Raw genomic sequence first — 72,089 nt, 5'->3', positions numbered from 1 at the left:
ATGACACTATTCCATTATTTTTAAAGCTGAATAGTGTTCCATTGTATACATGTACCACCTTTTCTTTATCCATCAGTTGATGGACACTTAAGTTGTTTCCATTTCATGGCTATTGTGATAGTGCTGCAATGAAGATAAGAGTATAGATGTCTCTTTGGCATGTTGATTCCATTTCCTTCAAATCTGTATCCAATAAGGGGATGGATGGATCAGATGTTTGTTCTATTTTTAATTTTTTTTGAGGAAACTTGACACTGTTTTCCATAATGGTTAATTTCAATAGGCACTTCTTACACGTAGCTATGTAGACCACAGTATTTCCTGACAATAATTCAAAAATGTAAAGGACTCAAAGGACTTATTCAAGTGTTCTCTGAATTTTTTTTTCAGGTTCTGCTAATAATTTTCTAATTTTAGTGACTTCTAGCAACAAATATTTACTTGTTGTAATGTTGCTTTTTTTTTCCCATTTTTGCAGTACTAAAGATTAAACCTAGGGTTTCTCTAAAACTGAGCTATATCCCTACTCCTTGTTTGTTTTTTAGACAGATTCTTACTCATTTACAAGATTGGCCTTGAGCTTATGATCCTCCTGGATTAGTCTCCTGAGTAGCTAAGACTGTAAGTATGCAACACCTCACCTAGATTGTTACATTTCATATTAACAGTCATGGAGCAATGGCTGTAGCTCCAGGCATGGACTGGACCTATTTTAAGAGTTTTTTTTCTTGCTAGTTCCTGGGCAGAAGTAGCACTCCCTCTTTATGAAGTAATACCATTATGTTAGAGGAGAGAATCAAAGAGGGCTGATAGAAACATTCAATGTTTTCTAAAGTCACCTTGGAGCTCTACTCATTTTGCATTAACTGACACAAGTTTTCTTACCAACATCAACCTAAGTAATATACTTCTGACCAATGGAGGTAGATTAGTCAGTTTTGTGCCATTAGGACAAATACTAGAGATAACCAACTTATAAAGAGAATAGGCTTATTTTGTCTCACAGTCTGAGGTTTCAGTCCATGGTTGGTTGGCCTCATTGCTTTTGGGCCTTTGTTGAGGCAATACAACATGGTGGGGAGCCAACAGTGGAACAGAACCATTCACCCCAGGGTGAGCCAAGAAGCAAAAGAGAGAGAGAGAGAAAAAAAAAAGAAAGGGCTGTAGTTGTTCCTCCCTTTCCCTCAAGGGCATGCCCCAAAGACCTTAAAACTTTCTACTTCATTCCAGTAACATCATGGACTGGAGACCAAGTCTTTTGTTGTTCTTTTTAAATATATATGAAAGTAGAATATAATTTTACCTATTATACATATATTGAGTATAACTTATTCTAATTAGAATCCCATTCTTTTTGTGGTTGTACATGATGTGGAATTACACAGATCATGTATTCATATATGAACATAGGAAAGTTATGTCTGATTTATTATACTATATTTCCTATTCCTCCCTCCCTTTTTTTTTCAATTCTCTTTGTCTAATGAACTACTATTCTTCCTCTCCTCACCTTCCCTTCTTGTGGGTTAGCATCCAATATCAGAAAGAACATTCAGCCTTTGGATTTGGGGGATTAATTTATTTCACTTAGCATGATATTCTCCAGTTATATCCATTTACTGGAAAATGCCATAATTTCATTCTTCTTTATGGCTGAGTAATATTCTATTTTGTATACATACCACATTTGTTTATCCATTCATCTGTTGAAGAGCACCTAGGTTGGTTATATAGCTTGGCTATTGTGAATGGTGCTGCAATACACATTGATGTGCCTACATCGATTTAGCATGCTGATTTTAAGTCCTTTGGGTATAAAACAAGGAGTGAAATAGCTGGGTCAAAAGGTGGTTCCATTCCAAATTTTCTGAAGAATCTTCATACTGTTTTCCATAGTGGTTATACCAATTTGCAGACCCACAGCAATGTATGAATGAACCTTTTTCTTCAAATCCTCACCAACAATTCTTTAATACATGAGCCTTGAGAGACATTCCAGATTTAAACTATATCTCAGAGAAAGGGAAACTTGAGTATTTGCTTAAAAATATAATCCAGTAACCCCTAAAAGTATTTTTACACAATTATAATCAATCATTTTTTGAAAGTGATTCAATAATATAATCCATAACTACCTGAGAAGCAAAATGTGACTCATTGACTTAAAGGATGATGTCTTATTTAATCATCTAAATATTATTAACAGCATGTATCAGAGGATCTCACCCAGTAGATACAAATACTTGTTCCACTGAGCTGATTATTTTGGAAGGGATCAAAATGTAAAATAAAGCAATAATAGCAAGTAAGAGGATGAATAGAGGTAGTTCTATGGAAGTGGTAAAGGAAGAATTTTAAAATCTTTCTATGTGTCTGGATGATTTTGCAATAAAGAAACCTAAGAATATAAATTGTCATTGAGAGGCTCTATGTAATTGGAGATTGGTGGAACAAGCTTTTGGTATATCAGCCCTAGTATTTCCCATTCCTACCTCCCTTCCTTTCATTCCTCCTTGTCTAATCTAATGGACTACTATTCTTCCTCTCCTCACCCTCCCTTCTTGTGGGTTGGCATCCACATATCAGAGAGAACATTCTAAAAAATGAGCATAAAAATCCATGCTCAGCTCTCTATTTTAATGATAATTGATGGAGCTTCCCAACTTTTTGGAAACAGGAAAATATATATCATAGTAAGGGAATAACAGGGTCTATCTCATGAATAAAGACATTAATGAATAATCATATTCATAAATATATCTCAGTGTAGTCATAGTGAATGACCTATTAATCCAAGTTTTAAAAGTGTATGACTAAAATGTTTGAATTAGATCCAGTACTATGTATATTTTAGAATGAAAAAAAAAATCATGAGATCAATTCATTACATTATCAAGGTTCAGACTGTAATGTTCAAAAATCTTGGGAAGGTCAGGAATTCTTTGAAGCCTACATCAAGGACAAGGATAAAACACTCAGATTTTAATTGGATTATATGTTTTTACTTGTTTTACACATTGCATTTTGTCTCTAAAACACAATTTTATTTAAATTATTTTGTTAATAAATATACAAATAATTTTATTATTTTTTTTTACTAGAACCTTATGCATGCCAGGAAAACACTCTACCACTGAACTACATCCCCAGCCTTTTTCCTAAATATTTTTATTTTGTTTTAAGTTCTTGCTAAGTTGCCCAGGCTGGTCTCAAACTTGGGATTCTCTTGCCTCATCCTCCTGAGTAGCTGAGATTACAGGCATATACCACCAAGTCCATCTATAATATATTAATTTCATTCTTTTTATTCCATGTAGATCATGAAATAAACCAAGCCAGAGGCAGAAAAGAGGCCGGTAAAAAGGCTTAAAAATAGCAACTGATTCAATATTACCAAATATCCTTACTAAAAATGGTCCAAGTATTTATTTAAAAATGCAACTTTATAAAAAGAAAATATTTGATTTTTTTGTCATTTTATTAGGAAAACTCATGTTTCACATAAATAGCTTTAAGAATAATAACAATTTATATTATGTCAAATATAACTTTAAAAGGAAGAACATTCTAAAGGATAAGCGAAATATGCTCCTTTGCATTTGATTCTGATGAATCCCTGAAAATAAACTTTGTCCTCAATAAATAAATGAATCAATTTTCTAATTATTGAACTCTCTGATTATAGATTTGACTCATGGTACCAGTCAATTATAATGATTTGGGGAAAATTAATTTTGTTCAAGTTCAAAGCTAAATAAAACTACAAAGTAAATTATTTCTTGAGACTTGTAAATTGATATGAGAAGTAAAATTATTTTTTTCAAATAAAAAATAGTTTCTCATTATAAATTATATTTCCTTGGCAGTGTCATCATCAATACTCAACATTGATATTTTATTTTTTAATTTAGCAAATAAAGAGACAGGTAAAATACAGAGGGGTAAAATAAGTCTGATGGCCTGACCCACTTGACCTGTTTTATGGGCAAGTGAAGGGTGGTACTGAGGTGAGAATAGAGTCAAATCAGTCCAGAAGAGTAAATTAACTAATGAACTAAGCACATTCTCTTTGAATTATGTGGTAGGGTTTTAAAAATGCAATGTCCTGAGAGTTCTTTATGTGAACAAACAGCTGCTATGCAAATAAAAATGTTCTTGATGTTACAGTGTAATTTGTTGGGTTTCATTCTTGACATAAAGCTGGTGAAAATCACAAATTTTGAAAGAAATGTTGTAATCACTTATGTTTCCCCATCTGGCCCTCAATATGAAAGTATTCTTCTTGCCTAAAGAAGAGACAAAGGCTTCTTTATTCCCTCTCCAAGTATATAAGGAAGCTCTCCACTCTTCCAGAAAGCAGAAGAGAACTTAGGCCAAATGGGAAAATAGATGAATGTGCTAGAAGTATCTCTCTATGCCTGAGTGTCTTTTCTGCTATAACCACACATCAGCTCCCTCGGAGCCCTGATACTGTGCTTCTCCAGCTCACCCAGATTTCTTGTTGAGGAGGGCTATGTTATGGGTAGGTTGTGAGGTGTTCCCAAAAGCTCCTGTGTGAGACAATGCAAGCAGGTTTGAGGATAAATGACTGGGTTACAAGAGCCTTAACTCAATCCATGAATTAATCCTCTGATTAGGGATTGAATGGTAACTGAAGGCAGGTAGAGTGTGGCTGAAAGAGGTGGGTCATTGGGGACATGCCTTTGGGATATATATATATATATATATATATATATATATATATATATATATATATATATATATTGGGAAGCTGAACTTAGTCTCTCTGCTTTCAGATCATCATGTGAGCTGCTTCTGTCCACCATACTCTTCTGCCTCATTTGGAGCTGGAGGAATGAAGCTGGTTGTCAAGGACTGAGCCCTCTGAAACATGAGCCCTCAAATAAACTTTTCCTCCTTAAAATTGTTCACGTCAGAGTTTCCAGTCACAGTGGTGAAAAATCTGACTAAAACACCCTATCAGGATCACAGGCTCCTGTGTTCAGAAATCTTCCTCTTCATTATGTATGGATGTTGTCCTTTAGCTAGCTGAGTATGCTGAACTATTCTCTGAAATTGAGGTATAAAATTGAAGCCTGGTAAGTAAATGGATATGAAAAAAATTGTGTTTATAATTACTTGCATTTTTAGTTTATAATTGACATGTAATATTGGTACATATTTATGAAGTACAGTGTGACATTTTGATTCATACATTCATCAGATAATGATCAGCTAAGGGTAACTAGCGTGTCCCTCATTTTTAACTTGCATCATTTTGTGTGTGTGTGTGTGTGTGTGTGTGTGATGAAGACACAAAAATTCCTTCCTTCTATTTTAAGATATGCACTGAATTATTATGTATAGCTTCTGTTTTAAAATAAATGTTTTCAATATATCAGTTCAAAGAAAGGATTTCGTAAGACTCACAAGGTATAAAAAACATTTTGTGAGGGTAGAGAAAAAACAGAGGGAAACTTTTCTAGCAACTGTTTTATAACACAATTCCTCTTTCTTTTTATAATGTACTTTAACATTTCAAATCTGGATAGTCCTGTTGTTTTTACAAAATAAAGGATTCTAAAATTCTCCAACATTTTTTTTTTAGTCAACCCTAAGTTTAAGTCTATTTAAATTTTAACTGCCACTGATTTTCAGGGTCTTAGTGCTTCAAATGAGAATTTGAGAATTAAAGAAAAGTTGTAGTAAGAAATACTAATGAAGAAAGAAAGAAAAAGAAATCTAATGGAAAAGAAACCATGAAATTAAATCAAGAATTGAGACAAGTTTGAGGTAAGTAATGTAAGTTATATGTGTTTATGATGAAAAATCTCCAAATGTTTAATCAGCCAATATGTCATATAGCAATATTTAGAAATACATCAAGAATGTGAAATTATGTATTTATAAGGTGGATTCAGAATTATTTTAAGTAGAACACTATATTTGGTTTACATATTGCTTGAATTACTACTGATGTTAAAACCGGCAATGAAAAGTTATTTTTAAAATACAGGTATAAAATTCAGAATCATCTGAATGAATGGTCTATTTTCTTTTGCTAGCAGTGCCAGTTTGGCATGGTGGTTCAATTATAATGACACTGCTTAAATTATTTTGAAAGTCTTCATTTTTATTTGACTTCAGAAATTTACCATACTAAACCTAAATTTGGCAACTTAAGAAATTATATTTTTATTTTAAATTTTTATCCTGTTACCCAGAGGCATTATTTCTAGACATAGCTTTAAATAACTTTTGAATCTTTATAAGTATCAGATCTCCTTGTTTTAATCAGCTTTATCACTGTTGTAACCAAAATGCCTGACAAGAACAATTTTAGAGGAGGAAGCATTTATTTGGTGCTTACTGTTTCAGAGGTTGTAATCCATAAACGACTGACTCCATTCCTCTTAGTCTGAAAAGAGGCAGAACATCATAATAGGGGTGTGTGGTGGAGGAAAGCAGCTTTGGACACAGTCAGCAAAGAGAGAGAAATTAAAAAAAAACAATACCGCAGAACAGGGACAAAATACATATCCCAAAGACACCCCTCCAATAATCTACCTCCTCAGGTCACACTCTACCTGCCTATAGCTACCATCCGGTTAATCCATTCATGTAGATTTTCAACATATTATGAGTTTCCAACTTTTAAAAACAAAAGTTTCTTCCATGTTATGAAGACAGATATTGAAGATAAATTCAAAAATACTTAGAGAAATGGTAGGCTTCTTGAGAAAGTATTTAAACTACCCAAGAGATTAATTTTCATGAAGTTAAGACTCAGAGTCTTCCTGCATTTGTAAAAGAGGACACACAGTTTTATTCAAAGATAGAAGCTGTAGAAATTATGGAAAAGATTCTGAGAGTAATAATTCATCAGGGCCAGATTGTGAAAAAAAAATGGCTCTCCGTGCACTACTTGCTGTGGTTTGGGCATAAATCGATGTATGTGAAGACTGTTACATTATATGTTTTAAAACATTAAAGGGAGAAATAGTTTTGTTGAGTGGCAATAATTCAAATGTAAATGTGCCCATAAATTTCAGCATTATGATTTCCTTTAACCCATAAAATGGAAGTGATTTTTTTTCATCACTTCAAATTTGTACAGAACAGTTTTATGATATTAGTCACTAGCCTCTAATGGCCTTTTTCACTTCCATGGTAGAACTTAATGTAATTCTGGAATAACCATTTTTATACTATTGCTCTTCATCAGTTTTTACCTCTTGGCTTTGATAGTATTAATGATACTTAAGAGCATTTAATCTCTCAGCTGTATATAAAATCAATTCTTACTTTACCAATATCCATCCTTACAATTCACTTAAATTTATTTGGTCCGAATTTGCTTCTCTTTGGTAGTTACAAACCAGTTGTTAATTCATTTTCATCAGAGATATATTTTTATATTAGCAGATTGCTTTTATTTAGATGCAGCTGCTATGGGATCATTGTTACATTTCTTCCTTGATGAAATTTCAGGAGTACCATTTATTTTTTTCACAAAATACTATGAAAATACTCAGTATGGGTGAGAAAATATTGTTCACAATGTATCCATAAGCAAAGGTGAACATCAAAAGTGCTAAAAATATTAAAGCAGCAAATTATTTTAAAATAAATGTTAGACTTAAAAGTAAATTATTTTTCTGTCAGTTAAGGTTTGACCTCTATTCTGTGCTAGGAAATTAGAGTTGGAGCTTAAAAACCGCTGTAAAGATAAACATCCCTGAAGCTAACTGCCTATCTGAAATGTTGAGAGATGGTCATTAAAAATTGCCTATTGCTAACGTCTGCATTTCTGCAAATCCCTTTCAGTATTATTATGATTTAGGTATGAAGTGTCCCCCAGAAGATCACATGTGAGTCAATGCAAAAGGTTTTGGAGGTAAAATGATTGGGTTATGAGAGCCTTAACATAATCAGTGTGTTAATCCACTGATGGGGATTAACTGGATGGTAACCAAGGGCAGGTAAGATGTGGTTAGAGGAGGTGGGTCCCTAGGGGCTTGCCTTTGGGGTATATATTTTGTCTTTGTTGAGAGGAGTGCACTCTCTCTCTCTCTCTGTCTCTCTCTCTGCTTCCTGGTTCCATGTCCTTAGAAACTTCTCACTACCACACTCTTCCACCATGATGTCCTGCCTTACCTTGAGCCCTGAGGAATGGAACCAGTTGTCTACAGAGTATGACCCCTGAAACTGTGAGCCCCAAAATAAACTTTTCCTCTTCTAATTTTTCTTCTCAGATCCTTTGGTCACAGCAGTGAAAACACTGACTAAAATAAGTGTCATCTCTGTCCTTGTGCCTCAGCTAGACCTAAACCTGCAGATTGGTAGACTCATTGCTGTGATATATGATATGCATCCAAAAAAGAATAAATGAACTCATTATTGCTTCATTTTTAAAAAAAAATGTATGTCATAATTGCTCTGAAATGTTCACCTTGAAATATCTTACACTGCACTGCAATTGTATCATTTACCTCCTGCATTTTAGATCTCTGCCTTTCTTCTCAAGTCTGACTCTGACTTCTATCACAAATGCTGTTATCCCAGACTAATGGTTCTCACCAGAAACCAGGTGTATAATTTCTCTGGCTTTTCAAATAAACATGTTGAGCCCCAGTCTAAACATCCACAGTCATACAGTATTGTTCATCTAGCTCTACAGGTGATTATCATGTGTGTGCATAGAGATGATATGACTCCACTCCTTCATCTGGCCACTCTAGTCTCATCCTTCCTATCCCAGTACCATAGCACACCTGCTTATGGTTTATGTTTCTTCCAGGTAAACTCTTTGCCCAAACATGGGAACTGATCATATTGGAAAATCATCAAGAGCACCACACTTTGTATACCATAATTTAGACATCTGACCTGTGTTTTTTCTGGACTCCACTGTGTGTTCTGTGTTCTGCCCTCAACCCTTCATGCACACAAGTTCTCCTTTCCCTACTGGTTATGGAGATACTGGCCCCTTCCCTCTGTTCCATACCACTGCAGATAAACTCCATCATGTCAGAAGTTAAGACTTCTTCAAGAGACTAGTAGGAAAAAACATTACAATAGACATGTAATAGATATATGTGGTATATGTTTAAGGTATGACTATTTATCAAGCTAATTGAAATAAAGGTGAATTGACATTTGAATGTCAATGAACTATCTATAGTTCTGCTTGTAGTTCATCTGAGAATCTGGTATATACTCCTATTTTCATTATTAATGAAATGAGATATTATATCAAAAGAAATTATATCAAGTTCTCAATAAATTCTGATGTTGGGTGAGAAAAAAATAAATCTATTATAGCTGGAATTGTTTACATTTGAAAGTAGGTAAAAATAAGACAAAAGTGATAGCAACTTATCTTTTATAGGTATTTATAGATTTAAAAGCTGAATTTCAGAAAGCTATTTTATTCAAAATAATAAGTTTAGCACACAGAAGAACTAGGATTAAGGAAATTTTGGAAGTGTTTTGCTTAGTATTCTTTTCACCACAGAGGAAATCCATTTCCAAGCAAAGAGTACAAAATCTTTGTTCTGATTTAAATTATCTGAAGACGAAATATCCAGATAAGGATAGCTTCTAAAGAGGATAAACTATACATCATCAGTCAGTTTATATGGCCATCAATTTTATAATCAAAGTATACTTTTAAGTGTATGGAAATTATGTCTAAATATTTGTTGTTTTACAAATAACTTAAACTATGGATTTGTTTTTTTAAATAAATGTACTCCATCTGGCAAATACCTTCAATTAACTTAATTTTCAAGTGAAAAATAAATCCAAATTATAGAAAGTTGTCTATTTGAAAATACAGTTGTCTATTTTTATTTTTTGTAAATGCTGTTTATTCAAGGTGGAACTCTAAACACCTAGAGCATTCATCTTTTTAATTTCTATACATGATTAAGAAGTCTTAGAATAACTAACAGAAAATAAAATAATTTTACATTGTTATAAAATGGATGAATAGTTCCAAGACCCTTGACCTATATTCACTTAAAAAGGAGCATTATTTTTTAATCTTTGGATGTCCTGATATGATTAGTTGAAAATGAAAAACTTCAAAGATCATTTATATTCATTCTTTTATGTTAAGAAGTCTAAACACAGTCTATATAAAAGACATTATACTATTTACCTACCTGTGATTTGTTAGGATTTTATATATAAACACACACACACACATTCTTCCTCAACCTGTAAGAAGAAACAGTCGTTAAATTTGGTAGAGAGCACACAATCAATGTCAAGTAAGCAAGAAGAATGGTATGTTCAATCATTGGGAAGTTCTGGGATTAGGGAGTGAACCCCTCAATGTAGAAAGCACCGATCTGGAGACACTATTTAAATTCTGCTAAAGTGAAGGATTTAATCCAAACTATGCTGAGATATTGTTTTATACACTGAAAAAAACTGATTTTTTTTTTAACTTACAAGATTTTGGCCTCAATTGCCTTGATTTACGTGTCTACTAAGAAATTTACTAGTTGAGAAATGTATCCCCAGTAGAGTCAGGGTTTAGGGATTCAAAAACAAATTCCTCATCGAGAAATTTTTATCTATTATGTACAATACCATGTTCAAATTAATTCTGTTCTTGTTTAAATAGGCTTTCTTTTCTCAATCAATATATTTTTATATGTTATTTTGATGAATTCTACTAAATATTCTCAAACTGGCATATGGGCAATTTTTCCCCCACAGTAATGATTCAATATTAAATCTTAATACTTAATTATTTTTATATGGAATTAATACATTGTATCTTAAAAAGAGGCTCAAAAAGACCAGTGATTTGTTGGTCCAGGGAGACATTGGCAGTGGGCATCGATGCTGTGATCTCTGTGTCCTTCTGCTGCTGCCAATGAATGATGTAATCAATAGATGCCGTCATTTTGGCCCAGGGGCATCAGTGCTGTCTTTTAGGTACAATGAGGTATCCATGAGAACACTGCCACTTGGCTCAACTTTAAAGTTGGTCTAGATAATAAGCGCCGGCATTCTTAAGTTTACATGATCTGACTTAGGTTTAACTAGAGGTGCTAATTTATAAAGGGAAAATCAAAGTCAAGATAATATTATTAGTTCTGGCAGTGTTGTGAGGAATCAGCCTATATCTTATAGTAATATTCACATTTTCCCTCAACATATTAAGCCTGTTACAGTAGGCTTTCATTGGCTGATGTGTTGTCCTTGTCTCTACAACCTGGGATAAGGTTAGAGTCATAAGTACCTTTAGGCATGCCTACGAGCTTGTAGAGAATGCCTTGACTAGTATCTTCAAGAAAGCATTAAAATGGAGGTCTTGCTTCATACTCTATACTGCTAATACTGAATTAACTCTACAGTCTTATGTTACCCCTGCACCATTCTTTTTCTTTATTCTGTTTCCTTATCTTTAAATTCATACAATTACCTTCAATTCTTTTCTAACCACAAAAATTCTATGAATCTAGGGTTGAGTACGAAGCAAAGATTTCAGATGATCTATATTTGAGGAAAGAAGGCTTTTCAAAATATAGTTCTATTGAATATATTATAAATTTATCAGTATGCTTACTGGTAGAGGGTTAAGTGCAAGATAATAGTCCTCAAAAATTTAGTTTTATGCTTACTATCATGTAATGATTTATCTTAGTATCAATTCAATTTTCAAATATATGTTAGTTAAGACTCTTCACCCAGAAGTAATAGAAACCTGCCTTCTCTACTTTAGGCCAAAGCAGTACTATTTGGACAGAGAAGGATGTCCCCAAACACAGTGACAGTATGTGCACCTGGATACATGAAGGAGTTGAACTGCAGTCTGAAGAGCCATCAGGAGTGGCAGTCAGAGGTACTGCTTCTCTCCAAGCATTTCCCACCACGAGTACTAGCTTAAAGAGCACTTGTTGAGAAGAGCGTTCCTTTCCCCAACTTTCTCCCGTCTAAAAGAATTTCTCCTGATACACTTCCTCCTTCCAAGTATGTTTGATTTCCTGCTTCTTAACAGATTTCATTTAATTACGTACCTATTCTGTTAGTGTGCTTACATTTTGTATTAGTTTACAAGCGTCTGTTTCACTGAGGATGTAAACTCTCAGAAGGCATGTTCCACAACTGTAAGTTTATTAACTTGTTGTCAAAAGCAGTAATCACGAAACCAAATAACGTTAATGAACAGGAAGTAATTATCACTGTATAGCATATAATAAAATGACAAAAAAAAACATTTCAGTAAAAAAACTTGATGTGTGACAGCACTGCTCAGTCTCTATTTACTGAATATACTTCATGTATATCTGACTTATGATTTCTGATGCTTTCCACTAACATACCAACTGGCTTCTAGTGGTTTCATGTAACTCATGAGTAATAACAAGGGCAATGGACCAGCTGGCTGGAATCTATAGTAGCCAGAAAGTACAGCGGGACCTAACACAGGTTTAATAACACCCAGGAACACAAAGAATTAGTTATCTTCAGTTCCTCACATACGAGAGCACTTAATTCTATCAGCAGATGTCTTGCATGTTGTCCTAGAAAGGGGACTGATGGTTCTGTCATCATGCTCTATCTGTTCTTGAAAGGTATGGGAAAAGGTAAGTTCTTTCTGTCTTTAAGATTTAACCAGATGTCACACTGAAAACTTTGTCCAGTGTGCTGCATCCATGGCACAGAGATTACAAATATAAAACAGAGGACTATTGAACCCACCCCAATGTGTTTTAATTAACAAAAAAGCACTGATACTCTAATTCAATTGAAAAGAAATATGGGACAGTTGCTAAACCAGTTAGGTCCTATGAAGGAGCATTAGGCACAACCGTTATTAACCATGGGGAAGAAGAAAGGTACCAGGTAGAGGCTGGTCTTGCTGAGTTGTGAGCAGTGCAGAGAAACTGGTAGAGAGCATGACTCACATAATGAGCAAGGCATCTGGAACAAGTGACATGGAAAGAAATGCAGGGGAGCAGCAATGAAGTAGAAGTCATCAGTATTCAGAAGGAATATATCCTCATCCAACCATCCTTAATCTGTGTAGAGTCATCTCCAGGAACCACACATTAGCCTCAAGATGTAATGCCAGATGTGATTCAGTTGCTCACCCTGGCTGAGATAAAACAACCATCCTTCTTCCTATATTCCTGGAAGTGTTTCAGAAGTTGGAAAGCATTTCCAGTAACATCCTCAGAACACAAAACACCTCAACACATATTTATCTTTTTTTTTTTTCTTTTCTCCTGAAATGTTCCTCACTTTACATCTCTGCACCTCTTGGTAAAGCTCTGGTAGATTCAGGGAGTCTTTCTGCATGTCCTACACATTCTAATACAGACTGTCCTTGATGAGTTCAAAGCTATTTTCAGGCACTCTTTGTGCTGAATCAAAGGATAAAAACCAAACAATTTAATCCCTAATGAGATGCTCTAATGAGATGCAAAGATGTAGCAACTGAAGCTTCAAAGTGAGTTCAGCACATAAAACCCTTTCTGCTATTTCCTTATTCATCGAAGAAATTCACAGCTACTGCTTCATCTTGGAAGTCATCTCTTTGGATAATTAATAATTTAAATCAATTCTAGCTCATGTTGATTCTTTGCTTCTGCCTCTCTGGTCGTGGTAAAATCAAATAAGAGAGCCCATCTTAAAAATATATCCAAGGTATATAAGAAACATATGTTCTGCCAATGCAAACAAGCACAAGAAATCTTTTCATTCGCCAAATATAGTTTTTGCCTTCTGGCTGAGAATATTATTTTATTTAAAACAAATGAAGTCTTTGACAAGAGTGAAACAAATGCTTATCATAAATCAAACCAATGTAAAAAAAATCATACTTAGGCTGAACTATAATAATTTCTATGGCTGAATCTAAGGTGCCAAAACCATTTAGAGTGAGTCACTTAAAAAATGAGAGTTATGAACTCTAGCAAGGAGTAAAGTAACATAAAATTTGAAAAGGGCTTTCAGAAAAGAATGTAGAGTGTAAACAGCCAAGGACAGTCCCATTAGAGCAATTTAACAAACAAAAGCTAAAGAGATAAAGAAAATATTGACCACAGAATGATTATCATGTGTCTCCCAGAAAAACGCATTGAAACGACTAGAGTGAAAGTGCTTGAAGAGTTGAGAGCCCATAAGGAGGGCATCTGGCTTAGGGATGTCTGAAGAGGAGGATATACCTACAGAGGGAACATGCATAATCACTAGGAAGAGAAAGGAAGCCAAAGAAAGTAGAGTTTTAAAGATGTGAAAGAGGCCATTAATCTTGAATTCTGATAGAAAGGAAGATGAAAGCGAAGAAAATGTCATCAGGTATAGCAAAGTGGAGATCGAAGTTGACTTAGTGATGCCCCCCACCAAAAAAAAAAAAAAAAAAAAAAAAAAATCACATGTGTGTTTTGGTTTCATGGGCCTGAAGAGTTACTCATCATGTAAGTTACAAAGGACAACTAGAAGTAGTTAGGAAGCATCTATTTTGGCATCAAAACTCTCTTTGAATTATGTCTATAGTTATATTTATCTCAGTGATTTGATATACATTTATAACTTTTATAACTTTCCATTTTCTCATCTCTAGAATGAAAATAATGGAAATCTTATCTGCTGAACTTATTACAATATAGGGCTGGGGATGTGGCTAAGTGGGCCAGTGACCCTGAGTTCAATCCCCAGTACAAAAAATAAAGAAAAGTTAAATAATTCATGCATTTGGTCAGACATGACATCAAACCAATAGTAGGAGCAAACATATTAATTTCACATACCCAAAGATCAGCAGGTGGATTTAAAAATTGTCCAAAATAGAGTCAAATTTGTCAAATGAACAGTCAATTCTAATAAGACAACTTCTTTAATTATAGATACATCATCACATCATTTTATGGATAGGAAAGAGAAAGTAAGGCAGTTCTATAATTCTCTCATCCAAATTAACTTGAGAGATAAAGCGAAGTCCATAGGAATATATTAAGAGAAATTCCAACAAGTTACTGCTACTAAAATCATAACTTCAATCCTTCCCTCAGCACATGCAAATTGCTATAAATTCAAAGAAGCAAAAACATTCAACAGTATCAGATGCTGTTCTCCTTGAAGGTATGCATAAAATAAAGGGATATTTGACCTTCTGCTTGAAAATACAATTTTGATTTTAAATAATATAATCTCTCCCTGATTTAATGTCATAAAAATACTGTCACTGTACAAAAGACTTTGAACTGATTCTTTACAAAATATGATGGACAAAGAACCAATAGTCAAAATACATTTGTCAGAGATGTGCAAATAAAAATTTAGAGTTATTGATTGGGTATAGAGAAGTGATGGGAAGGGAGGGGAGGGGAAGGGAGGAAAGGAAAGAAAGCAGAATAAAATAGACATTATTATTGCTGTGTGTATATACGTGACTGCATGACCAATGTGATTCTGAAACCTGTACACTCAGAAAAATGAGAAATTATATCCCATCTGATTCAAATGTATGATATGTCAAGATCATTGTACTGTCATGTGTAATTAATTAAAACAAATAAAATAATTATTAAAAAATTTAGAGTTATTACCATATATCCACTAGAACACCTAAAGTTTAAAAATTGGAAAATAAGTGTTGATAAGAGGGTGGAGCAACCTGGGTGTGGTGGTGCATGCCTGTAATCCCAGCAGTTCTGGAGGCTGAGACAGGGGAGCAATGTCGAGGTTCTAAACAACTCAGTGAGATGCTGTCTTTAAATAAATACAGAATAGGGCTGGGGATGTGGCTCAGTGGGCCAGTGACCCTGAGTTCAATCCCCAGTACCAAAAATAATGAATGTGGAGCAACTAGAACTTTGTTTATTTATTTACTTATTGATACTGGAGATTGAACCCCAGCCATTTTAATTTTGTTTTGTTTTGTTTTGAGACAGGATCTTGCTAAATTGCTCAGGCTGGCTTGAGCTTCCAATCCTCCTGCCTTAGCATCCCAAATCACTGGGATTACATATGTGGTGTGAACCACTGTGCCCAAATCAGAACTCTCATGCCCTATTGGTAAGATTACAAATTAGTGCAATCACTTTGGAAGTATTTACTCAAACAACTCATATGATCCAGCAATTTCTCTCTTTATGTTATATCCAACCAAAATTTATATATGTGCTTACCAATAGGCACATACTAAAATATTTAGAATGGGCCTTTTTCTAATAGTTCCAATGGAAGTAGCTAAATGCCCAACAGCATAGATGGACCCCACAGACAATATTAAGCAAGAGAAGTCAGCAAGAATATATACAATTTGACTCTAATTATGTAATGTACAGAATAGTTCAAACTGTGTTTTAGAAGGCAGTGATAGTGCAATAGAGCCTAGGAGGGGAGATTCTATTATATCATTAACAATACATACCTTATTCTGAGTGTTAACTGCAGAGATATATTTAGTTGTGAACATTCTGCACAAGATGTTTATAATAAGTACATTTTTCTTTATATGTATTATGTTTCAATTCAAAGTTTTAAAAATATTGTGAACAGAAATAAGTTGAATGTCATTTTCTGAAAATTTGTACTGTACAATTTTAAGAATTATTTTAGTGAAGAAAAAAGAAATAAGTTATAGAACAATTGAAATTCAAAACTATTGCTCTCCTCAGAACTTATGTAATTTATATAATGAAGAGGTTAGAGAAAATAGATAACAAATCCTGAGAAAATTTATTCTTTGATCATTTGCCACTTTATCCCTAGGGTTTTGATTTGATAACTTTCTCATCCCTTATTTTTATAAAAAGAAAAGAAAAAATAGACAAATTCGAAACTTCACTACTTGTCTTTTTAAAAAACTACTCTTACTTTGAATGCTAGTACCTTATTAGAAAGGCATTTCAAATCGTGAATAGTTGCTAGGTTCTGCAAGAACACTCCAAGTTCCACTACTCATTTCAGTTGAAATCATCTGTGGATGCTAGACAGAGATGATTATCTTTTATTCTTTGGTTTTTGCTTTGTTTGTATATGAGCTTTCATATGTTAAATTTTGAAATTACAAAAAAATTTTCCATAACAAAAAATCTGTTTAAACATTATATTCCCTAATTAATCAACTGTGTTCTGTTCAAATAGTTATAAAAAGAAAGCAAACAAAAACCTTCATTCTCCCATTTAATTTTTAAACCCTTAGAGAGAAGTTAAGCTTATAGTGAAAGTGCTGCAAGTTATGGTAAGTAATTCAGTACTTTTTAGGGACTAATTGCTGTTATTCCTGTTTATACTCTGGCTTAAGGAGCTCGATTCTGTTCATTGTCTCCTTCTTTCCCCTGTTCTTTAAAATGTGGATGATCACTTTGTCTTAGTTTATTTGGAATGGATGCTGTTATAAAATATCATAATGTGGATAGCTTATTTATTTTGCACAGTTCTGAATAGTAGGAAGTCCAAGATCAAGGTACCAGAAGATTCAGTGTCTAGAAAGTATTACTTTCTGGTTCATAGCTGGTCCCTTCTTGTTTTATCCCTTTATAGTGAAATGGGTGAAGGAGCTACTTTGAGCCTCTTGTATAAGGCACAGTTCTGTTTATAAGGACTCTGCTCTCATGACATCATCACCTCCCAAAGGTCCTACCTTCTAATAATATCATGTGGATGGTTAGAATTTCAAATATGAGTCTGGGATATACATAAGCATCCTGACAATAAGATAGCTTAAGGTATGTCTTAATCAGGGATCAAACAGTGATCATGAGGTGATCATTGGATCTGGGATCTACTCTTATTCATGTTGGCTTCTTAGATAGAAAACCTCTGGTATATGCAAAATAACTATATTATCTCCTAATCACTAATAATTCAAGTTTTAAATTATATAGGAAAGAGTAAAAGTTTCTCTCCCATAAAATGTAATAGAAGTTTAACTTCATCTCATTGGCTAAGATTGATATAAGTGCCCAGACTGACCCATCACTGTAGCTAAGAAAAATGCCAAATGGTAATAGGCCTAGACTTGAGTCATTACATGCCACATCCCTGGAGTAGCAATGGGAACTTTTGAACCTTATGGATTAAGCATGGGGGTAGGTAGGGCTGGATTATCAATCATTATTATTGGAAGTTAAGTGACATTAAATGATATGGATCCAGGTTAACTAAAACTTAATAAATGCTTTCAACATATTTGTTGAAGTAAGCATAGTAGTTCTAGTAGAAGTAGAACTACTTCTTTTGATATTATTCTCCCTTTTGATCAATACTTATATTAAGTATTTTTCCAAAGGCACATATTAATTTTATCTATAACAATCTGTTTTTTTTTTTAAATATATCACTACCATGCTAAAAGAACCAACAATAGATAGTGTTTCTTCAGTAGGTGCTGTAGTTTGGATAATTGTCCCCCAAAGGTCCATGTGTGATTGTCAGCCTGTGGCACTACTGAACAGTGTTGAAGGCCTTAACAGGCAGGGCCTAATGAGAGAAATTTAGGTAATTGGGGGTATATCCTTAAAGCAATATTGGGACCCCACCCCCACCCCTTTATCTCTTCGCTTCCCAGTCACCCTGAAGTAAGCACTTTCTTCTATCACACATTCCCTGCCATGTTTTTCTGCCTTATCACAGGCCCTAAAGCAACAGAACCAATAATCCATGTACTAAAACCTCTATAATGATGAACCAAACTAAACTTTTCCTTTTTGGTTGATTTACCTTAAATATTCACTAATGGTAATGGAAAGTTGTTTAACATGGAAACTATTATATATCAGTTAACATTATTAGTAGAATACAAGTCTTCAATATTCATTGTCAAATAAGACAATGATAAAAAGTATGGATATCACAGTTCTCATATATGTGTCAACTTAGATTCAGAGAAACTAAAGACTGTCTGGTGTTTTATGACAACAGAAAATTTACATTCTGCCTTTAAGCCTGCTTACTTCTTATTCTAGACACTTAATATATATATCACATAAAATGACCCTTAAAAGGTTAGATTTGAAGAAAATGATTCTTTCAGGCAGTCGCATAAAAAAATAAATTAGGATGGTTCACAGAATAGGACATATTCTGGACATCAAAAACACATACTGCTTCATTTTCTATTTTTTATAATACTAATGCTATTGTTTCTTCTCAGAATGGAAAAAATATGTAATATAACTTGCTGAAATTGAATTTTTTATAAGTATGGACATCAAAATTCTAACATGATTTTTAAATCTTGAGAAATGTCCTTTTAAAACAAGACACTCAAGATTTAATTAACTATTTCATTCCCAGTTTTTTGGATTTCTCCCTCTTAAGCGTTCCAAGTGCCGCCTTTGGATCACAACTAACTCACTGTCTGTTATGGTTTGGAAGTGAGGTGTTTACCAGTATCTCATGAGTAAGATATTCCAAGAATGTTCAGAGGAAAAATGATCAGGTTATGAGAGTCTTAATCCAGTCAGTGAATGAACTCCCCTGTGAGGAGTGGTAATTGAAGGCAGTAGGGTATGGCTCCAGGAAGTAAGGCACTGATGGCATAGTTTTGGGGTATATATTTGTATTTGGCAAGTGGAGATCTCTCTCTGCTTCCTGATCATCATATGAGCCTCTTCTTTCTCCCTCACTGTTATGCCATGATGATCTGCCTCACCTCACACCCCAAGGAATGGAACCAGTTTCTATGGACTGAGAACTCAGAAACTTTAAGCCCTCAAACAAACTTTTCCTCCTCTACAGTTGTGCTGGTCAGGTCTTTTAGTCAAGGGAGGGAAACAAATAAAATTAAATTAAAAAGCTGACTAATACAGAAATTGATACTGGAAGTGGGATCATTGATTTGACAAACCTGACCATGTGTTTCATAGTTTTTGGAGCATTTTAGAATTGGTCAGAGGAATTTTGAAATGTTTTGCTGGAGATGCTGTAGCCTGTTGTAAGCAGAGCTTAATAGCAATTCTGGTAGGAGCTCAGAAGTCCAGAATGCCATAGGACTGTGGACAGTAAAGACAGAGCTCAAGAGGGTTTAGAGGGAAAAAAAGGAAACAATTGGTAATTGGACTAGAGGCCATTCCTGTTATGTTCTAGCTGAGAAGTTGTCCACATTTCGCCTGTGTCCTGAGGCTTTCTGTGAGGCTGATTTTAAAAGCAATGGAATTCTTAATCTGGTGGAAGAAATTTCTAGGAAGCATAGCATTCAGGCAGTGAAATGAATATTATTGTTATAATCAGGAGCAGAAAACAGAGTAGGAAGATTTGAAAAATGTGGACCTGAAAGGCAAGAGGAGTAAAATTGGGGCTAAGGAAGTATCAGTTATCAAAAAAAATATTACCACCCAAGAAATGCTAAAGATATTGCCCAGAGACAATAAGAAAGATTGCTTGAGGGCAACTCGAGAGCTGGCAAGACCACACCCATCTTGGACTCATGGGACTAAAAATAAAAATTCTCTTAAGAAGAGACCACTGGGACACACTTCTTGGGTGGGGTTCTAGGAAGTTTTTCAACATGCTCAGCTATGGATCTATTCAGAGGCTGCTGTATCCAGAGTCCCTAGAGGCTTGACTATTGCTCAAAATGGAAGTAAACCTTGGCATCAACCACATGGTGCTGGTTCTGCAGGAATGCAAGATGCTGGAGTTAGGGGATCATAAAGGCTTCCACCAAGATTTCAAAGGAAAGCCTGGGAGAGGAGGCAAAGTAAAGTAGGGTCAGAGTCCCTGCTGCCAGTCCCTGAGGGAAGGAAGTATGGAGATGTGAGGAGGGAGCCAAAGCTGCATTGGGGACCCAGAGATGCCAAAAACTGCCAGTAATGTGGGACATCATCCAAGGACAGCTGCAGGAATTAAGAAGAGACAAGCCAACAGGAAAGCCACATGGGCTATAACCAACAAGGTGGATCTATGTAGGTTCTTTGGAGAAAACACCATGATGACAGGTGCTCCAGATGCCAGACATAGATCAACAGGACTTGTTTGTCCAGCTGGATTTCAGTCTTGCTTTGGTCCTATCCCTTTTTTGTATGCCCCTATTTTTTGAATGGAAATATTTACTCTGTACCTTTATTATTGGATACTTGTAAATTGCTTTTGATTATTATAGAAGCTCATGATATGAGTGCACCCTGATGCCAAGAGACTATGGACTTGAACTTTTGGGCAATCTTGGAACTGTTGAGACTATGGGGACTCTTGGAAATGGACAAAATATATTTTGCATTGTTAGAAGGTTGTGAGCTTTTGGGGCTATTAGATATAGAAAATGACAAACCCCAAAATAGTGAGTCCTGGCAAAAGGGAGTGAAAAAGAAAGCCATACATTGAAAGCATTGACCCTTTCCCAATACATTCTTTCTCAGTGACAAGACAAGCCCTGAGGAGGAAATATCCATCCAAGCCTTGACTGGAAGTCTCTATGAAGAAACCAAAGTATTCACCCTTTTCAAATTAAGTCCTTTCTCAGTGACAGTACAATGAGACCCTGGAGGGAAAGAGATAAATACTGAGCACTGACCCCAGACCCTCCATCTGGCCCACTGACTGCTGATACAAGAAGCTCCATTAGACATGCTCTGGCAATAATTAGGTTACCTCTCAGTATAAACTATATAAGCACAAACTTCCCCTATGGCTCATTTTTCACCAGGAAAATTGGTCCACCAGGGTCATCCCATTCCTGCATGAAACTTTATTCCTGAATAAAGAGATGAACTGTGAACTTTGCATCCATCCTGGTCTTTCTGTGCTAATAGGGGCCGGGGCCAGAATGTTATTGTTTGGGTGTGAGGTTCCCCCCAATAGCTCATGTGTGAGCTAATATAAGAATATTCAGAAGAGAAATTATTGGGTTGTGACAGTCTTAACACAACCAGTGAATGAATCCCCTAATGGGATTAACTGACCCAAGGCAGATAGAGTGTGGCTGGAGGAGGTTGACATTAGGGTTATGGCTTTGGGGTATATATTTTGAATCTAGTAAATAGAGTCTCTCTTTCTGCTTACTGATCATTATGTGAACTGCTTCCCTCCATCACATTATTTCTTCATGATATTCAGCCTCACCTTAGGCCCTAAGGAATGGGGCCTATTGTCTATGGACTGAGTCTTCTGAAATCCTGAGGCCTCAAATAAACTTTTTTCCTCTATAGTTGGGCTAGTTGGGTCTTTTAGTCACAGAGGGAAAAAGCTGGCTAAAACACTGTCCAACGGTTTCTATCTTAAGAATGTAAAATCCTAGTGTATAAAATTATGCATGCTAACAAACAGGAAACAACCGTTTTAAGTAAAACTATTCATAATGCTAAGGACTTTATACAGAATTTCTTTGAACATAGCCCAACAAATGCTTAATTGTAACTTGTAAGACAAGCTTAAATGCCAGCCTGTAAATGAGTGTAATAAAACAATTTTTAAAAACTTGGCATTTAGTCTCCTTCACAGAATTTCTAAAGCTAAAATCTCTTTTTTCTAAAATGATCTAAGGAAATTCATGGATTCTCCTCTGTGATCTTCAGTTTTTTATACATATTTTTTATATTATTTCACTGGTACCCACTCATCACTAAATCTACTAGTGACCTGAGATGATCCTCCACCATTCATTAGATCCACCTGTTTCTTATATACATAGTACGCTTATCAGTATATTATGGCATTGATAGATAGAGCATTTTAGACAAGGATATATAAATTTTAATTGGTAGTTCCAGGAAACTAGGTGTTCTACCTATTAGGGGAAACTGGATTCAAAGAGGATGAACTTGGATTATCAGGAACTGTTTCATTCGGATTGGACCAAATAGCTTTTTCAGGATTTTTTTTAGTTGCTTTATTTAATTATTTATTTGGTCTTGTGGGTTGAACACAGAGGTTCTTATTTATTTATTTATGACTGCGGAATGCATTACACTTATTATTATATAGAGAGAACACAATTTTTCATATCTCTGGTTGTATACAAAGTATATTAACCCCATTTGTGTCTTCATTCATGTACTTTGGATAATAATAACCATCATATTCCACCATCATTAATAACCCCATGCCTCCTTCCTTACCCTCCAACACTGCTACCCTATCTAGAGTTTTTCTATTCTTTCCATGCTCCCTCTCCCTAGCCCACTATGATTCAGCCTCCTTATATCAGAGAAAACATTTGGTATTTGGTTTTTTGGGATTGGCTAAATTCACTTAGCATTATCTTCTCTAACTCCATCCATTTACCTGAAAATGCCATGATTTTATTTTCTTTTATTGCTGAGTAATATTCCATTGTGCATATATGCCACATTTTCTTTTTATCCACTCATCTATTGAAGGGCATCTAGATTGGTTCTACACTTTAGCTATTGTGAATTGTGCTGCTATAAACATTGATGGGGCTGTGTCCCTGCTGTTTTTAAGTCCTTTGGGTATAGATCAAGGGGAGGGATAGCTAGGTCAAATGGTGGTTTCATTCCCAATTTTCCAAGAAATCTCCATAATGCTTTCCATATTGACTGCACCAATTTGCAGTCCCACCAGCAGTGTATGAGTGTACCTTTTTCCCCACATCCTCACCAACACTTATTGTTTTTTTGTCTTCATAATAGCTGCCATTCTGACTAGAGTGAGATGAAATCTTAGAGTGGTTTTGATTTGCATTTCTCTAATTGCTAGTGATGATGAACATTTTCTCATATATTTGTCGATTGATTGTATATCCTCTTCTGAGAAGTGCCTGTTGATGTCCTTGGCCAATTTATTAATTGGGTTATTTGTTTTTTTGGTTCTTGGCTTTTTGAGTTCTTTATACACCCTAGAGATTAGTGCTCTATCTCCCCTTTATCTATACCCAAAGGACTTAAAAACAGCAGGGACACAGCCCCATCAATGTTTATAGCAGCGCAATTCACAATAGCTAAAGTGTAGAACCAACCTAGATGCCCTTCAATAGATGAGTGGATAAAAAGAAAACGTGGCATATACACACAATGGAATATTACTCAGCAATAAAAGAAAATAAAATCATGGCATTTTCAGGTAAATGGATGGAGTTAGAGAAGATAATGCTAAGTGAATTTAGCCAATCCCCAAAAACCAAATGCCAAATGTTTTCTCTGATATAAGGAGGCTGATTCATAGTGGGGTAGGGAGAGGGAGAATAGGAGGAATAGACAAACTCTAGATAAGGCAGAGGGGCTGGAGGGTTAGGGAGAGGGCATGAGGTTAGAAATGATGGTCATTATTATCCAAAGTATGTGAATGAAGACACGAATTGGGGTGAATATACTTTGTATACAACCAGAGATATGAAAAATTGTGCTCTATACTGTGTAATAAGAATTGTAATGCATCTTCTGTCATATATAAATAAAAAATTAATTAAAAAATCCTACTTGTGTAAATCAGGTAGCCTATGAATACCCTCAGGTAAGAATGTAATCATTTGAGGGCTGGGGCTGTAGCTTATTGGTAGAGCCCCCGCCTTGAATGCACCTGTGAAGCACCAGGTTCGATCCTCAGCACGACATAAAAATAAATAGAGATATTGTGTCCAACTACCTAACTTAAAAATTTTTTAAAAAGAATATAATCACTTGAGGGCTGGGGATGTGGCTCAAGCGGTAGTGCGCTCGCCTGGCATGCGTGCGGCCCGGGTTCGATCCTCAGCACCACATACAAACAATGATGTTGTGTCCGCCAAAAACTGAAAAATAAATATTAAAATTTTCTCTCTCTTCTCTCTCTCTCAAAAAAAAAAGAATATAATCACTTGAAAATAATTAGAGCTCAGTAAACACTTGTCTATTAATTGTAAGAAGAACTATACTCCTAGCTATTAGAATTTGGTATTAGCCAACTTGTCCAGGACTTAGTTCTCTAAGAATTAAGGAGAAGACAAATAAAAAGGTGGCAGGTAATATGGTATAATTTTTATTTAATTATTATTTCTTGAGGTAAATATATATATATATATATATATATATATATATATTTTTTTTTTTTTTTTTTTTTTTTTACTGAGTTTTGCTTGCTAGGCACTTAGGTGGACTTTGGTTAAAAAAAAGTGAAGGAAACATGATCTTTATCCTCAGAAGACATAGAGTCTCCATAGTATGGACTGTGAAAAGACCATAAGGCAGGAAAAAGCATGTTGTCATATTATATATAATAGGACAAGGTTGATTTCACAGAATCATTGATGAGTTATAGGAGATTATCTATTAAACTTATAAAATACAATTTATAGGAGACGTGCTTAGAATGATAAGGAAATTTATTCTTATCCAAGAACCTATGGAAGATAATGAAAAAGTCATACTTGAAGACATAACAATATAAAATTTTACTTTTTAAATGATTACTTTGTATACCACATAGAGAATGAGCTAGAATTGCCAAAATAAGATCTGAGGAAATTATCACTTGGAAGATTCACAGTTTTCCAGGTCAGATATGATGACAGCCTGAATTATGGGGGTGGAGATTGAAATACTGAGGAGTAGAAGGACTTGGGGATCAAATATGATGTAAAAATCGACAGGATCTGTTAGTGGAAGGATATAGGGATAAGGCAAAAGAGCTGTCAAGGACAGAATGCATTATTGCCTTCCAATTGAATTAAAAGTAATGATATAGTGACCCTGTTCATGGACAAAGAGATTACTGGGAGAGGATCATCTCTTGGATTTATTATTGTTTATTTTTATTTTAGTATGGTAATAATGGTGTTGTTGGCTTTATTTTTAAGAGTTTGAGTTAGACTGCCAAGAGTCTATTTGAAATGGACTCTTGGCTATTTATGCCTGCCATGAAGAAAGGAGATGGAATTTAAGGCTGGATGAAGCAATAGACATGAATGCAATCATTTGGTAGAGCACATAGTATAATTTTTCTTATTCCTTATAATTTTTTATTCCATTAAATTGTTTCCTTTTATCACTTTTTATATTAGTCATGTTTGAAACAGGGCAAAGAAGAAAGGTTAAAATATGTGGAGATGACTTTAAAGTGAATTTTAAAAAATCTCTACAAAATTGGAGTAATTCAGATTCTGTTGCCCAAACAGACACTTTTCAAAAATGCAATACTTCAGAACTTATTCTATTTGGAAGAACATCATTAAATAATATCACAGACCATTATAAAAAAAATAAGGTGTGCAATACTAAATTTCTGGAATCACTAAAAGCTAGACTGGAAATAGTAGTAAAGATTATGTTGTAGCCTTTACTTGTAGCACCTTTGTGACATACAACTAAGTTTTTCCTTGTAATTGTTATCCACCCTCTCATAAAGGTTTCTCTTTTACAGAAAAAGTGGGGGTGGATTCCTGAAAACAATATAGAAACTTGAAATAATAAAATAACCCAGGACATCCCTCAGCTCACTTTTTCAGCTCACTGTGAACAAGGACTACAACAGAAACTGCTTATCATCTTGTTATTAGTTGCAACCCTTGCGCCTTTGCTATGTCTTATTGGAGCCAAGGGACCTGAAAGCCAGTGTGTAAATATGCAATATTTGGTAATGCGGGTAAGCCCAATCCTTTAATAGTTGTTCTTTTGCAGTTTATTATTTTATTATTCTCAAAGGAGAATTTGCAATGAGAAGTCGTATTTTCTTCTGATGTGGAAAATGGAAACTAGCCAAGGATTCCAGTTGCAGAAATAAGATCCCAACTTCCCCAGTCACCCTTCTTCAGGTTGCATACATTGACTCCTTACAAAAAAGAAAAAGAAAGAAAAGAAATTGTTGTATGATATAATAAAAGTGAAGTTTCCAAAATTTATGTTTTTTTAAAAAAATCCACCCAAAAAACTCTAGTAAACAATCAGTTAGAAAGCAAAAATTTTTCCAGTGTGGTTAGGAAATTAACATAATTGAGACTTCTGGGTGTGCTGTGAAATTGCAAAATAAAGCTGTGAGTGATAGAGTCTCTCAGGCCATTTCCTCTGTCCTATTGCTGCTTCATACTTGATAGCATTCTCTCACTAAGGTCCTCATGCTATAGTATAAGTGCCTGCAGAACATCAGAATAACAACATTTCTCCAACCTTTTCTCAAAAAAAAAAAAAAAAAATACACAAACAAAATCCCATCCAACAAAAAAAGAAAATAAATTTGGAGTTGTTTTTTGGTTTTTGCTGGAATTTTCTTTTAATAAGAAATCAGACAGTGGCTTCAATTAATGTTAATAACCAATAATGGATAATATGCTATTTCTAAGGTGAGGTATTTGCAAACACCAATTCTCACTCATTTTCACAATCACTCCCCTCCCCCCAACACACACACAGGGATGTACTGAGACTTAGAACTTCAAGAGAGCAGACTGTTAAAACTGGAAATGGCAACTCACAGTTTTTCACATGATGAAGAAGAAAAAGCAATCTAGAAAATAAAATCACTGAAATCTTGTATATTAATCTGTACTACTTAATTGTCTTTATTAGTAGTTTTTGGAGACTTGGTAGATTAAGCATAGCACTTCCAATGGCTTGGTCTCCAAATTCCTTGACCTCCTCACTAACAATTCACAATAGCTAAACTGTGGAACCAACGTAGATGCCCTTCAGTTGATGAACATATTTTTAAAATGTGGCATATATGCACAATGGAATATCACAAAGGATTTTTCTTTCATCCCAGTTCAGCCATCCATCACCATTAACATATCTTTCGCGTAATCACCAAAACCATTTCTGACATTGCAGTTTCAAGAACCTAGCTTTGGAAAGCCATTTCTAGTCTTTCAATTCACATAAATTAATACCCTTATGTGAACAACTCATTATTTTCAGTAAAGATTTAAAGTTCCTCATCTCTGCTCCCATATGTTCTTACCTTTCCCACTGCCTTAGTTCCCAGTATTACAATCGCTCCCCTCAAAATACCTTTAACTATGAGCTTCTGTCCCTCCTTATTTTACTCATCTGGCAAAATCTGTGCTTGACAAACACCAACTACCCACTCTGCACTGGCATTCATATTGCACAGGTAACTGAAAGATTTGCACACACACACACACACACACACACATACTCATACTCTTCCTTGCTGGTGTGTTTTGTCATTTTCAAAGTGGTCATTGCACATCTCTCTCTTCATTAAAACTTATCTATCCATATAGCCCCCAAAACTCCTGCTTCCTGCTCCAATGAGAAAATAGAAGCAATAAAAAAAATGGCATTTCCCTTATATTCCCACTATCTCTGTCATTAACCTCTGCTTTCCTTTGTGTTAAAATACTGTTCCTGATCTCCTCAAACAGACATCCTTCTCCCTTTGTCTCACAGATATTTCTCTTTGTCTTATCCAGATATTTTCTTCATCATTCCTGCCCTTTTTATGCTGAGTCACAAGTTCCTCTCTCTTCTGAATTATTCCCAACTGCCTAAAACATATTCTATATTCTTTGATTTAAAACTTCCTTAGCATCGACATGCCCTTTTAAAAACCATCTTATTGTACACTTCTCTGAAATCATGCTATTGTCATCCAGATAGTATCAGCACTGCTGATTTTCTTTCTTTTTCTGGAAAGTTTTCCTTCTCATGGTAATGTTTCTTATCCTGCTTTTTCCTCCTACTTCACCTCCATGCTATTTCTGTGTTTCTTCTTTATTAGTTCCAACTTCTATGCCTAACGTCAGAAGGCTAAAGTTTCCTACAGCTCTGTCCCATGCTCCTATTTTGTATTTTTTTTTTTGTACTTTAACACATTTCCTATGTCATGTCATTCAATTCTATGACTTCAAACTTGAAACTCTATCTATATATAGTGACCCTCAAATTGTATTTAGTCATGACATTTCCTTGGATTCTATGTTTGCATTTCTATTTCCTATGTAACATCTAATAGAATGATATCTAATAAGTATCTCTAACTTACCATTTCCCAAACGTCAAACAATTCAAATATTTTTGGCTTCTCTAGAGAAATTGAACAAATAGGAAAATTTACACACACACACACACAGAGAGATAGGGAGGGAGAAAATGCAGATTTATAAGGGGGTTGGCTCATGCTTTATGGAGGACAAGAAGTCCTACCACCTGCTATCTGTATGCCCGAGAAGCAAGAAACACATATTGTAATTCAGTCCAAATCCAAAGACCTGAGAATGGGGCTTGGAGACAAGGTACAACAGTATAAGTACAGGTCTGAGTTCAAAGGTCCAAGATCCAGGAGCACTGATATCTGAGATAGATGTGTTGGTTACAGCAGGGACAGTAAATTTGCCATTTGCCACCTTTTTATTCTATTCAGGCACTCAACAGATTGGATTATGCCTACCCACACTGGGGAAGGCCATCTGCTCTACTCTGTTCACCAATTCATGTGGTAATCTCTTCCAGAAACAGCCACACAGCCACACCAAAAAAATAATGCTTTACCTGCCACCTGGTCATCCCTTAACCCAGGTAAGTTAATAAATAAGATTAACCATCAAATCAACCTTCCATTATACTTATTTGGATCCCTGAACCAGCTTTATATCTTGTCACTCCAATCCTATCCATACCATACCAGAATTAACTTCTCTACTGAGATGAGTCATTATCCAGCTTTTCAGTTATTGAAAATAGCTGAGATGGTACTTCTTCTTTGAGCTTAAACTATCTACCAACTTTTCTACAGACATCTCTTATTATCTGTTCAAAATGAAACATTCAGCATGATTTCTCATTATCTAAAATAAACTTTGCTTCAGGAAAAGTCTTTAGTAGAGCTATTAAAAGAACAATGGAAGTAATAAATTCAATTTTATACACTGATTCCTTATCAGGATTTAGTTTCCTTTTGAAATTTATTCCACTGAAATTTAGGACAAAAATGAAATCTCACCATAAATTTTCTGAATAGATATAAGTAAAATATAAGGATCTTGTTTATGTCTCCATAGTAGCATGAGACAGAAAGAAATATGAATAATTGTGAAATTGTTGTCATTTTTAATACACACTAAGTGTTTCATTTTTATCATCTATCTCAAACTAGGTTCAATCCAGAAATCAATGCACAGTGATCTAAATTAGGACTTTAATTTAAAAATTAAACTATTATAACTATAAGATCTAAGAAGAACTATGAAATGTAAATATGTAAAAACAATGAGATGTAAATTTGTAAAAACAAATACCACAGAGCTGAGGAAGAGGGTCCAGGGGATGACAAACTTGGAAGGTGGGACCCCGTCCCAAGGCAGGGTTTCATACCTCACTAGAGAAGTTATGTTAACAACTTATGGCTCACAACTTCACTGAATTTTCCAGGCCACAGAGAGTATAGTCACTTGACCTGTCATGGTGTCACAGCACCACAGTGAGCTGGAGGCTTGGAGCAACTGTGGTGTATGTCAAGAGCACAGGAGAGTTTTCACCAAGTCAGACCTCACATACTGTGTGCAATCCTGGGGTTGAGTATCACAGGATGTCCTCACATCCGGAACACTGACCAATAGTACAGCCCTTAAAAGTAGCAAGAGAAGTTGCCTCCTCCAGCAATGTCCCTTCAGTGCCTTATGATAGATATAGTCACATCATCCAATGTCCTTAAAGGAACTCCTTCCATTCTATGTGGCAAAACAGGGATTGGAGGGTGATTGTGTAATAGAAAATAATAAACTGATAACTGACATTCCATTTTACTGTGACAATTTATCAGTTTTTTATAGGAAATTTACTATGCAATTTATAAAATCTTAAGCTTCATATTATAAACTCCTGTGAGTCAAATGTCATAAGCATATCATATGCACTTAAAAAATTCACCACAGGAGGAAAATGGATAAGAGAACAGATTCTGTGACTTATAAACCTGTATTTGAATGCTGCCTTTGCCATTTCCTAGTTATAATATTCTAAAGTATAAATTTTTCTCTCTGGAAAATATAGTTAATAACAGTAACTTCATCGTTAGATTTCTGGAATCCCTGTAGTTACTGCAACATCTGGCACATAGAAAAAGCTTAGGGAATGAGTTGTTTAATGTCAAGTTGTCCTACATTACAAGATTTCAACAAAACACTTCAAAAAGGAATCACATATTTTTATGTTTTATATGTTACAATCTGTCAAATTGGAATCAACATTTCATCATATTGAAATAGAAAAGTTTGTCTTTATTCCATTTTGTCTTAACTGCAAAACCATCACCATTTGAATAAACTATCTGTTTCCCTTTGATTTTTTTTTCAATAAAATTTAATTCCCAACTTTTTCAAACCTCAATGTATGTCATAAGAAATAGTCTCACTGAATGTCAGAAATAAAAACTATAATGGGTCTTGAATTATTTGCAGTACCCATAAATGAGACACTACAGAAGACAGTGGCATCTATAAAAATGAATGTATGAGCACTCAGAAGTGCATGCATTTTTAATGCACGATGAATAATAACAGCAGACTATAAATCCTATTGGAAACAGCAAAGCTTGGAATGTAGGCATCATATCAATTATATTTCCCATTTTAGTGGGAATGAAGAGTGAGATAAATTTTTGTGGGGATTGGTGGTAAATTCAAAGATGGAAAAAAGCTTGTCCAGAGGAAAGAAAAGGCAGCTAGTGGGCTGAGGATGTGGCTCAAGCAGTAGCGCTCTCGCCTGGCATGCGTGTGGCCCGGGTTCGATCCTCAGCACCACATACAAACAAAGATGTTGTGTCTGCTGAAAACTAAAAAATAAATATTAAATTCTCTCTCTCTCTCTCTCTCTCTCTCTCTCTCTCTATATATATATATATATATATATATATATATATATATGGCAGCTAGTACAGGAGAAAAAATACTAATCCCATTCATTCTCAGCTATTGTCCATACATGGTTACAATGAAACACAAAGATAAAAATAAACATAAGAAAGATAACAGATAATCATACTAACCTAGAGACTGTAAGTATAAAGGTCCTCAATATAAAATAAGTAATTACTAAAAAGAAAACCCTATTTGAGTAGAAATTTTATATTATCTCCTTTCAATCCCCAATGTTACCTGGCATCAAGGTTAAAGTTATTTCAAGTACACAGTCCTGCCTCCCCAATGTCATCATTACTACTACCAGATTCTCCCGCTTAATGTAAAGAATGACTTTTCATTTGTTTATTCCTGGTTTTCATCTTTTACTATATTTTTGCTACATAACAAATTACATAAAAATTGCAAAGATAATATAGAGTTGTAGCAAACGCCGACACTGTTGTGTTTGACATTTCCCCAGAACATTCAGGTGAATATGTCACTTTCCTACTGAGGACTACAGTACTCTACTTAGAGCGACCTTCAAAGGTAATAACCAACTCAACATTTTGTTTGCTTCTCTGTGGTATTCACTCTTTGTGAAAAGAAGAAACCATAAAAAAAGTAAATGAGGACTTTCCAACAACCAGTCAGCTTCATAAGCTTTACTCATAGGAAAAGTTATATGAGTAGGTTGCTGGATCAAACACGGTTTCTCTTTTCCATATGTTCCCTAAAGTATCAGTTCCCCCCTTTCCCTGTCCAGGAGGTTTGTCCCTGGAAACTGAATTCTCAGAACATGACACTACCCACAGGTCCAGCTGTCCTAGACTCGGGAAAAACAGCTTGAACTTCATCCTGATCAGCTGTGTTGTTTTTATGATTTTTGTGATGCTGGGCTGGCACTCTGCACACCTTCACAGCCACCTCTGTGTTGGCTCTGCCAAGAGGGGGAGCTGGAGGGAGGCTGCAAGGCTGGGGAGGGGCTTCTGATGAGACTTACTGCTTCCTGTGTCTATCAGGAACTCCCAAGGCTTTCTCCTCACCCTGTACCTCAGCGACAGTGGTTAGTTCTTTAGCAGCAGTTGACTCCATTTTGGATTTTCCAGGGTTCTACACAACTATTTTCGTCACACCCCTCAAAGGTCATCACCAGCAACCCTGTCTCCTCAGGAGTCTGGGTGCAATGCCACTAGGCCACTTCTGAGCTCAAGAGACCCCAGCCCCAGCCAGACATATCCCCTTGTCAAGTGTCTGAGTTTCAGTTTCATGAGACTTTTCTCTAAATATGTAAATTGTGTTAGTCCAGGCCTCTTCTCTTAGTTTAACCTAGAAGTCAAAGTTTCTAGCTATGGTTATTACCTCAGCAACAACAGAGGATACCCATGTCTCCAGAATGTGGCTTATCAGTTCTTTATTCAGAATTCTTTCTGTTAACCTAATACTCACCAACATTGCCAAAAGAGTGTCATAAGTCGAAAGCTTGAATAAATACAGATGAAATTCTTTAAACCAATGCTTAGAAAAATTTAAAACCATTAAAAAAAAAACCCAGAAAACAGTAAAGAACTGACATGGTAAGTTAATTACAAAACAAAAAAACTTAGATTGTTTACACATTCTGCAAACACTGGAATGATGAAGTGTGTAAGGAATTACAGAGTCTTCAGGCAACAGAGCTTCCTCTCACTGGTCTGGGGATTTTTTTTTACAGATTCTGTCATACAGCTGTCCATGCCACGTTTACTTACTAACACATACTTACTTGATACCACTAAGTCTTATTCTTGTCCTACCCCACCACCCAGCTTGGGAAGTCTGCTCTCAAAAGAGAATTGAGTTCATTATGCGTGGTGTTATTTTCTCTGCCTAAAGTATGAACTAATTTTATATAATTAAGTTCCTCTCTTAATTTGGTGTCTGTGCATTAACCATATTAGTTTAATTGTTGTCTCTGCTATGTGCTGCAAATAACTGAAGCTTATATTCATATTACCCTTTATGTGTTTCAAAGTCATTCCTTATATTTAATTTCATTTGATTTCAAAATAACTGAAAGGTAGGACATGCCTTTTCTCTGCCATAAGTCAGTGAGACATGCAGAAATGTACAAGTTATAATTTCACAAAAATAGGCCCAAAAGCAAATTATTCTTTCATTTGTTCCAAAAATATTGCCCAAATGCTCAAATATTCATGGAGACAAAGCAGTAGACAAGAACGAGAGGACGGTTACCTGCACACAGCCTAGCAAGGCTGAGTCATTGAGTTTGTAAAGAAAAGTATGAAAAACAGACTGTGAGGAAGAAAAAAAAAATGATAACAGGTGTGAGTGACAAGTTATAGTAGTTTTCTATTGATAAATTTAGTGACTTCAAGAATGCAAATTTATTACCTTATTTATTATCTTAGAGTTCTGTGGATCAGATGTCTCATATGGATCTCACTGAACTGAAATCGGCTTGCTGAGAGGTTCATATTCCTTGAAGAGATCCTATGGGGAAAAAATGTCTTCCTTGCCTTTTCCATCTTCTAGAGGAGATGTCTTGGTTCATAGCTTTCTTCCATCTTACAGACCAGCAATGGTAGGTTCAATCCTACTCACAGGCCATCTGTACTCCACTTCTTCCCTCTGCTGTTAAGAAATCTTGTTATTATGTTGGGCCCATCTGGATAGACCTAAATAATCTCTGCATCTAAGCTCAGCTGTTTATCCACCTTAATTGCATCTGCAACTTCATTTCCCATCAAACCTAACTTATGCACATGTTTTATGAATTAGGTCATCAACCTCACTAGGGAACCATGAGTCTGCCCCCCAGGTGGACCAATTACTTCCTTGAGATTACCAGCTAGATAAAAGTTGGGGACAGAATGATATTCTAGAAAATACTTCTGATCTAATAAATTACACAGTACAGAGAAGTCATAGAAGAACAATAATACTGAGACACAAAGTGCAAAGTGGAGGTAAATGACAACGAGGAGTTCACAGGGACTCCATTCTGCAGGATTTGAAATGGTTTCTGATATTTATTGTGAAGGTAATAGTAAAACTAAGAATAGATTTAAGCAAGAGAGTGATGTGCTTGATATTTATTTTTAAAAGACATTTTTATTTTACTATGAAGAAAACATTAAAAAGACAAAGGAATATCTAAGGGGGCTTACTGAAATCTTGGAAGATAGGTAAAATGGAGGTCTGGATTAAACTGATATCAGAACTGGTTGCATTTGAGAGAGATTTTAGAATTCTTATCAGTAGGAATTAGTGGTTGATTTTTGATATGTGGTTCATTGCAATGTTTCTGGCAAAATTACCAAATGGGCCTATTTAATGAGGCTCATCAATAGAAGAGGGGCAAGTATGATGACAGGAGATCATTTTGGATGACTACTTTATATGAGGACTATTAGTGAGCATATTGAGATGACAGTTGACTAGGAGGTTGGGGATTCAATATAGCAGCCAACAATGGATATAAACCAGCTATATTCAGATTGTAGCATTTTTTTAACATAGATCACAATTATACAAATCACCCGGAACAGTTGTTCTTCACTGAGGGAAATTGTACTCCTAAAGTTACATTTGACAACATGGATGGTATTTTTGGTTACCACAAATGGAGAAGAGAATTGTACCAGCAAATTTAAAGATAGAGACCAAGGATAAGGCTGGGGAAAACCTCTTATGATAAACAGAACAGTCCCCTCACAAAATAAGAAGTATTGGTTCAATGTAAGTAGTACCAAGATTAAAAAATCTGGCCTAGGGTAAGTGTGGTATCCAATAGGAAAGATATCAAGGGTAGAGTTCTGAGAATTTTGAGCACTTAGTAGTTTTGTTTCAATAAAAACTACAGTGAGGGAGTAGCCAGAGATAAGGAATTGAATAGAATATAGTATATCATAGAAAAGAGTATGTATTTCTTAGTAGATAATCAATCCCATATTGCTGAGAGATCAGGAATATTGATCAATGGGAACAAGACTGATTTGTTCATATGGAGATAATTGGTGACCTTTGGAAAAATGCCTTCAATGAAGATGTAAGAACAAAAACCATATTGGAGTAGTGTGGGAAGTAAATCAAATATAGATATTGCAAATAGAAAACACATCTGAATTTTTATTTCAAAAGAGACAAAAGACAGCTAAGAATAGAGAATATATGGGAAAAATTCTCTCCTCTTTCTCTCTCTCCCTTAAAGATTCAAAATGTAGATGCTAATGGAAAGAAGCCAAAAGAAATAAAGGAGAAGGGTCTTTAAGACAAGGGGAATAATGTCAGTTTTTTGATCATGAAAAACCTGATTTGTTTATTCAATCATTATGAGTCATTTACTTACTCATCCAATATGGGTTACATATCTACTGGGGGGCCTCTTGGAAAGATTGAACTTAAAAGAGGAAGGCATTTCCTCTACTATAACAGAAGAGTAGTAAGAAATTAATATGGGAATTTGGATTATTTATACATCTTATTGGGGATCAGAGTTTCTTTTATTGCAATCCTGGTATCTTTTTCACCAATGTTTACAAAGCTAAATTTTTTAAAATTCTAATTTGTTATATATGACAGCCAAATGCATTACAATTCATATTACACATATAGAGCACAATTTTTTGTATCTCTGAATGTATACATAGTATATTCACACCATTTGTGTCTTCATACATGTACTTAGGGTAATGATGTCCATCTCATTCCACTGTCTTTTTTACCCCCATGACCACTCCCTTCCTCTCCCACCCCTTTACCCTATCTAGAGTTCATATAATCCTCCCATGCTCCCCCTTCCAACCCCATTATGAATCAACCTCCTTATATGAGAGAAAACATTTGGCATTTGGTTTGGGGGGATTAGATAACTTCACTTATCATGATATTCTTCATCTCCTTTCACTTATCTGCAAATGCCATGATTTTATTCTCTCTTATTGCTGTGTAATATTCCATTGTGTATATATACCCCATTTTCTTTATCCGTTCATCTACTGAAGGGCATCTAGGTTGGTTCCACAATTTAGCTAGTGTGAATTGTGCTCCTATAAACATTGATGTGGCTCTGTCCCTGTAGTATGATATTTTTAAATCCCTTGGTATAGACCGAGGAGTGGGATAGCTGGGTCAAAGGGCGTTCCATTCCCAGCTTTCCAAGGAATCTCCATACTGCTTTCCAGATTGGCTGCACCAATTTGAAGTCCCACCAGCAATCTATGAGTGTGCCTTTTTCCTCACACCCTCGCCAACACTTATTGTCGTTTGTGTTCTTAATAGCTGCCATTCTGACTGGAGTGAGATAAAATCTTAGAGTGATTTTAATTTACATTTTTCTAATTGGTAGAGATATTGAACATTTTTCATATATTTGTTGATTGATTGTATATCATCTTCTGAGAAGTGTCTGTTCAGTTCCTTGGCCCATTTATTAATTGGGTTATTTGGTTTTGGGGTATTAAGGTTTTTGAGTTCTTTATGTATCCTAGAGATTTGTGTTCTCACATAAAAATTTGTTCCCATTCTGTGGGCTCTCTATTTATTTCAGTGATTGTTTCTTTTGCTGAGAAGAAGCTTTTGAGTTTGAATGGATTCCATTTATTGATTCTTTTTTTAATATTCTTTTTTTTTAGTTGCTCATGACAATACAATGATCTTGACATATCATACATTTGAATCAAATGGGGTATAATTTCTCATTTTTCCAAGTATACAGGTTTCAGAATTACATTGGTTATACAGCCACGTATATACATACAGCAATACTAGTGTCTATTTTATTCTGCTGTCCTTCCTATCCCCCTTTTCCCTCCCCTCCCCTCCCATCACCTCTCTCTACCCAATCTAATGTGACACATTTCTTTTTTTTTCCTCACATCATCATGCATGTATTTTGCATAACGATGATTCCTGCTCTACAAGAGTCTTATTAAGGAAGTTGGGGCCTAATCTGACATGATGGATATTTGGGCTTACTTTTTCTTCTATTAGGTGCAGTGTCTCTGGTTTAATTCCTAAGTCCTTGAACCACTTTTTTCGTGCATGATAAGAGAGTGGTTTAATTTCATTTTGTTTCATATGGATTTCCAGTTTTCACAGCACCATTTGTTGAAGAGGCTGTCTTTTCTCCAATGTATGTTTTTGGTGCCTTTGTCAAATAGAATATAACTGTTATTATGTGGGTTAGTTTCTGTATTCTCTATTCTCTACCAGGGTCTACCAGTCTATCTTGGTGCCAATACCATGCTGTTTTGTTACTATTACTCTGTAGTACAGTTTAATGTCTGGTATAGTGATGCCACCTGTTTCACTCTTCTTGCTAAGAATTGCTTTAGCTATTCTGGCTCTCTTAATTTTCCAGATGAATTTCATGACTGCCTTTTCTATTTCTATGAACAATGCCATTAGGATTTTGATTGGAGTTGCATTAAACCTGTATAGTGCTTTTGATAGTATGGCTATTTTGACAATATTAATTCTGCCTACCCAAGAACAAGGTAGATCTTTTCATCTTATAAAGTCTTCTTTAATTTCTTTCTTTAGCATTTTGTAGTGTTCATTGTAGAGGTCTTTCACCTCTTTCATTAGGTTGATTCCCAAGGTGTTTTTTTTTTTTTATTTGTCTGTTTGTTTTTTGAGGCTATTGTAAATGGGAGAGTTTTCTCTCCTTTTCTTTGTCAGCATGGCTAAAGGTCTGTCAATTTTATGTATTTTTTTTGAAGAATCAACTTTTTGTTTTATCAATTTTTTCAATTATTTCTTTTGTTTCAATTTCATTGATTTCAGCTCTGATATTAATTATTTTCTTTCTTCTACTGCCTTTGGATTTGATTTGTTCTTCTCTTTCTAGGGATTTGAGATGTAATGTTAAGTTATTTATTTGTTGACTTTTTCCTCTTTTAAGGAATAAACTCCATGCAATAAACCTTCCTCTTTGTATTGCCTTCATAGTGTCCCAGAGATTTCAATATGTTGTATCAGTATTCTCATTTACATCTAAGAATTTTTAATCTCCTCCTTGATGTCTTTTGCAATCCATGGTTCATTCAGTAGTATATTATTTAGTCTCAAGGTGTTGGAATAGTTTTTATTTTTTTATTTTATCATTTATTTCTAATTTTATTCCATTGTGATCTGATAGAATGTGGGGTAGATCTCTACCTTTTTATATTTGTCAAAGTTGCTTTGTGGCACAATATATGGTCTATTTTGAGAAGGATCCTTGTGCTGCTGAGAAGAAAATGCATTTGCTCATTGAAGGATGAAATAGTCTACATATGTCAGTTAAGTCTAAGTTATTGATTGTATTATTGAGTTCTATAGTTTCTTTGTTTAGATTTTGTTTAGAAGATCTATCCAGTTGTGAAAGAAGTTTGTTAAAGTCACCCAGAATTATTGTGCTGTGGTCAATTTGACTCTTGAACTTGAGAATAATTTGTTTGATGAACATAGATGTTCCATTGTGGGGGGCATATATATTAATAATTATTATGTCTTGTTGGTGTATGGTTCCCTTGAGCAGTATTAAATATACTTCTTTATCCCTTTTGATTAACTTTGTCTTGAAGTCTACTTTATTTGATGCAAGGATGGAAACCCCTGCTTGCTTTCACAGTCCATGTGAGTGGTATGATTTTTTTTCCCAGCCTTTCACCTTCAGTCTGTGTATGTCTTTTCCTATGAGATGAGTCTCTTGGAGACAGCATATTGTTGGATTTTTTTATCCAATCAGCTAGCCTATGTCTTTTGATTGGTGAGTTTAGGCCATTAACATTCAGGGTTATTATTGAGACATAATTTGTATTCCAAGCCATTTTGTTTATTTTTGTTATTTAACTTGACTTGGTTTCTCCTTTAATTAGTTTTTCCTTTCTAGTAATACCTCCTTCTGCTGATTTTCATTGTTGTTTTTCATTTCTTCTTCATAGAATATTTTTTTCCAAGGATGTTCTGTAATGCAGGTTTTCTAGTTGTAAATACTTTTAACTTTTGTTTATCGTGGAAGGTTTTTATTTTATCATCAAATCTAAAGCTTAATTTTGCTGGATATAAGATTCTTGGTTGGCATCCATTTTCTTTCAAAGCCTGATATATGTCATTTCAGGACCTTCCGGCTTTCGGAGTCTTGGTTGAAAAATCTATATTACCTAATTATTTTCTCCCTATATGTAATCTGATTCCTTTGTCTTGTGGTTTTTTACTATGCTCTCATTATTCTGTATGTTAGGCATTTTCATTATAATGTGACTTGGTGTGGATTGGTTGTGATTTTGTGCATTCAAAAAGACACAGTGATTTTCAATGAATTATTTTACTCTAATATTATATGAAAAAAACACACACAACACAAAGATTGTAAGATTCTTAATTTTGTCCCAGATTGCATATCAAATGATTTAAATATCATAACTGGTAATAAATTTTAAACAACAAAATAGAGAAATTTAATAATGAAAAGTTTTGATGTAGTTGTTAGTGCATAATAGTTCTATAGAACAAGGAGCTCATTCTGACATAGTCATACATGCATGGAATATAATTTGTTTCACTTCAATCTCTACTACTTCTACTTTTTCCCCTCCACCCACCCCCTAATCCCCTTTCTCCTTTATTGTTTTTTTGACTCTTTTTTTAAAATTAGAGCGTTATAAACTTACATGAAGGTGGAATTCACTGTAGTATTCATATATATATATATATATATATATATATATATATATATATATATATATATACATACTAAGAACACCTTGATCAAAATCATTCCACCATTCCTCCCTTTTGTGTTCCTCATGTCCCTCTATTTACTACCTCTATTCCACTGATATCCCTTCTGTTTTCATGGAATTATACCTTTTTATTTCCTATTTCTCTCAAGTTTCCACATATGGATGAAAACATTCAACCATTCACTTTCTGAGTTTGACTTATTTTGCTTAGCATGATGTTCTCCACTGCATAATATTTTTCCATTCATTCATTTACCAAATATTATATCATTTTATTTTATTTTTATTTATGGCTGAGTAAAACTCTATTTGTGTGTGTGTGTGTGTGTCTGCATACACTTCTATATCCATTGCTCTGTTGAAGTGCATCTTGGGCTGGTTCCATAACTTGGCTGTTGTAAATTGTACTGCTATAAACATTGATGTACCTGCATCACTATGGTATGCTGATTTTACTTCTTCTGGCTAAATACCAAGGAGTGGGCTAGCTGGGTAATATGGTGGTTCCCTTCCTAGTCTTTTAATGAATCTTCATGCTGCTTTCCACAGTGGTTGTACTAACTTGCAGTCCTTCCAACAATTTAAGAATGTACATTTTCCCCTACATCCTCACCAGCATTTATTATTATTTGTAATCTTGATGATTACCATTCTGAATAGTGTGAGATGAAGTCTCAATTTAGTATAAATTTACATTCCCCTTATTGTAAGGGATATTGAAATTTCTTTCATCTATTTATTGGCCATTTGTATTTCTTATTTTCAGCAGTGTCTGCTTTTATCTTTTTCCCAATTACTGATTGGGATTTTTTGGTATTCAGTTTTTTATTTAGTTATTCATCCTGGATATTAATCCCTTGTAAAAAATGTAACTGGCAACAATTTTATTTTATTCTATAGAATACCCTCTTCATGCTCTTCTTTTCTTTGCTGTACAGATGTTTTTTAATTTGATGTCATCCCACCTATTGATTTTTGGTTTTATTTATTGAGTTTTAAGGGTCTTGTTAAGGAAGTCAATGCCTGCTCCAACATGTTGGAGTGTTAAGCATATGTTTTATTTAACAGTTCTATTGTTTCTAGTCTAATTTCTAATTCTTTGATCCACTTTCATTTGACTTCTGCTTAAGAGAATCCAGTATTATCAACACCATTTGTTAAAAGGAAAGAAAAGAAAAGAAAGAAAGAAAGAAAGAAAAAAGAAAATCTAGCTTTCCTCCAATATATTTTTGGTACTTTTTCATATATCAGATGACTATATATATCTTTGTGGTTTTATCTCTGTGTCTTCAATTGTATTCCATTGGTTTTCATGTCTCTGCTTTTTTGCAAATAACATGCTATTTTTGTTACATTAGCTCTGGGGTATAACTTGAGATCAAGTACTTTGATGCCTCCTGAATTACTCTTATTGCTCAGTATTGCTTTGGCTATTTTGGGTCTTTATTCTTCCATATGAATTTTAGGACAGATTTTTTAGTCCTGTTGTGAATATCATTGATATTTTGTTGGAGATTTCATTGAATATGTAGAATGCTTTGGATGATATGACCATTTTGAAAATATTAATTCTGCCTATACATGAACATGGGAGGTCTTTCCATTTTCTAAAGTCTTCTTTCATTTTTTAACTCAGTGTTGTTTAATTTTTATTGTATAAGGTGTTTTACCTTTTTGGTTAGACTTATTTCCAAGTTTTATTTTTATTTATTGTGAACAATGTAGTGTATCTGATATCTTTCTCAGGAGATTCATTATTGTAGTATAGGAAAGTTATTGATTGTATGTTGACATTGTACCTGTTACTTTGCTGAATTAATTTGTTTATCAGCTCTGAAAGTCTTCTGGTGGAGTATTTTTGGATCTTCTAAATATAGGATTACATCATTAGCAAACAGAATATTTGACTTATTTATGTCTTATTTATATCCCTTTAATTTCTTTCTCTTGTCTGATTTCTCTGGGTAGAGTTTCAAGAACTATATTTAATAGGAGTAGTGAGAGTGGATATCCTTGTCTAGTTCCTTAAGCATTTTAGAAGAAATGCTTTCAATTTTTCTCTGTTCAGTGTGATGTTAGTTTTGTGTTTGAAGCATAACCTTAATAAAGTTGAGGAAAGATCTTTCTATCATGAGTTTCTTCAGTATTTTTAACATTAATGGATGCTAAATGTATTCAAAGGATTTTTCTGCATTTATTGAAATGATAATGTGATTTTTGTCCTTAATTCTATTTATGTGGTTAATTATGTTTATTGATTTGTGAATGTTGAACCAATCTTTTACCCTGGGTGAAACTCACTTGACCATGGTGTACAATCATCTTAATGTATTTTTGAATGCAGATTGCTAATATTTTATTAAGTATACTTGGGCCTGTTTATCAGGGATATTACAGTTTTATTTTCTTGATGTATCTTTGTCTGGTTTTCATATCAGAGATATACTGGTCTTGGATTTTTCTTTGTTAGAAGGCTTTTAATTGCTGTTTTAATCTCATGGCTTGGTGTTGCTGTTTAGGATTTGTATACCTTCTTTTTATTAATGTATTCTACTATAGCAGCATTCTAAATAGGCAGTCAAAAGATATGTTTATTAGCTACAATTGAAGAGTTTTAAATTCAAAGCAAGCTTGCTTTATAATGTGCTTCCATTACATTAAAATTCCTAAGAGAAACTATTAAGACTAAAACAATCGTATTGCATTATTGATGCTTTACAGGTATCCAGGAAAATTGTACAATTAGACCCCAGGGGCTCCATTAGTGATTCATCACCATCTGGAACATATAACTCTGCATACTGCTGTGATTTGTGTTTTTTTCGGCGAAAGTGGCAGGCATAACACTTATTTTGTGTGTTCTGTAAACAATAAGCATTTAATATTCTCAGAGCACCTGTGGCCATGTGTATGCATTAGATGTGCAATGTGGGGTCAGAATTGATCCATCTTTTATAGGAATGGCAAATGGAACATGACTTTTTCCAATAAGAAGAAAAAATCAGAGAATTATAAAGTGAAATTATAATTTTAGGAGTCCATCAGAAATATTTTTCTGTTTTAATGGATGGAACTTGAGAGCATTATGTTAAGTGAAATAAACAAAATATAGAAAGTCAAGGAATGTATGTTTTGTCTCATATATGGAAGGTAGAGAGAAAAAAGAAGAAAATAAAGTTGGGGGGGGATCTCAGGAAAATAGAAGGAAGACTAACAGAATAGAGGAAGGGGACCAGGGGAAGGAAAGGGGAAAGAAAAGCAAGGTGCTTGGGGTGAATTTGACCAAACTATATTGTTTGTTGTGTTCAAGTACAAATGTATAATAATCAATTACACTATTATGTATAACTATAATGCATCCGTTTAAAAATCTATTTTTTATAAAAGGAAGAAATATTTTCCTGTTGAAGGTTTGGAACTCTGCTGAGTTCAGCATGGAAAAAAAAAATATATATATATTTCATAAATTACATTTATTTATATTATACATATTTATATATAATCTCTATATAAATAATCTGTAAATATAACAACTATATACTTTATATATATTTATATGTAATACAAAATTCACATATATATAATTTACACATAAACATGTATTTTGTTTAATAATATATATAACAAAAATATGTACATTCATTATTTAGAGACTAGTTTAAAACTCACCACTGATCTCTGTATTATTCTGTGAATTTCCTTACCCCACATGCCTTTATTACTTACTATATTATTCATTGCCTTAAGATACCTTCTAATCTTTTTATGAAAATTTTGTTAAATGAATTATTAATTACTTACATATTCTGATGCTTACCCCAGGGGAATACAGTAATTTATAGTCAGTGCAGTTTTTTTTAAATGAATACATTTAGGTTTAAAAAGTATTCTGTGTTTTTATGAAAGTAATATATATTTTAAACCAAACAGCAGATTTTATATAAAAGGACCAGGAAAAGTTGAAGGAAACTTCTAGCTTTAGAAGATATAGAGCTGAAATTAAAAGCTTGTCAAGCAGGAAAAAAAATGTGAGACCTTTTTATGCATACTTGTGTCATCAGACTACAGTACTTTACTTTCCCATTGGGTCATATGCTTCAAAAGAAGCAGAAAAAAAACACAGTAAACCTTTCCTCTTATTAATTCAAAGCAGGTAATATTTTTTTTTCAGAAAGAGCACTCAATGGCCATTTATATACTCACATATTACTTTTAAAAACCATCTGAAACAGATTAGCCTAAGTCCCTGTACTATACAGCATCATGGGTCAACTCTAAAACTTATTCTTTCCAAATTAGAAGAAGTAAAATAAATTAAAATGATCAAATCATGTAGAAGGAGGATATAGAAGATAAAATGGGATAAGAAAGTTTTTTGAAGCTTGTATAATCAGAGTTCTCTGGAGAAAGAAAACCAGCAGGATTTGTACATATCCTGAAGGAGATTTGTTGTGAGAATTGGCTCCCATGATTATGGAGGCTGGCAAGTCCAAAAATGGCAGGATGTTGCCAGTACGATGGAGACCCAGGAAAGCTCACGTGCCATTTCAAGTCCAAAGGCCAGCTGTCCACTGTAGAACCAGAAGTAGTCAGAATTGCAGATTATGTCCAATCATAGTCTGCTAGAGAATTCTCTTGCTTAATTGAAGCTGGTCTTTATTCTTTTTAGATAATTTAACTCACTAGTAAGGGCCCACTCATATTATAGGTATTCAATCTGTCTTGGCTGCTATAACACAGTGTCCTAGACTGGGTGGCTTAAACATCAATCATATATTTATTTTTCACAGTTCTGGAGGCTGGAAGTCCAAGTCAAGGCACTGGGAGAGCCAGTGTCTGATGAAGTCACTCTTTCTGCCTTTGCCATAGTCACCCTCTAACTGCATCCTTAAATATCAGAAAGAAGTCATGCTTACATCTCTCTTCTTATAAGGTCATGAATCCCATGCATGAGAACTGAACTGTACCTTCAGGATTTAATTACCTAGCAAATATCCTACCCCTGAAAATTATGATATTGTATGTTAGCATTTCAACATACTAATCCCAGGGGGATATGAATATTCAGCTCATAGCAAAAAGAGTATCTGCTTTACTCAATGTCCACTAATTTAAAAGTTGATCTTGTCCAAGAAATTCCAAGAACACACAGATTCATCTTTGACCAAACATCTGGGCAGCACATGGCCTGGCCAAGTTTAAATAATAACCTGCCATAAAGCTACATTTGCACAGCAGATTACTAAGCTCATAAACCAATGTTTTTAGTGATTTGGGTGGAAGAGGATGATATATTTTATGTGAAAAATTAGACAGTTTCCCCCAGCGTACTACTTGATATTGACACTGCTGAAACTTTATGAAAAACTAATGGATTAGTTACATCAAGAAAATTTCTATTAGTACAGAGGATCTTATAAAGCATTGAGTCCTTTTCTCTATTCATAACATATTTAGTCAAGTCATCTAATGATGAAATCAAGATTAATTTTGAAACCAAAATATTTATTTCATGATGGCAAAGAAGCCTGGTATCCTTTTTTAAACCAAATTAATCATGCTTATGAAAAACAGGAATGTAATATATTAAGCCATATTCAAGGAATAACTTCTTTTTAATTTTTAAAAAGTGAATAGAAAAATAAAGCACTATAGATTGGTGAATTTTACCCCTCCCTGTTGTATATTGCAGTCACTTAGGGAAAATTTTTAAAAATAGATGCCTTGACCCACCCAAAAAATTCTGGTTCAATTAGTCTGTGGTGATGATCAGCATCATATTATCAGAATCTTCCAGGTTACTCTAATTTGCAGTTAGGGCTGAAAAAGCTGCCACAGAATATTAGCTTCAAAACTCTTAATTGTGGAAGTGAATATTATATTTTTTAATATATAATGGATGAAATAGTCATGTTCTGGCAGTGAAGAAAAAATGTTCAAGAATTCATTTTAGCAGTAATTCAAGAAATGCAGAGATATAGATCAATATAAATTGTAGAAAAAACTGAAGACATTTAATCTACTAATAAATAATTAAGCCTTCAAATTGGTTTGTTAAGAAATCTTCGTGAGAAATAGCTGCATAGAAGAAAGAAAGGGTAATGATTTTTCAAATTGTATCAACAAGTAAAAACCATTCTTGTTTCTTAGGGAAAAATGTTATATTAAGGTTTCATTTAATACATCAATTAAGTGTGAATCCAGGATTTGAACCTAGTTTCATTTTGTTCAAATTAAATAATAGCATCTTCCTAATTAGCTTCTAAATTTCTCCCATTCCTTTGTCAGGAAATTCTCTACATTGATGCTAGATTTATCTTTTCAACAAAAATGGGAGGAAGAAGTGTAATCATCTTCTAATTTAAACCTTCCAATGCATTGGCCATTTCTTGCTTAAAACAGAGTGTCACTTTCACAAGATGCAAATGTTTCAGAGATATATTTCACAACAATGTGAATAGACCTAATTCTACTGAAACTTAATTTTAAAAATGATTGATATGGTAAAATTCATTATGTGCTTCTTCTACAATAAAAATAAATAAAAAAGACAAAATTTTTAAATGGAGCCCATATACCTGTTATGACCTTAGCAGTTCTTTCCAGTATAACTCCAGTCCAGCTCTTGGCTTGGAGATATGCTCTGTAAAACGCTTCTGCCACACAAAACACTTTCTAGAAGCATCACTCATATATCTTTGTTTTCCTAAATGGACTTTTAGGGAGAAAGACATGAACTGTAAATAATTGACTATTTTCTCGTGTAAAATTTAATAATTCTACAAATCTTTGTGACTCATATTTTTATTGACCAGTAAGAAATCATGAGATATTTATTGTATGATCTACACGATGTGAGACATACAACTTCCCCTTAAGAATAGGTAAACATCATGAGTATGTAACTGAGATGGAGAAATAGTAAGTACTTAACAAGGAGTAGGAGATATAAGTGAAATCTGAGTCAGAAACGGTGGTAGTGGAGACTGAATTTGAGGATGAATTAAAGGAGGAAACAATGCTTGCTGTATTCATTCTCTATCCCCAGTCCTTAGTGCCTTCCATACAGAATGGGAGCTTCATAAATACTTGTGAGTTAATGAATGAAAAAAATGAATAAGTAGCTCCTAAAGCTATAGGAATTGATTGGATATTATAGAATAGGCAAAATATAGATATGATAATAATCAAATATAAACATTCACTCAGAATACCCTGTATCCTGATTGTGTCTATGAGAGTCCAATCTAGTACTATAATTAAAATAAGAACCATTCTCTTTCTACACAAGGCAAATTAAACTAAATGCAGAGGGAAAGGGAAAATCATAACTGAGTATTTAAATGTCAAAAGCAGCTTACAGACCATACCAAAACTCATAGTCTTGTAATATTATTGGTTATTGATTTTCTGCTATTGTTCTTTTTTTAACCTACTTTGTTTTTATCGACTTCCCTGTCTCTCACCTGCAACAAAGCATTAATTTTAAAACAATCCTGGAATAAATAGCTCAATCAAGTAAGGAGGCAGCTAGAAACAGGGCAGTTTTAGATATTTAAATGCAACATAAAAATTAATTTTGTCTGATATTTCCCACACTGCTTTTTTTATTCCTGTTGCTGCTATAATAAATTATTGTGGCTTTATTGGAATAAAACAAATATGTATTATCTTATAATTATGGACATCAGAAGTCCAAAATTAGTCTCACTGGGCTAAAGTCAGGCGTCAACAGGATATTGCCCATTGCCCTCTTCAAAGGCAAAAAGTCTATGAGACCTTTTTTTATTTTTTTGCTCTTATAGATCCCCTGCATCCCTCCCCTAGAGGTTGTTTCTTAGATCTTCAAAGTGTATCTACCCAACCTCTTTACAGCCATCATACCTCTGTTCTGATTCTATGTCTACTACTTCCCTGTACAAGGACCATTGTGAGTACATTAGACCCACGCAGACAATCTAGAATCATTTCCCCTTCTCAATATTCATAATTTAATTACATCTACACAGCTTTTTTCTGACAGCAATATTCATTGGTGATATGGATTCAATGGTAGACATAATTAGGTATCATCATACAGCCCATCAAACTTCTTATCAGTTTTATTTAAAATTTTTTATTTATATATACTTTGGTCCATTTGTCACTTTCCCTTTCCTGCTAAGTCTATCACATTTCACCCTTCTTTATGTCTTCAGGTCTTTCAGTATGAAGAAGCAATAGCTTTTTTTAAACTTCTGGTTTTCTGATGTCTGCCCTCTCTGTCAAATATGAGTTCCAGTTTGAGCTTTTCTTAAACAACCATTCACACATCAAAACTGACCTGTGCTTCCCCTGAAATCCTCTCTGATCCTAGTAGCACAATCTCTAACTTGTTCAATATCTCATCTCCTTTTATATACTTCTGAGGCATTATTCTGGACTGACTTGGGTTCAGGTATTTGCTTTACTACTAATACTCCATCTTATCTGGATGTCACCTGTAAAATGTGGACAGTGTTGCCTACTTGATCATGCAGTTTCTAGATTTAGGAAATCAGAAACACATAATAACTAGAACAGAGTTAATATTCCATAATTATTAATTTACTCTTTGTACCTTTTCATTTATTTTCAGCCAGTTTTAGACAAAAATCAAGATAGCCTACAGTTAATTTCAATGTTTTCTTGTTCCCCGTTCACTTAGCTACATGATTAATTCTTAGAGAATGCAATTCTAATCATTCTCAACAAATAACCAACATACAATATGTAGTGTGACACATATTTATTTATCCTATGAACACAAACTGTGTTCATAGGAGGAAATTCTCCCCACAGAAGAAAGTGGCTAATTCAAGTGACAATTTTGGCTAATATGACCAAGGATTTAGCTGCAATTATGTGTCCACCGGACTCTCCTGTGAGTTTCAATTATATCGTGTACCTTCCTTTATTTAAATATATCCATTGTTTATTTAAAGACACTATTTGACTAAAAGATAAAATATAGAAAAACATTTTCTTAACCTTTGGAAAACTTTCATTTCATATACTAAAAATATGTTAAAACAGCAATTGCAAACTTAAAAACTGTTATTTTCAGGCTCAGCTGGCTTCTTCAGTTATTTGACTTTGTTGTTTTCCACTGTACTTTCTCAACAGGTATCCCTCTATGCCACTTAATTTTTAAAAAGTGCTTCCCCCGCCCCATTCTGTGGCCAGAGTCCCTATTATATGAGATTAAAAACTATGCCTCCAATTAATGCCTCCCTGACTTCTTTCTTTTTTTCTTTTTTCCTCGAATTTCCTTTGGCAAGTGTTTTAGTCAGCTTTTTTGCTGACTGTGACCGAAAGATCTGACAAGAACAATTTTAGAGGATGAAAAGTTTATTTGGGGGCTCACAGTTTCAGAGGTCAAATTTAATAGATGACCAGCTTCATTTCTTGCAGCCTGAGGGGAGGTGGAACATCATGGGAGAAGAGTGTGGTGGAAGGAAGAGGCTCAAACATCACCCCAGGAAGCAGGCTAAGAGGGAGAGAGGGAGAGAAGGAGAGAGGGAGAGAGGGAGAGAAGAAAAGAGGGAGAGAAGGAGTGCCTTTGCTCAACAAAGACAGAATATAAACCCCAAAGGCAACCCCTCAGGGACCTACCTCTTTCAGCCACACCCCTGCCTACAAATTATCACTCAGCTAATCCCTACTGGGATTAATTCACTTATTGGGTTAAGGATCTCATTATGTAGTCATTTCATCTGTAAACCCTTTTGCATTGACTCACGCATGAGCTATTGGGGTATACTTCATATCTAAAACACAACAGCAATACACCTCACATTACCCATTTTTCTTCCCTCTGACAAACATATTGGAAGTGAATGCAACTCTTGAAAGATATGCATTACATAAACCTTTTCCCTAATGGTATATCATAGTCTTACCGTGTGCCAAACATGGCTTTAAACATACAATTCCTCAAAACTATCTTATAAATCTACAGGATCTCTTCAAACAGAATCCAGCAGATCAATGTTTTGTGGTATAACCCTAGAGAAGGGAATTTTATTGCCTGGAAGAGGGAGAGTGTTGGATTGAGTCACACAGATTAATTCAATTATTAACATGAAATATAGTCACCCTGACAGACTGTTCTTGCTTATTATTGGGCAGCACCAATAACAAATGAGGTGTGTTGTGAGCATACAACCCTGCTTATACATGTTTACTGTCTAGCATAAGAGCTTTCTATCACAACTTATGATGTGTTTGTAAATAATACTGCCAGGAAAAGAGAAGGGGTTGCTGATATTGTCTGAAAGACCAACAATAGATGCAATGTATGGACAAATTCAATACTATTTAAAGTTTGATTTATCTTTATGAAATCTGTTGTTTTGAAAACTGATACTTAGATCTTTATACTCTTCTATCTTTATTACTGCAGCAGCAAAGCTATATCTTTATTTTGTATTTTTAATTGGTGCATTTTAATTATACACAATAGTGGGATTCATTTTCCTATTTCTACATTCACATGATATGATTGGATCTCATTCCCCAGTATCTTCTCTTTTCCTCTCCTCCTCCCTCCCGTGATCCACTTGTTCTATTCTACTAATCTCCCTTCTATTATTATTATTTTTATATTAATTTTTATTACAATTCAATGATAAATAAAAGTAGGATTTGTTTTGGTATACTCACATGTGGACATAGAATAATTTAGTAGATTTCATTTCCTGGTACTTCCCCATGCCCACCCTCTTTCTTTCTCTTTTTTCCCTTTCTTCTACTCAATTGGTCTCCCTTCTATTCTCATGATACCTGTCTTTATTTTTTAATTTCTTTTTTCCTATGTCTCTTTAACTTCCACATATGAGAGAAAACATTTGACCCTTGGCTTTCTGAATCTGACATTTCACTTAACATAATGTTCACCAGTTACTTGCATTTACTAGCAAATGTCATAATTTTATTCTTCTTATGGCTGAGTAAAATTCCATTTTGTATATATACCAAATTTTCTTTATCCATTTTTCTGTTGACAGGAATCTAGGCTGGTTCCATACTTCACTATTGTGAATTATGCTGCTATGAATATTCATAGGCATGTATCACTATCATATGCCGATTTTAGTTCTTTTGGATAAATACCAAGAAAAGGGCTTGCTGTGTAGGATGGTGTTTCCTTTCCTAGTGTTTTAAGGAATCTCCATACTGCTTTCCAAAATGGTTGTACTAATTTTCAATCCCACCAAAATTGTATAACTGTACCTCTTTTTGCACACCCATGCCAGAAATTGTTATTTCTATTCTAACTGGATTGATTGTCATTCTAACTGGAACAAGATGAAGTCTCCATGTATGTTTTATTTGCATTTCCCTAATTTCTAGTTATGTTGAACAATTTTCCATTTGAATTTATTTTGAGAATTGTCTATTTAAATTATTTGCCTATTTATTGATGGCATTATTTGCTTTTGGGGGTGTTTGATTTTTTTAGTAATTTGCATCTTCTGGATATTAATCCTCTCTCTGAAGATAATCTGGCAAGGATTTTTTTCCCATTCTCTAGGCTTTGTCTTCATGCTCTTATTTGTTTCCTTTGCTATACAGAAGCCTTTTGATTTGATACCACCCCACTTATTGATTCTTGGTTTTATTTCTGAGCCTTGGGGATCTTGTTAATGAAGTCAGTGACTGTGCCAATGTATTGGAGTGTTGATCCTATGTTTTCTTCTAGCAGTTACAGTATTTCTTGTCTAATTCCTAAGTGTTTAATCTACCTTGACTTGATTTTTGTGCATGGTGAGAGATAGAGATCTAGTTTCATTCTTCTACGTGAAGAACATCCAGCATTCCTGTTAGCATTTGTTTGAAAGAGTTTGTTCTCTTTAGCATGTTTTTGGCACTTTTGTCAAGGATCAGATGACTATACGTATGTGTGTTTGTTTTTGTGTCTTCTATTCTATTCCATTGGTTTTCGTGTCTGTTGTTTTTGCCAATACCATGTTGTTTTTGTTATTATAGTTGTAGTATAATTTGAGATCAGATATTGTGAGGCCTCCAACATTGCTCTTATTGCTCAGTATTCTTTTGGTTATTCCAAGTCTTTTATTCTCCCATATGAATTTTAAGACCACTTTTTCTAGTTCTGTGAAGAATGTCAGTGGTATTTTGATGAGGATTGCATTGGATCTTTATAGCACTTTTGGTAGTAATGCCATGTGACAATATTATTTTTGCCTATACAAGAACATGGGAGGTCTTTCCATCTTCTAATGTTTCATTCTTCTCTTTTCATATTTTAAGGTTCTATTTCTTACTACAGTGTTCTGTAGTTTTCATTGCAGAGGTCTTTTACATCCTTGATTAGATTTATTCCCAAGTATTTTTTTACCTTGTGTGAGTTATTAAATGTAATGGATTAGATGTGAGGTATACCCATAAAGCTCATATGTGAGGTAATTTGAGTAACTTTGGAGATTAAATGATTGGGTTTATAAGAAGTTTAACCTAATCCCCTGATAGGGATTAACTGAGTGGTTTCTACAAGCAGGTAATGTATGGCTGAAGGAGGTGGGTCCCTGGGGGCATGCCTTTGGGTTTTAGATTTTGTTCACGTTGGTCTGAGCACTCTAGTGTTTGCGCTCTCTCTCTCTCTCTCTCTCTCTCTCTCTCTCTCTCTCTTTCTCTCTCTCTCTCTCTCTCTTCCCCCCTTCCTGGCCATGTCCTGAGCCACTTTAGAATGTTGAGGTAAGATCCTTCTATTCCTAGTTTTTTAGGAAATTTTATCTTGAAAGGGTGCTGAATTTTATCAAAGGCTTTCTCTGCAACTATTGAGATGACTGTGGCATTTTTGTCTTTAATTTATTTGTTTAATTACATATATTGATTTGTGTATGTTGAATCATGCTTCCATCACTGGGATGCAATCGATTTGGTCATGATGTACAATCTTCTTAATATGTTGTCAAATAAAATTTGCTAATATTTTATTAAGGTGTTTTGCACGTATGTTTATCAGGATTATTGTTCTATAATTTTTTTTCTCTTGGTGTGTCTTTATCTAGTTTTGGTATCAAAATCATACTGGCTTCATAGAATGAATCTGGAATTGTCCCCCCCTCCTTTTATTGCATGGAATAATTTGAGGAAGATTGGTATTAGTTCTTCTTTAAAGGGTTTTGCAGAACTCAGCTAGGAATTAATTCGGTCCTAGGCCTTTGTCTGAAAGCTTTTGATAGCTGCTTCATTTCATTACTTGATATTTATCAGTTTACATTTTCTAAATCTCTTGGCTCAATTTGGGTAGGTCATACGTGTGTAGAAATTTGTCAATATATTCTTTCTAGATTTTACAATTTTGGGGTATTTAAGTTTTCAAAATAGTTACTAATGATCCTCTGGATGTCAGAAATGTCAGTGTTGATATCACCCTTTCATCTCTAATGTTGTTAATTTAGGTCTTTTTTCTCTTTCTTTTGTTTAGTTTTCTAAGGGATTATTAATCTTGTCTATCTTCTCAAAGAACTAATTGTTTGTTACCTTGACATTTTGTATTTTTTATTCTCCATTTCATTTATTTTAACTCTGATCTTACTTATTTCCTGTCATTTACTGGTTTTGGCACTAGATTGTCCCTGCTTTTTAGCTCTTGAGATCTAACATTAAATTGTTATTTTGTACTCTTTCTATGATTTTAAGTCATCAAATTTTCAGATATAGTTTTTCTAAGGTTACTTTTCCTCTTCAGATTCTAAATGGTATAACAATCAGTATAACCAAGCTATCCATCCCTAAAAAGGAAGGCATTTTGGATTAGTTAATAGTCTGTCACTTGTTTTCTATATTTTTATGCATGAAGCACACTTTTTTCCTGCTGAAAATAAAGAAACCTATGCTCTTTAAAAGTCTATGAGAAAAATCAAAACTTTCTCCTTTTGCCCAAGAAAAATCATCCCATTCTTCCATAGAGTTCCAGCAGAGTTCATCCAATCTCCAAGGAGCCACTGTTTTTCCATGAAGTTATGGTTGTTGCTGATTTCAAGTTGCCTCTCTGTGACTTAGATTTGCTGCTTCTTGGTAGCTGTCAGTGTCAAGGGTAGATCTCAGTATAACATTGATCTTAGTTGTGGCTTCACTAGTGTCAGTCATTTGATTTCCTCCTAGTCCTTCCCCTGTTGTAAGTTTCTGATCCTCCCCTGGCCATCTCCTTTCCTTAGCTAAGGTATATCACCTACGTAACAGTCTGCAAAATGATGCAATTAGACTTCGGGGGCGGGGGTTAAAGTCAAATTTATCTTATTTATTTATTTTTTATTAACATACTAGTTTACAAATTAACAGAGTTCAGTGTGATATTTGAACACATGAATACAGTACACACTGATCAATTCCAGCCTCCCATTACCCATTTCTTCCCTTCCTAACATCTAAAAATCACTATTCTAAATTCAGGCTGACTTCTTTGCCTGAACATGAGGTGCTTGTCTTTCTGTTTCCGGGTTATTTCACTTAACATAATTCCTCCAGTTCTATCCATTTTGCTACAAATGACAGAATTTCATTCTTTTTTTATGACTGAGTAATATTCTATTGTGTATATAAAGCATATTTTATTTATCACTTTATCCATTTACAGGCACCAAGGTTTAATCTTAGCTATTATGACTAAGACTGTAATAAACATGGATGTTTAGGAATCTCTTTCTATGATGTTTTCATTGCCTTTGATATATGCACAAAAATGAGATAGCTGGATCATATATGTGAATTTAAAAAAAAACTATCTAATCCAATTACATTGGCAAATAAACTTCACAGACATTTGTCAAAAGAAGAAATACAGATGGGCAACAAATTTATGAAAAAATGCATAATACATTTAGTTATCAAGAAAGTGTAAATCAAAATGACAATGAGATATCCAGTTAGAATAGTTACTAAGGAGGAATAAAACAAAAAGTAACAAATAGTGAGAATACAGAGTGAAAGGAACTCTCATGTACTGTTGGTAGGACTATAAATTAGTCTGACCATTATGGAGAATAGCAGGAAGAAGCCTCAAGAAACTAAAAATAAATCTACCATATGATCTGAAACTAATGTCTTTGTGTATTTTTAACATTACTTTAGGTTGTTTCTGTTTCTAAAATCAAAATTTAACTCCTTTTTTTTTCTTTTCTAACATTCTTAGTTAAGCCAGAGTTCTGATATCATTCACACTAGATTAGTCACATTTTGAAACACTTTCCATGACTATATGATGGGAGGAGAGATTTTCTAAGTTCTCTGGTCAAGAGTAAAATTTGCATGTGTCACCAAAGTATGCTGACTTTAATTCTTTGGGGTACATACCAAGTAATGATATAGCTAAATCATGTAGTACTTGCTTTAGTCAGCTTTTTCACTGATGGGAATAATATAGCTGACAAGGACAATTTTAGAGGAGGAAGTTTATTTGGGGGTTCATGGTTTTAGAAGTCTCAGTCCATACATAGCTCCATTCCTTGCGGCTCGAGGTGAGGCAGAACATCATGGTAGAAGAGTGGTGAAGGGAAGCAAGAAGGGGGGGGGGGAGAGGGGGAGAGAGAGAGAGAGAGAGAGAGAGAGAGAGAGAGACTGACTCTACTTGCCAGATACAAAATATATACCCCAAAGACATACCCCTCTGGGAAACATTTCCTCCAGCCATACCCTATCCACTTTCAGTTACCACCCACTTAATCCCCATCAGTGTATTGATTCACCAATTGGGGTAATGTTCAATTATTTCTCCTCTGAATCTTTTTTTTTTTTTTTTGTACTGTGGATTGAACTCAGGAGCACTCAACCACTGAGCCACATCCCCAGCCCTATTTTGTATTTTATTTAGAGACAGGGTCTCACTGAGTTGTTTAGCATCTTGCTTTTGCTGAAGCTGGCTTTGAACTTGCTATCCTCTGCCTCAGCCTCCAGAGCCACTGGGATTGCAGGCGTGCACCCCTGTGTCCAGCTCCTCTGAACCTTTTTGCATTGTCGCACACATGAGCTTTTGGGAGTATACCTAATATATAAACCATAACAGTTCTTCTATTTTCAGTGTTTGAGGAATCTTCATACTGGTTCCCTTAGTGGCTATAATAATTTAAATTGCCACCAATAGTATATAAGCAGTCCTTTTTCTCTGAATCCTCACCAGCATTTATTGTTATCTGTGTTCTTGATGATTGTCATTTTTATTTGGGTGAGACAGAATATCATTGTAGTTTTGATTGACATTTCCTTGATAGTTGAAGATGTTGAACTTTTTCTATATAATTGTTGGCCATTTGTATTTCTTCTTTCAAGATCTGTCGATTTCATTTCCTATGTGACTCTTTTGGGTGCAAGGGTACAACCATTCCACAATTCTTTCATTATTATTATACCTAATTATTCACAATATTTTTTCGATCTTCTTATATCCCTTAAATATGCCAAATTAACACATATTTTGTTGACGAAGTCTAATACATTTAATGCTGTACTATTTGCTTTCTATTACACAACATTCCATGAATCTTCACTCAACCACATACAAATTGTAAGACCTTAGAAAACATGCTAAAACTCTGGACCTTTATGCCTTAAAATCTAAAACTAGAATATTAATACTTATATATCAAATTTTTATTGAGGATTAAGTAAGAACATGTCAAGAGAAGCACTTCATAAATTATGATATCAAGATAGCGTTACCTGTTATTTTACCAAAGATAGCTCTTTTCTGAGGTCATCCTATGATTTTAATGAGCTAGGAATATATTCAAGGAGGAAGAGATTTGTGATTTTAGCTATGGTCTTTTTCATCCAAAAGGAAAATAAGGCTCATAATAGACAACTATGTTAAACCATAAAAAGAATTCAAAAGATCTGGTAACTCTCTGAGCTCTAAAGTAGACAATTTTTCTTTATATTGATGACTTGATTATAAGAAAAAATAACTTATTTAGTCATGAACCACTACTTAGAATTCACCAAGTGTTTTGTCTCAGGGAAAAAATGAGATTTGATCATGGAAAATCTAATATGTGTGAACTGAAAAATTACATCACAGGTTGATTTTATATTTTTACATTTTTAGAAATATCTCCATGACAAATATGATTTATATAACAATTGAAAACCTATCATCTTGCAAGAGCCAACTTGAACAAATAAGCTAAAATACTAAATTTATATTAGCATTAGAATTACCATGGTAAAGGAAAAATGAATTATTTTGGCACATTTTTTTCAACAAGTTTACTTTATGTAAACATTACAATTGAGACTATTTTTTTCCTTTCCAGAATTATTAAAATTTAGTTATCATGCATAACTTAAGATAAAGTTTTATAATCATTGTAAGAATTAAATCTGTTAAAAACTTATAAAATTTATAAAAGAAAAATTTGAACTAGATTATATATCTACATAAATTGTTACCAAAATAAAATGAATGTATAATGAAGAATTAGTATGTGTGTGTGTGTGTGTGTGTGTGTGTGTATAAACATTGGCTGAAACATTATGTAGTACATGGCTATACACTGTGGATAGCATATAAATATTTCTGTCAATAATGGTCAACATATGACAGTGGTTCACAAGATTATAATGAAACTGAAAAACCCTATCATCTAGTGACATCACAGTCAACATAATATTATATTATGAAACCAAGCACTTGTGATCATGATTTCTCATTAAGGTGGTTTCCTCTTTCAAAAATGAATGATAAAATGAGAGCTGAGGATTGGAACATAACTTTCATTAGTCCCAAGGCATGTGTGTTTGTAATGATGCTGGTATAAATAAATCAATACTGACAGTGATATGAAAATATCACATGAAAACACAATTATGTGTAGTACATAATACTTAATAATAAATAGCCATGTTATTGATTTATGTATTTACTGAACTATGCATTTATTGTAATTTTGGAGTAAAGTTCTCTGACTTATAAAAAGTTTACTGTAAAGCAGTGCTACTCCAACAGCCTTGTATATCTCATGTTTACTGTACCTCTTGATTTCAGTAAGAAGCCATACTCAGTGATTGATCTATACCATTTGGTTTCTGTAAGCCACTCTATGATGTTTGCACAATGGTGAAATTGTCTAGCAACATGCATATCTCCACTGTAAAGTGATGTGTGATTATATATGGTTATCCAGAAGAAGTAGGTTGATTTGAGACACATTATTTATTTGTCTAAATTTTAGTTTCCTTATCCATAAAAAGAGAGACAAGTGCTTCTGCTCAATGTTTTATATTGGGTTAAATGTGATACTGTGTGTATAGTTGTGTCTCCATGTGTGTGCATAATTGCTAAATATGCTAACTATTAGTTAAAGTAACTGCTCATTCCCCAACCCTGATTTGTCAATACATTTATTATTTTCTTTTATCAATATTCCAAATTTCTGGTTTTCATATGGAAAATAAAATTGAGCTTCATATTTTATGCATTGGTTTACTGATAATTCCAAATTAGAAACATCTATTGTATTTGGCTACAAACACTGGTTTGGGAGACCATTTATCTAAGATAGCTGATTTAATTGTTTCACAATACACTCCATACTGTGACTATCTAGAATAGGTGGATAAAATATAAATAAGCAAAAACGTATGGTTGGAGTAATAGAGAGCTGAAAGAATTTGTTGGATCAGATTTGAAGAAAAGGAATATAACTGATGAAACCAAGCACTTGTGATCATGATTTCTCATTAAGGTGGTTTCCTCTTTCAAAAATGAATGATAAAATGAGAGCTGAGGATTGGAACATAACTTTCATTAGTCCCAAGAGCAAAACAGGCACAAATTAAAGTTAAGAGCTTTTTAAGAGGACAGAATAAGACCATCCTTCAGAAGGAACTTATCTTTGAATGATATTATCCATGAGTAAAATAAGGGTGATTGTTCCTAAACAAACTTCCTCCCAGAAGCAAATGTAAATCCTAACTGAAGGAAAAAGATATCATTTAGACCCTTCTTCAGCTTATCTCTGAAAATGATCATTCACAGTATTAAGCATATAATCAAAATTAATCAGGTATACAAAAAGAAAATGACTCACTATACAAAAACAAAAAGGAAATCAAACAATAAAATCTCAGCATGCATAATAAATATACACTATAGAAAGACTTCAAAATCATGAGACATGAGCTTTGAAAAAATGTATTGATTAATATGAAAAAGTTAAATGACTATATTAAGAATTTTGGAAGATAATTTGAATCTACAAAAATGAAATGGGAATTCTAGAAATGAAATTAATAGTGATTCCAAAACTCCCCAAATGGATTCAAGAGTAAATGAGACACACATTAGTATAGAATTGCGAAACTGGTAAATCTGTCAGTACAAAGTGTTCAAACTAAAGGATAAAAATACAAGGGAATTAACAATACAGAATACCTCATTAGAGAATGTAGGAAATACTAGAAGACCACATATACATTTAAGTCTCAAAAATAGAAGTCTGACTGCACATATGGTGCGATACTACATTGTGTACAACCAGATAAATGAAAAGTTGTGCTCCATTTGTATACAATGAATCAAAATGCATTCTGCTGTCATGTATAACTAATTAGAACAAATTAAAAAATAGCAGTTTGAGAAAAATAAGCCATAAGCAATGCTTCTCTTTGGTTTTCAGCGCTTCTCTCTTGATTTGCAGGTATGTCTCAATTGTATTCTCCATAGTCAGGTTTTCAGTTTCTTTCTTTCTTTCTTTCTTTCTTTCTTTCTTTCTTTCTTTCTTTCTTTCTTTCTTTCTTTCTTTCTTTCTTTCTTTCTTTAATTTATTTTCAGTGTTTCTTAAAGAGCTGAAAGATTTTTAATCTGTTTACTCAATATTTTGACTAGTTGTTTGTTACTATTATTTTCAAAATTTAAAAAAATTAAGGTGAATTAAAGATATCTTTCAGATAAAATGTAAGAGAATTTTGCATTTGTAAACTAGCAGAAAAAGGAGTGGGGCAGATGAAAAATTATTCCATACCAAACTAAATACACTCCTACTTGTACCTCAATTTTGTGATCTGGATAATGGTTCTAGGTATGTGTTTAATATAGAATCATTAATTTGACTAAACTCTTAGGATTTGTGTACTTTTCTGAGTGTGCGTTACCCACAAGTAAAGAATTATTACTAAAGGAACATAAGATATAGACTCAGACTGCTTTGGTTAGAATTTTAGTCCCATCTGTTTCTACCTATGCCTTTGAGTAAGATATTAAGTGTGTTTTTTTGTTTCCTCTTTGCTTATTAATAATGATATAATAATAATAGTGTCTGTGTAATATTTGTGTGTGTGTGTATGTGTGTGTGTTTGTGTTGGTAATCTGGGACATAGAAACAAGTGAGTTAGTCAAAATTAGGTATAAAATACCTAAATGAGAATCTGGAGCACATTAAGAGATCAGCAAAGGTGTTATCATCATCATCGCCAACAGTGGATCTGTGTGGTTTCAGACTCTAAGATGGTTTCAAGTTTTCCCCTCCTCCAAGTATTCACACTCTTGGCTAATGCCCTCCCCTGGAAAGCAGATGGGATTGACATGCTTCTAACCCCACAGAATATAGCAAAGGCAATGAGATGTCACTTCCATGTTTATGTTGCAAAATTCATAGCTTCCATGACTTTCTTCCTTGCTGGATGTGCTGAAGCAAGCCATCATTATGAAGACACATGTTAGCAGGGAACTAGGGATAGTCACTGGTTAATAACTAGCAATATTAAGTCTTCCACAGACTTAAGAAGACTGAATTTTGCCAATAAACTTAGATGCATGCTCTTGTTCAGTTTAGCCTCATGTAAGACTAGAGTTAAGGCTTCGTGAAAGACTTGGAAGCAGAGGTCCCAGCTTCCTGGATACCTCACCATTGGTAACTGAGAGATAATAAATGTGTGTTGCTTTAATCCTCTAAGTTTGTGATAATATTGTTATCTAGTAATAGATAACTAAAACAGTGTGACAAATTCTTGCCCCAAGCCTTTCTTGAGAATTAAAGTTCCTGAGCTCTGTGATAAGTAATTTTATTAAAATTTTAGGGGAGCATCTTTTTTTAACTATGCATTTATGACTATATTTTAAATGATTTGATTTTTCCTGATTTTTTTCCATCAAGATAAAATGGGAAATCAATTTCCAAAGATAAAATTACAGAGGACCATAAATAAAAATACTTTATTTGCAAATACTTTGTGCCCACTCGCCCTATGTCAATATAATTGTTCAGCGAGTTTTCTCAAGTACCAAAGAGAAAGCGACATCTTGATTAGGACCACCTGAAAACAAACTTAGTAATATCTTTCATCTCTTTTTTGGTTGACTTGAGATCCTTGACTCATAAATGACTCATAAATGACATTAGCTCTTTCACACTTCAATTTGAAGGCCACACATTAAAATGCCAAAATGAGCAAGCAAATATCCCAAAGGAAGCCGACTGAAAGAAAGCTGTGGGAGGTAGTAGAGACTGAGGTCACCTGGAAACGCAAGCCACATCAAAAACCATTAACATTTTGGTATTTTAAAGAAGTAAAAAGCAAAGTATATATGTCTGTGGGACATGTACAGCAGGCATACAGGCTTTCAGGTTATGGTCTCTGCTTCAATAGAACAGGAGGAATAATATAACTGGAAACTGGAAATAAGGAATAACATGGTCTCAGAGTAATGAATGGTTCCTGAATCATGTTTCTGATTCACATCTTCAGGCAGCGACGACAATTGTTATTCTTTATTATCACAGAGGTATAATCAGAAGGGAGGGTAATAAATTGATATTAGAGATAGAGTATTATAGTTTGGATCCAGAATGTCCCAAAGCTCACGTGTTAAAAGCTTAGTCCTCAGTACATCAATGTTTACAAGTGAAGCTTTTAGGAAATGATTGCATCATGAGGAATCCAACCTCATCAGTGAATTGGATCATTGATGGATTAATAATTTGATGGCATTAGTGGGATATGGTCAAGGCAGTAAGAGATGAGGCCTAGTTGGAAGAAGAGGGTCAGTGGAAGTAGGTAATGGAGGGGCACCAGTCTTCCTTTCTCTCCTCTCTGCTTACCCTCTCCAATGAGGTGAATAGCTTACCTATAACATGTATTTTGCCATGATGATCTACCTTACCTCAGTCCCAAAGCCAAGAGCCAGAAGACCAAGGACTGAATCCTTTAAAATGTTGTGCCAAAATAAATCTTTAATCTGTTACATTGTTTTTTTTTCATGTATTTTGTCTGAGCAACAAAAAGTTGATATGCAGCAAGTCATCATCTCTTCACATGTGACACTTGCTCTGAATCCTCCCATTTGTCACAAGTTCAACTATACCCTAAGATCACTTTAGATACACTTATCTTTTCATGTGCATGTTTTAATGTAATTATTTGTTTAGCTTTGCACTTCACACCAGACTGTTCTCTTCTCTTCAAGGGCACATCACTTGTTGTCCTGGTTCTGGAACATTGGCACAAGCACAGGATTCATCACAGTGTGTGGACAGTAGAATAAATAAATGAGTGATTGAGCAAACGCAGCTTTCACAGCTAAGACCTCTGGGTGTGAAATAAGCTCGTGTATATGTAGAGTGATCTCTAAGATTAACAGCAATAATAAAATATCGTGACACCTAAAATTACATATCTATGGAAATTACTGTTTCAATTCAATGCCATTTATAATTTAGTCAAGTTAAATTAAGATGCCAACCTAAATTACATGCACATTTTTAATACAAAGGACATTTTTAAACTAAGAAAAAACAAGATGCTTTTTTTCTTAAATGCCAGATTGAGTAAGTATTAATGTTATCATTTTTTAATTTTTAATATTTATTTATTTTTATTTTTGTTTTTTGCATTGCTTAGTATTCAATCCAGGGCCTCACATCTAGGCAGGCACTCTACCACTGAGCATTTTAGCCCCAGTCATTAACATTTAAAATATAAATATTTTATTTAAGGTTTTTATTTCCCATTTAATTTAAGATTTTCTTAGTAATTAAGAATATTTGATTTTAATCAACTATTTTGTTCTATAAATAACTGTGTTGATACCTTTGTCATTTTCACTAGGATTTTCCTTTTTTGGTTGTTTGGGTTTTATGTTGTTTTGTTTGGTTTTTAATTTATTGCCTATCTTTTACCACTGCAGGGTACTTTAAGTTTATGTAGAAAATGTATCAAATTGACCTTAGGTGGTGAAAGTAAATAGTCAGTGAACCATTAGGAAAAAAAGTGGGTTATTAAAAAAAAGGTCTTTCCTTTCTGCTTCTTGGGTCCTTTTATATCACACCAGAAAGCTTGGATCCCCAGGCTAAGATAAATGCTCACATTTTAATGCAAAACTTTCATAGTAATTCAGGTTTATTAAGTTAATCTTGCAGCCCTACTGCAGATGGCCTGAGAGCTGGTGGATTCGGGCAGGAAGGAGAGAGGACACACACAGAGCAGCTAACAGACTGCATGGCTCTATGCAGCTGTGCACTATGCTTTCAGCCCTAATTATCTCCTGGAGGGCAATACTTTCTAGTTAGCAGTAGAAAATCTCACGGCCACAGAAAGTAAGCCTATATTCTATAATACCTTTCTCATAAGACTGGTAGTATGGTCAAGAATTCATCACCTGACTCTTGGTTGTTGAATATCATTACAGTTGTTAGAAGTAGGAAGTAATGATTTGGATTTAAAGTGGAATCAGTGTATTCCTGAGATCTTCTTTTCTAGAGGGATATTTTATTACTTGTTAAAATAAATTGGGGAAAGACTACCTCAGCATGATTTAGCAGTCAGGAAGATTTAGTTCTTTTATTTTCATGTATTAATGATATCAGTATATTCCTTTAACAAAATATCCATTGAGCATCCAATTTGGGTCAGGAATTATACTACTTGCTATATTATACCAAAGACAGTACAGAAATGTTTTTTATCCCCCAGGAGCTTACTATCTGGAATGCAGACAAGCAGACTGTGCTATTGTATTTAACGAAAAAAAAAAAAAAAAAGAACTTTCAATGAGAGAGAGATGGAAGCTGGAGGTAGTGAATTAAAAATCCACAAAGTAAGATCTTGAGGAGTATTTTAAGATGAATTAGAAAAAGATAAGTTACATGTCTGGAGATTGGTTCTAGAGCAAAAGAGAGGTTTCTCTTCCAATGTAACTGAATAAAAAGGTGAAAAACATGGATACACATGCATTTTTAAAAGTTTAAGAGTAGAAACTATATGACTTAGTGATTACCATTTTCCTTGTGATGAATAGTATGAATCTATTTTCTAAAGCTGAAGGAGAAAATAGTGTTGATTTAGTCAAAGGCTTGGAGAAAGAATGACAAGTTCAGAATATCCATACTGTAGTGATACACAACTAGGGGGAAAAACCAAAAACATGAAAATGTACTGAACAAGGCTGAAGGACCAGATGACAATCGAACTAGGACCAGTTTCTGAAGTTGTGTGATTTTCTTTAGCAGATTTCAACATTTGATGCTTACCAGAAAGTATGCAGTCAAATTGTTCATGTTTGGGACTCTTCTGGTATGGGACAGAAGAGGCTGGACACTGAAGGAATTTTCAGAAAGCAGTTTTATTGGCTGCAGAGTCCAGAAGGGCTATCACCTAAAAATTTCTCTGAACCTTGAATCTGAAAATTCTTCGAACTTTGTACCATGTGGGAGGAGAGGTTGAAGGTTTATATGACAAGTGCTTTTTGTCTCATTATTTAGATTAGTCAGTGGTTTTACAACTTTTATCACAAAAGCAAAAGTAACATCATCAAGTCTGTGGCCAAACTTAGCTTTTTCAATTTAGTCCTCAAAAAAAAAAAAAAAAAAAAAAAAAAAAAGGAAATCCTATTATAATGCTTTCTGACAAGAAGAACTTCTATGTTCTTCTCACAAATATGGTGAATGTTTTTGCTTAATCATGGTAAGGGTCTTGTGGGTGTGGATCTCTCATCTGATTTACTTCTATTTGAGTATCAAAGAAAGAAAAGAAAATATCACATTTGAACTATTAAGGAGAAAAGAGCTTAAATGGTGACTCATAGGGTCTGAACAACATAGAGAAGGAATGCAGGTCAGAATGCAGTAGAATTGTTAAGGAAGGAGTTCAGAGAGTGAATAGTTCGAGTTATCATAAAGACATTCCAGTGGGCATACAGTCAGGAGATTGTGGTCTAAAGGTCAGAAGAATGAATTTACTGTTTCATATTAAATGTCCTCAGTGTGGCCATGTGGCCAGAAATAATGAAGACTGAAGTCACTGGGAACAACAGATGAAAGAAATAAAAGATTGGATGGTTGACTGGAACCCTCACACTAAATTAAACCAGAATTAATACAACAAGGCCTCAGGAGGAAGCAAATACAAATTCTTTCCAGAAGATGCACCCTCAGCCAAAAATAATAGTCATCCACAGAAAAACAGTCAAAAGTTTGAGAATTAAATTCAGAATTTTCACTTGACTAAGTTGTAATCAATTGTCTGTGACTCCTATAGTAACTTGGAAGTTCAAATCTCTCCTTCTCTATCTTTGCTGTTCCTGATTCTCCTAAGACCATAGGAAATGTAGATACTTGAGAGCTACTTCCATCTAAAGTAGACAGCAAGTTTGGGGCCATCTCAGGAACTCTAATGAAAAACATTCTACCACTCCTTCTTATCTTCCTGTTGTGATTCTGGGATCTTTCTGTATTCTCATACATTCCATCTGGACATGAGGCTGAGAAATCCTACCCACTCTGGATACAAAGTACTGGTTTCTTGACCTATGTGGATAGGAGGTGTGGGTTTCCATTCTTCTAGATCACTAACTTTCTTGGGAGCTGAGTATGTCTTATTTTCTGCGGGGGATTTAAACAAGAGGAGGCCCACAGCAGTGCCTCTAGCGTCTGCTTCTTTTATGTCTTTTACACCTTTTCCTCTATTTTCTTACTGGATAATTGTTTGCTTACGCTTTGTGTGTAGAGGGCAACAACTTGAACTTTGATGCACAATAAAAAGAAGAGCTTTTAAAATTCAAATGTTGTTCTCTAAAAACTACTGTGTCTTTTATGAGCTTCAAATGTCTGTTTCAGAAATCCAAATGTCACTTCTTTGCCTCCAAATTTATACAATAAAAATGCTGCCCCAGGGTAACCTGAAAAAAACACAGTTTCTTGAATTGGGAATCACACAACCCCATGTGAGGCATTCAAAGAGGTAAAAAAAAAAAAATGATGATTCACACCAGGTAATGTTTCCAGAAACTATCTTAGGACAGAAACAAGATGGAAACTTTCTATTTTTAATCTTAAATGTCTTTAACCATATATGGAACAGTTTTCAATTTCTTTGGATAAACAAGATAGGAAGGCATTTATGGTTATTGTTGGGGAGAGTTCAGAGGGTAAGACTAAATGGAAGAAGGGTCAACTGCTTAGTGCAGCTTAACCTGGTTATCTGTGTCTTAAGCACATATATACCAAAATAGCTACAAATTTTGGAACAAACAACAGAAATCAGAAGAGGTCTGAAAAATGATTAAAAAAAGAAATTAGTGCTAAATTATAATCCATCAAAATTACTACTTTTTGGAAAATGTCAATCTAGGATTTCTTTGAGGACTAAAGTATATTTTCCATTATCCATTCTTTGTTGTGCCTAAAGACATACCTCCTTACCCAGCCTGAACATATGAAACTTAAATACAGTCACAGTCCTCTCCTGAATTTTCTTATTCTTACAAGACTCTACTAATACTTATAAATCTGGACTTGACTTTTATGGAAGCCATGAGAACAAGGTAGTAATTCTCTCTAGCCCTCAGTTTACTCATTTGTTAAATTTATAAAACTTATATCTACATTTCTAACTTGTTGGGTGTTATGAAAAGATTAGGCAAACATGAAATGCATTGAGGCTAATATGGAATAGTCCACCAATTATGTTTTCCTTTCTGTGACAATAAGGACTCATTGGGTTATCAACAAAACAAAACCTGACACAAATTTACTTAAGTAAAATGATTTGTTTGAAATTTATACAAGACTCCAGAAGATCTGGTTTCACTTTTTCTCTGCCTATTGAAATAATGTGTGAATAGACTCTGCTCCAGAGACAGGCTTTTGCCCTGAGGTCTCAGAATCACTATCAGAAGTATATAGAGTGACAATCTCTCAGACTCATAAAGAACTAAAAAAAAAAAGTCAGATTAAATTTTGGGTCTGACTCACCCTAAATTAGATTGGATCACTAAGAATCACTATAGCCAGTGTATGGGATGGGGTGATTAGCGGAGAGCATCTGTAATGCTGAAGGTGAGAGGAAGTAACTAGCAACCAAATCCAAATGGATTTTAAGCGAAGAAAGAAGAGTATTGCAGCATTGGTCTACTTCAAGCTTTGAATTTAGCCCTTGTGTTTTGCCACCAAGACTTATTTTAACATGTACATGTTTTTTCCTCTTCTTCCTCCCCATCTTCCCTAACTTTAGGGAAAAGAGGATTACCTTCCTTCCCCATCCTAGGCTGAGTTATCTGTCCTTGAGCACATACACACCACAGGAGCCAAGTAATCCAAGATGGTGCTAGAAGATCTAAGAATTGGCTGTCTCCCAAATTAACAGGTGGATCGATCAAACACACACACACACACACACACACACACACACATGGAACACCTGGAATGCAGCTTTTGAATCACCTCTTTCAAAATCCACTATTCTCTCTGATGGGCAGAATCAATAGTCCCCTGTGTTTCTCTTTTGCTAGCAAATTAATATTTTTTTTTCCTTTTTCTCTTAAATGGTGTCCTCATTGTTGGATTGGCATCAGGAACAAGGAATAAGCTTTAAGTTACAGTATTTCTAGGAATTTCAGGAGTATGTTTCCAATGGAAAAGTGAAACACTATAAAGTCCACTATAGCCTCAACTTTTTGAAAAAAAATTTTATAGAGTCTGTTTTAATTAGCTTTCCTCACTGGAACCAAGAACAATTTAGAAGAGGAAAAGCTATTTTGACTCACAGTAGCAGAGGTTCAATCCATGGTCAGCAGACTCCATAGCTCTGGAACCAAGAGGAGGCAGAACATCATGGTGGAAGGAAGCTCATAATATGGCCACCAGGAAGCAGAGAGAAAGTTCCACACACCAGAAAAAAATATTTCAAAGTCATGCCCCCCAGTGACTACTTCCTTCAACTATAACCCACCTGCCTATAGTTACTAATCAATGAATCTATATCAGTAGATACAGTAATTAGTTACAATTCTCATCATCTGATCATTTCAACATTGAACATTCTTGCATTGTCTCACACATGAACATTTGGGAGACACCTTTTATCCAGACCATTACTGACTAAATGAACTCAACTCTAATACTGCAGAAGTTCTCAAGCAACTTCATGCTATAAAGCAGGTGTCATGAAGGGATGATGACAGATACCTTTTTTTTAGAAAACATTAAATGTGAATAAGGCAGAAAATGCCATTTGTCATTCAATATCTATTCTCTCTTCCATAAAACAGAACCACAGATTTTACTTAGAGTTCTGTTTTCCCTAGCTAAAATGATTATATCCCATTCTCCTTTTAGTCGAGTTTATTCAAGTAACATTTAGCTAATAATAATAAAAAGGAATATTTTATAGAATTTCAATAATGACTCATTAGCAGAAACTGACATGGGGAAACTATTGTTTTCTGCATCCCCATCGTCACCCCTACATCCTTCCTGCTGACTTATAAGCATTTGTGAAACTGGAGCTATAGCAATTTTTTAAACCACAAGATGATATTTAAAATGGAAACTACAGACTAGAATAATGGATCAAAAAATAGAAAAAAAAAATCGTATCTGGTGACCATAAAGCCATGAGAGCAGTCCCAATCTGTCTGTATCTTAGCTTCTTCCATGCATGGAAGAAATATTTATGTAACTTAAACCACCATTGTTTGGGCCCTTTCTGATATAAATATCCTAACACAATCCAAAGATATTCAAGTCTGTAAAGTGTATATAATATGCGCCTGTGTAGATACCAGAAGACTGTGATCTCCGGAGGCCAGTTGCAAAATAAAATTGTCATTATTTTATTCCAAGATCTAAAATTTTCAATGTTTCATATTCTTTGGGCACTAAATCTAATTTTTTTCCAATTGTGTGGATAAAATATGGACCAAGTCATTTGCCAATAAATATACCAATTCTAACAAGCTTGAACAGTTACACATTCCAGAAATTTTCTCTAAAACCACCTTAACCTCATGATTATATCATCATCCTTTTGTTACCACACAGAATCTTAAGCATTATCTTCAGAAGGATCAATTTACATGTAAATACAAAAAAAATAAAATAAAAAGGGAGACATATTGCTATCTCTTGCAGCTCTCTCTTCTTCTCCATCTGAGAGCACATTTTTACAAGCTCACTCACTTGGAACTAAGGTCGGAAGTTGGAAATAGCTGTTCATGAGAATAAATGCACATTGTTTGAACTCATCAAAAGCAAAGACTTAGTAATTGGAGGTGAGGTAAGGAGGAGAAGATCTATGCTCCTGCTTCAAAGAGGTGGGTTGAGGTTGATGCATATGGGGAAGGACATGTCTCTGAAAATAGGGAGAAAAAATTCCCATAAAAGCAAAACAAAATTTACTTTGAACTCCAGAACATTTGAGTGGATTTGCTATCAATTACAGATATGGAACAAACAACAGCTGTAGGAGATTTCCAAAGCCTCAAGAAGGCATGAGAAAGAATAAATCAGTAAGACACGGACACTTTATCAAAAAGAGGTGTGGCCAATATAAATCATAAGTCTTGAGTTATATATCTTCAGTGAAAGTGGATAAAACATGATTAAAAGTCTCAAAAGAATAGACTGGAAGAAAAGATCATGATATGGGATTCAAGATGGCGGCCTAGAGGAAGGCTGCATTCCTACTTGCTCGGTGGCTTGGGATTCAAACAGCGGGAATACTGCTTCTCAACAAGCCTTTTGAAAATATAGTTCAGAAATTCCACTGAAGAGAGACCTGCCGGCAACTGGTAAGACTTTTTGAGGTGACAGTTTGCCCCAGACTAGTGAATCTCCGCCACGCAGCCCAGCGTAGAGGTCTGGACCCGCCAGCTGCTGCCCGCACGACTCGACTCTGCGACCGCCCGCCCGCCTGCCCGCCGGAGACCGCCCGCCCATTGCCCTTGCGATTGGGTGGCTAGAGACCGCCCGCCGGCCAGCGACCGCGCAGCTAGACCCCGAGGCGCGGCCCAGCAGGTGCGGTGCAGGGACTCTAGGAAGAGGTCTCTAGGCAGGCCCTCATGAAGTAGTGAACCGAGAGCTGGAGCTGAAACCAACCAGAGACAGACCAGTCCCACCCCTCCTTTCGGACACTCCCGCAAGGAGCCTGGGGCCTGCCATACCAGAGAGGTGACGTCACCGGAGTTCGCCGACGGAATTCCTTCCCAGTGGAATCCACTTTAGCAGGTGTGTGACTCCAACCCCCTCCAGATACAAGCAGCCAGGAAACCTTGGGAATCTCCCTGGGGGCGTGTCTGTAAGGAAGCAGAGGGGATTCCCGATCCCCAACTCCCCTTACCACCAGTGGCGACACCCAAGGTCTTAGCCGCCAGTTTCCGGGGGCAAGCCTACCAAAGGGGTCCAGAAAAATTAAAACTGTTGGTCCCCAGATCACCACACCACAGCACTGGGGCTTAGATGAATGACGGAGAGAGCGCTCAGTCGTTTGGGAATTAGGACACGCGGTGGGGCTGCAAGTGTAACCGGATCTTTGGGGAACCGCCTCCGGTGAACAGGACCTGGCTGGCTGGCTGGCAGGAGGAAGGGGGGGAGGGGCTGGAGAAGTGAAACGGCTCTGGACTAACAGGACTGAGAGACTCTCAGACTCTAAGACTTCAATTTTTTTTCTCTCTTTGTTCTTTTCTCCCCTTTTCCTTCTTTCTTTCTTTCTTGTTTCAAGTTTTATTGTTCTTTCCATTCTCCTCTAATCTACCTATCTCTCTCTCCTTCTTTCTTTTTAAGAGCACCTTCCGTCCCCTACCCCCCAACTTTCATCCCAAGCATTACGTTTTCCATTATGTGTAATTGTCTAAATGCAAATAGGTGAATGTTTCGAGGCTGTCTATAGGGCTCCTAAATACCTAGCTACTACCAACACCCTGATCCAATCGCCTGTTAGTATCCCCCTTCAGTAGAGCAATCTTCTAAAGTAGCCAAGACATACTAACCCTCATACCATCATAGCACCTAACCTAAACATAAAGTCCTAAGAACAAACAACAAATCACTATATGCATACAGAATCCAGAAGCCTTTTATGAATTGAATGAATCAGCTTTAAAGTACAATAAAGCCCAACATTTCTAGGCATAGTCTACCACCACAAAGGAGAGACAACAGAGATATCCAAAACCAAAACAAATTTATAGGAGAGAGCAGAAACACAGCAGTCAAACAGAGCTGGAAAGTAACGTGAACAACATGAGATAACAAGGGAAAAAAGGATTACAATACAGGACAACTTAAATCTACAGGACGACCTAGAAGCATCAGAAACATGGACAGGGAAAGAACTCAAGGCATACCTAACTCAGATGGAATGGAATATTAGAGAAGACATGAGACAGCAAGTCCAAGCAA

The sequence above is a fragment of the Marmota flaviventris genome, chromosome 6, assembly GCF_047511675.1.
Source record: "Marmota flaviventris isolate mMarFla1 chromosome 6, mMarFla1.hap1, whole genome shotgun sequence".
NCBI lineage: Eukaryota > Metazoa > Chordata > Mammalia > Rodentia > Sciuridae > Marmota > Marmota flaviventris.
The sequence above is the reverse complement of the archived record's forward strand: the minus strand, read 5'-3'. Positions refer to the sequence as shown.